The following is a 60,948-nucleotide window of genomic DNA, read 5'->3' on the forward strand; positions in this document are numbered from 1 at the left end:
CCAATTGGCATCAGAATAGGCATGTAGAGAAGAGGATAGGCCTTTGGTTAAATAAATACCACAGTTGATAGTATGCTTCAAGTAGCAAAGAATATGCTTGACTGTAAGCTAGTGCGTAGAAGTGGGCCTATTTATAAACTGACATACTTGGTTGACTGCAAAAGCAATGTTAGGACGTGTAAGAATAAGGTACTAAAGTGCACCCACCATACTCTTATATTGAGTTGGAATAGAAAGTGGCAAACTATCAAAATGAGAAAGTTGGGACCCCATAGATATAGATGTCAAAACAAACTTAGAACCATCCATGTTAGTTTTGAGAAGAAGATTAGAAGTATACTTTGATTGGGTCAGATGAAGTCTAAAAGTAGTAGTTTTAGCCTCACTACCCAAAAAATAGTGAAGAGAGCCTAGATCATTTATGACGAATTCAATTTATATAGAAGTAATAAGGTTATCCAATGAAGTAGTAAAAGTATCAGTAAAAATAATATCATCTACATAAACCAGAGAAAGTGCCACATATTCTTTGGTATGCTTGATAAAATGTAAGACATCAGCTTTAGACCTATGAAAATCAAGAGTATGTAAGTGAGAGCTCAATCGCTGAAACCAAACACATGGTGTCTGTTTAAGATCATAAAGAGAATGTTGTAGCTTGCAAACATTAGTGGGATGGTCCGGATTAGTGAAACTATGAGGTTATTTCATATAAACATCCTCAATGAGATGTCTATGGAGGAATGTGTTTTTAACATCTAATTACTGAATTGACCAACCTTCTAAAACTACAAGAGAATGAATAGTACGAATTATGACAAGCTTGATAATTGAGCTGATTGTCCCATCATAATCAATAGTCTCTTGTTGATTGAAGCCTTTAACGACCAGGCGGGCTTTATAGCGCTCGATAGAGCCATCAAATCATCTTTTGATTTTGAACACCCATTTGTAGCTAATAACATGTTGTGAAGAATAGGTTGGAGCTAAAAGCCAGGCACCGTTAGAGAGCAAGGCATTGTACTCATCTATCGTCGCTTCACACCATTGAGAATCATACTAAGATTGAGTGAAGTAAGTGGACTTGGGAGGGATAGTGGAAGCTACAAATGCCCCCTTGGAGCGTGTGACTATGTGATGATCACCAATGTGAGAAGAAGCAATTCACCGATTCAGGAGTAGCAAGCTCAGCAGTGGCTATAGAACTTTGGTCATATGTCGTGGTTGGTCATTATCATGTGTTTGTAAAGAACGATAGTGAGTTTGAGGACTTGGAGCTGGAGACACGATTAGAGTGATGTGGGTTGATATGAACTGATCATTGAGCTCGGGCACAAGCCATAATAAAGAAGAGGCTATAGGAGGGCTACTGGTTGACTTGGACCCATATGCATGCTGAGTTCATTAAAATGATTAAATGATCAGCCGATAATTTAATAAGATGGAGCAAATTCCGGACCTTAAATCAACCAAGAAAAGTAACAAATATTTGCCATTATGCAGCGTCTTTCTTCTTCCACATCCTTATAGTGTGGTAGAAAGATTCCAAAGCCAAAGGCACTCAAAAGCAAAGCAAACAAAAGAAAGAAACACAAGCGTAATAGGAAAAAAAAACATAGAAGAATCCCCTCCTATGATCTCATTATCCGTACTATGAAGCCATCTCCTCCCGTACAGCCTGCAACCACCACTTGTCACATATCTTTATATATTCCAACCCTCTCTCTATAAAACCATTCCCATTCCAATGCCTTCACAACCACCATCACCACCACCACCTCCATGACCGGATCTGGAACCAGCCACAACCTCGAGTCGCCCTTGCACATGCGCAGGCGACGCTCCAATCTCATGCCATGCATCGCCATCTCCGCCCTCGCCCTTATCATTCTCGCCTGCCTCGCCATTCTTATCTTCTGGCTCATCGTCCGACCAGCCCAGCTCGAGTACTCCGTCGATGACGCCAGCATCCACGGCTTCAACCTCACTGCCAATGAGCTCAACGCAACCTTCAACCTCACTCTTCGAGCCGAAAACCCGAACCACCGAGTCGGGGTGTACTACGACTCGGTCGACATTGTCGTGTGGTACTCCAACCAGATGGTGGCCTTCTCCGACGTGGCACCGTTCTACCAGGGCCACCGAAATGTGACGACCATCGAGGTTGATCCTGTTGCCAAGTCGGTGCCGCTGTTGGCGCCGGTGGTAGATAATCTTCAGCATGACCGGTCGGCGGGGGCGGTGGAACTGGAGGTGAAGGTGAGAGCGAGGATTAGGTTCAAGGTGGGGCTGGCAAAGACGAAGCACTACAAGCTGACGGCCTACTGCTCGCCGGCGGTGGTGCACTTCTCATCGCCGGCTCGGTTTGAGAGGACTTACTGTGATGTTCATATCTGAGTGCTTGGAGGTTTGAGGGTGGTGGTGGCGATAATATTGGTAGCGAGAGCGGCGGCTTGGGTAAAGATTGTGTCGCTTTTATTCTTTTTGGATTGGATGATTGGTTTTCTTTTATTGTGTTTCGCTGCTTTCATGTCACATGTTTATGTTTTCGCCTCTCTAATTTCTTTTCTTTTATTACCGATGTTGGTGCATGGAATGCAAGTAATTTACAAAGGAGACAGAGAATTGGATGGATGGGTGTGATGGAAGTAATAACCTTTGGCATCACTTTCTTTTTAAATTTTTAAAATAGAAAAATATTTTTTTAAAATATGAAAATATTTGGTATAGTCAATTATTTTAAAAAATATAAATATGACGAGTGGGGGTGAGGATGACAAAGACAATAGAGGAAGAGGTATTGGTGATTGAGACAATCAAGATGGTAGTGGTGGAGGTAGGGCTGAAAGCAGATCAGATTATATTTGACCATATCCATTTTCATATCCAATTTAGATTGAATTCAGATACTATTTTTTTGGCCTAATCAAATCCAAATATGGAGACGGATAGTTAGTTCAAAAATCTTTCGGATACGAATATGGATGCAGATACACTTGATTTTTTAAAATTTGAATCTGAATATCCATATAATAATTGGCCAAACCTTCTAGGATTTAGTAACCCGCATGACCGAATCTGTTAGTAACGCGAGTACGCCAATGGCACAATAGGCCCAATACATAATCACCTGTTCCATTTGCACCCCAGACCGCGGTAGTTGCCCAGCTATGCAGCCCAAGAGAGAGCATGAATTGAGTGTTTCAAAATTTTTAGCAAATAATGCAGTAGAATTAAATGCTTGACAAATAAATATTTGAATTAGTAAATAAGCACTAGGTAAATATGCAAGAAATTAAAGCAAGAAAAATAAACAAGGCAAACACAGAAAATGTATAGTAGTTCGGTGCCAACTCTGCAAATGCATCCACTCCTCAAGACTTCTTAAGAATTTTACTATAATTTATAATCCAGATTACAACTCAGTTATTTGTCAAGTTCACAACCAAACTCAGTTGATTTTTTTAGGTCAATCAACCAAAATCTTTACCGATCGTTTTTTGAGTTCACAACCAATCTAGTTGACTTTTCAAAAAATTAACCAAAACCTTCTTCGAGCCTATCCCAGACTCAACACAATCTAATTATAGGTTTGGATGGACCTTTCCCCCAAGTTTCAATCTTTAAAATTTGTTATAGCAAAGAATAGAAAGAAGTAAATGCTGTTATAATGAATACAGCTCCAAGAGAATCAATACAAAATAATAAATAGATCTACACTCTGTTAGTTGACTTGAATACTGTTGAAGCTACTTCACCAACTTACTGATATTAATGATGTGATCTTTTAGCTCACAATGAAAGCTTTTGAATGATTTACTCATTGAAGCACTCTCTTTTTGCTCTCTTTTTCTGGCTCTAGTAGATTTATCTTTATAGCGCTTGAGTTCTCCTTATCCTTTGGTGTTCCTATCCATTTATACCTTTTAGAGAAGGTTGGAATACTTTTCTAGCTGTTAGACAGTTAATAAAGCTGTTGTAAGACGAATAGCCGTTCAGATTCGTAGAAAAACTAGCTGTTATAGTTGTTAGGCGCAGAGGGGTCGACTTACTGTTTTTTGGGTCGACTCAAGATTTTCAAAAGTTGAGTCGTGATCTTCACGAATTGGCTCGAGCTTGCTTCTGTTTCTACTACACTCTGTCTTTCATCTATGGCACTTATGGTGTCGACTCTCTCTTAATTCAGGGGTCAACTAAAGATGTTTTAGGAGTCGACTTGTTGACTTTAGGGGTCGACTCGACTGTTTCTAGGGTCGGCTCTAGTTTTACTAGAGTCTGCTCATGAATTCGATGGGTCGACTCGCCAATGCAGTAATTTTTTCAGCTCTTTATCTTTTTTCTATGGCCATTCTGGAATCGACTCACCTTTGTCTGGGGTCGACTCGCCTTTATCTGGCATCGACTCGTGCTAAGCTAGAGTCAGCCCGAGTACTTTATGGGTCAACTTGTCAATAAGATGAATTCTTTGGCTTTCTGTCTGTCCTCTAAGACTATTATGGAGTCGACTTGCGATATGTTGAAGTCCTCTTATGAAGGTGCATCAGTCAGCGATAGTATGCTGGGTCGACTCGTTGCAAGTTTGGGGTCGACTCTTAAAGTAACTCAGACTAAAATTTTAAGTGCTTGTCTATGAGCTTCCAAGGAATGTCTTCATAGCCTTTTGGAGTTAGCTTCTTGATATGGTGCTTCAGATGAATGATCTTTATTTGAGAGTGGCTGAAGGTTTTCTTCTTACTTTCTGAAATTAATTACTTAAACTCAAAACAAATTTATTAGTCAACTTTTGACTTAACTATTTTTGCATCATCAAAATTAACCATTTTAGCTTCAACAATCTCTCCATTTTTTATGATGACAAAACTTTTGAGTTCCAAAAAATTATATAGAATGCCATAAAGCAAAAAGACAAAAGAAACCATTAAATTGGGTTTACATTTTCAATAGTGTTACGGGGGAACTAAGCCGCCATGCTCCACGTGACCGGCACGCGCGCCCATGAAGACTACGGCTGTCCTTTGATCCAGCAATCCGACCCCGAGTCGGACATCTTCGGCTCCACAGCCCGACCTCGAGTCGGCTGCCCTTCGATCCAGCAGTCCGGCCCCGAGTCGGACATCTTCGGCTTCGCGGCCCGACCCCGAGTCGGCTGCCCCTTAATCTAGCAATCCGACCCCAAGTCGGATATCCTCAGCACCGCAGCCCGACCCCGGGTCGGCTGCCCCCTGATCCAGCACTCCGACCCCGAGTCGGAGATCTCTTGATAACGACAGGCTGCTTCCCAGAGGCACGCCGAGGCCTCCTGCTCCACTACTCCCTGCAACGGCTGTATCCGATGCTGTTCCACGATCTCCTGTATCAGCCGTACAAAGCGGAACTCCACTACGCCCTGTCATGGCCGTACCCAGCGCTGCTCCACGACGTCTTGTAACGGCCATGTCAGTGGCCACTCCGCCGCGCCCACGATGACAAACCCCCCTCAGAGACCCCCCAGCCAGGTATATATGCGGCTGGGGGGAGAAGGGGGGGTAAGCAATATCTTCCAGAGCACTCTCTTGCTTGCGATTATTATCTCTCCTTCTCCTCCAATCTCCTCTGACTTGATCGTCGGAGGGCCCCCACTACCCCAGTGGTGGTGCGAGGCTTGCTCGCAGGTTTCCCGGTGGAAGGTGGAGCGTAACCAACACCAACCAAGACAACTCAGACGGAACCCCGTTCACACCGCTGTGTCAATCGTTCTCGGTTTGGACCACCAGCAACAGTTGGCGCTAGAGGAAGGGCCTGATCTCAGAGCGATCGTAATGGCACGGCGAGGTGGTCGTGGAGCTTCCAATACCTCCGGTCGCGGGGCCTCTCGCGCCTCCGGCCGGGAGGCCGCTGCGTCTCCAACACATTCTCAGCAACACTCCACCATTCCACCCCCCATTCAGATGGTCGAAGCCGCTCAGTTCGACCAGTTAGCCCAGCAGGTTCACACCCTCGCGGAGGTAGTGCAGAACCTGCAGGGTGTGATGTCTCGAGCGCCACAGTGGGCCCAGGAGCCGCTGCCCCCCGAGCGCTCACCTGTCTTCCTCAACCCGCGCTCCTTCCTCTCCCATGGGGAGGAGCGCCGGCGCGAGGAAGGTTCTCGAGCACGGTCCATTCTACCAGGACCTTCTCATCGAAGCTGCGCGGGGTACGAGAGGCGGACCCGGGCGCGTTCTCCGACCCCCCAGTCCTCGAGGGGCCCGCACTCCAGTCGGTCCCCCTCGCGCCGCTCCTTGTCTCCCACCCACCGGTCGCGCTCCCTGGACCGGCGGGTGGACGATCTCCACAGACAACTCCAGGTCCTGAAGGGCCACTCCAAAGATCTCTTCGTCGACTTGGAGATCTCCTCCCAACCGGCGCTTGCCTCGAGGATCCTGCGGACCCCAAATCCGCCGGGATTCAAAATGCCGGCGATCGAGCCCTATGACGGGGCGGCGGACCCGCGGGATCACGTGGAGAGTTTCAGGACTCTTATGCTCCTCCATGGAGCATCAGATCCCCTCCTCTGCAAGGCCTTCCCGGCGACCCTCCGTGGCCCAGCCAGGGCGTGGTTCGCCGGCCTGGAGGCTGACTCTATCCAGTCCTTTGACCAGTTCACTCGCCTCTTCATCAGCCATTTCGCCGTCAGTAGCCGGCGGCGATTGGTTTCCGACTCCCTCTTTGATGTCCGGCAAAACGAGGGAGAAAGCCTGCGGGATTACCTTACCCGCTTCAACAAGGCTACATTGGAGGTCCGAAACCTGAGCCAGGAGGTGGCTCTCTCAGCCCTGAAGCGTGGCTTCCGGAAGGGCAGACTCACCTTCTCCCTGGACAAACGCCTGCCGCGGAGCTTCCCGGAGCTGTTGTCTCGGGCGAACCAGTATGCAGACGCCGAGGAGGCAGCCGCCCACCGGAACAAGGAGGCCGCCGAGGCCCCTCTAAAGCTCGGGAAGAAAAGGCGAAAAGAGGCACCCCAGAGGAGGAGCCCGACGCCTCAACATCGGCGCAGAAGCCCGTCACCGGCGAGGAACCACGGCGCCCCACGCCCTCGTTCTCCGCACCGACGCTTCAACCGGTACACCCCACTCCTGGCCCCCCGGGCCCAGATCCTTATGGAGGTCAAGGGGCGGGAGAACCTCCCGGTCCCGAGGCAGATGAAGAAAATCCCTGGGAGGAGGCCCTCTCGAGCGTACTGTGAGTACCACCGAGACCACGGCCACGACACCGAAGACTGCTTCCAGCTTCGGGACGAGATCGAGGCTCTCATCCGCCGAGGGCGTCTCGGTCGATATGTAAACGACCGACGTCCCCCCGCAGACCCGCGCCCGGCCGACCCGGCCCCTCAGGACCCTCGGGAGCAGAATCGACCCGTCGCGGGCGTGATCCACACCATCACTGGGGGCTGCTCTCGGCCTGTGAGGAACGCAGGGGGCTCGGTGGAAGCATCAGGGGTGGCCGTCGCGAAGAGGCAGCGGGTCGAAAATGTAATCACTTTTTGTGATGAGGATGTAAAGGGGGTTCAGCCCCCCCATGATGATGCCATGGTGATCTCCCTCACTATGGCGAACTATGATGTAAGGCGTGTTCATGTGGATAGTGGAAGCTCAGCTGATATTTTGTTTTACGAGGCCTTCCAAAAGATGAGCTTGTCCCGACAAGTGTTGCACAAAACATCCACCCCCCTCATAGGATTCACTGGAGACGCTATCTCGGCCGAAGGTGTCGTTGAGCTGCCTGTGACTGCGGGCGTTGCACCCGCAGAAGCCACGGTGCGGCTCGGGTTCTTGGTCGTCCGTGTTCCCTCGGCCTACAACGCTATCCTCGGACGACCCGGACTGAACGCCCTTCGCGCGGTAGTCTCTACATACCATTTGCTAATGCGGTTCCCCACGGCGGCCGGGATTGGAGAGGTCCGAGGTGACCAACCGACCGCACGGCAATGTTTCCTAGCAACTCTCAAAGGGAAGAAGCCCGTGGAGGCCCTAAGCGTCGAGTCCCTTGACGCCAGAGACGAGGTGGCTTTGCGGCACGGGGAGCCGGCCGAGGGTGTGATCGAAGTTCCCCTTGAGGAGGGTCGCCCGGACCGTACGGTCCGGGTCGGTGCCAACCTCGACTCGGAAGCTCGGCTCAGGTTAGTGGAATTCCTCCGAGCCAATGCTGATGTATTTGCCTGGTCGGCGGTCGATGTACCCGGGATCGACCCGGAGGTCATTTCTCACGCCCTCAACGTCGACCCGACCCACCGACCAGTAAAGCAGAAGAAGAGACACTGTGCCCCGGATCGGATCCGGGTGGTCGACCAGGAGGTAGACAAACTCTTGGATGCAGGCTTCATAAGGGAGGTGAGCTACCCCGAGTGGCTGGCAAACGTCGTACTTGTCCGGAAGGCGAGCGGAAAGTGGAGGATGTGCGTCGACTACACCGACCTGAACAAGGCGTGCCCCAAGGATAGCTTTCCGCTTCCACGGATAGACCAACTGGTCGACGCGACTTCCGGCTATCAGCTGCTGTCTTTCATGGACGCCTTCTCCGGCTACAACCAAATAATGATGGCTCCACAGGACGAGGAGAAAACTGCCTTTATAACAGACCGGGGGCTGTACTGTTACAAGGTAATGCCCTTTGGTCTGAAGAATGCTGGCGCCACTTACCAGCGCCTCGTCAATAAAATCTTCAAGGAGCAGATTAGCCGGAACATGGAGGTGTACGTGGACGATATGCTGGTGAAGAGTCGCCATGCAGACCAGCACATTGCGGATCTGGAGGAGACTTTCGCCACCTTGCGGAAGTTTCGCGTGAAGCTGAACCCAGCGAAGTGCGCCTTTGGTGCTTCGGCCGGGAGGTTCCTCGGTTTCATTGTCAACCAGCGGGGGATCGAGGCCAACCCGGACAAAATCAAGGCCATCCAAGATATGTCCCCTCCGACCAAAGTGAAGGAGGTTCAGGAGCTCGCTGGAAGGGTCGCCGCGCTCGGACGATTTGTGGCAAAATCGGCCGAACGCTGCCAACCGTTCTTCAAGGTGTTGAAGCGTCCGAAAGACTTCCTTTGGACGGCCGAATGTCAAGTGGCATTCGACCAACTCAAGGAGTACTTGGCGTCTCCTCCCCTGCTGTCCAAGCCGCAAGAGGGGGAGATGCTCTACCTCTATCTGGCGGTCTCCCCAACCGCAGTCAGCGCAGTACTGGTTCGGAAAGAGGCAAAGCTCCAGAAGCCTGTGTACTACATCAGCCGGGTCCTACGGGATGCCGAGACGCGGTATGCGAAGGCGGAAAAGATCGCCTTCGCGCTGCTCACTGCGGCCAGGAGGCTTCGCCCCTATTTCCAGGCTCATCCTGTCACCCTCTTGACCGATCAACCACTGCGGCAGATCCTCAGCAATCCTGAGAATGCGGGACGGCTGGTGAAGTGGGCAGTGGAACTTGGTGAGTTCGACATCCGCTACCAGCCCCGACCCGCCATCAAGGCCCAGGTGCTCGCGGACTTCCTCGCTGAGTGCACTGTGCAGGAGGCGGAACTTAGGCCGCTGGAAACACCCAGCCTCGACCTCCCAATCTGGACGCTTCACATTGATGGGTCGTCGAACCCCGAAGGTGGAGGGGCCGGGCTGGTCCTTACCAGTCCCGATGGAGTGATAGCCGAGTATGCCTTGAGGTTCGGATTTCCAGTGACCAACAACGAGGCGGAATACGAGGCCCTAGTCACAGGACTCAAACTCACCAAGGAGCTCGGCATCCGGCGTTTGAAGGTCTTCACCGACTCCCAGCTGGTGGTCGGGCAGGTCCGAGGGGAGTTCGAGGCTCGGAGCCCGACCCTGCAGAGCTATGTCTGGAAGGTGCAAGCACTCATTTCCGACCTCGGCAGTGTTGACATTCAGCAGGTCCCAAGAAGCGAAAATGCCAGGGCCGACAGGCTGTCCCGCTTGGTGGGCGCAGACGCGCACAACTTGTCGAGGGCGATCTACCTGGAGACCCTGGATGCCCCGAGCATCGGCGAGGCCGGAGCGGTGATGGCGATTGATCCGGAGCCATCTTGGATGGACCCGCTCGTCGCCTACCTCGCCGAAGGAATCCTCCCAGAGGACGAAGATCAAGCTCGGCGACTCGTCATGAAGTCCGCCCACTACGTACTCTATGAAGGGAGGCTGTATCGGACCTCGTTCACCGCCCCCCTCTTGAGGTGCCTCCGCCCCTCGGAAGCGGCCTACGCCCTCAGCGAAGTCCACGAAGGCATCTGCGGATCGCACCTGGGGGCTAGGTCCTTGGCGCATAAGATCATGAGGCAAGGCTATTATTGGCCTACCTTGTTGGAGGACTCAAAGGATCATGTGCGGAAATGTGACGCCTGCCAGCGCCACGCCAACGTCCAGAGAGTCCCTTCTGTCCCCTTGGCACCAATCACTGCACCCTGGCTCTTCGCCCAGTGGGGAATGGATATCCTCGGACCATTCCCCGTCGCTTCAGCTCAGCGGAAATTTTTGATTGTTGCAATCGACTACTTCACCAAGTGGGTGGAGGCAGAGCCGCTGGCCACTATCACGGAGGTGCAAGTCCGGAAGTTCGTGAAGAAGAACATCATTGTCCGATTTGGGGTATCTCGGGTCCTCATCTCGGATAATGGGCGACAGTTCGACAACAAGCATTTCCGTGACTTCTGCGAGGAGTTCGGGATCGAGCATCGGTTCACATCTGTGTCGCATCCCCAAACCAACGGCGAGGCCGAGGTCACAAATCGGACAATCCTCCAAGGAATCAAAGCGCGAATCGGTCGGACGGGGCAAGCTTGGGTCGAAGAACTCGAGAATGTCCTTTGGGCGTATCGGACCACGCATCGGACCCCTACCGGGGAGACGCCTTTCAGCCTAACCTATAGCACGGAAGCCGTTGTCCCCGTGGAGCTCGGACTCCCCTCACCTCGGGTGGCCGCGCACCGACCCGAGGCCAATTCGGAACAACTCCGAGGGAACCTGGATCTCTTGGAAGAAGCGAGGGAAATGGCGCAGGTTCGGATGGCGATGTATCAGCGGAGGGTGGCCCGATATTACAACTCCAAGGTCCGACCGAAGCTTTTCAGAATCGGAGATCTGGTGCTAAGGCGAGCTAAAGCATCTCGACCTGCGGAAGGTGGGAAGCTAGCGCCAAATTGGGAAGGCCCATATAAGGTTCGTTGGGTAAACCGACCTGGCTCCTACCAGCTGGAGGCCCTAGATGGTCGAGAAATTCTAAGGAGCTGGAATTCCGCTAACCTGCGGATGTATTACCAGTAGAACGACGATGCCAGAAAGACAGTTCAAAAATGTATAACGCTTTGCATTTCAATAATTTCTGGTTACAACGGCGTGCTCGTGTGATTACAAGGAATTCCCATGGGGGAATTAGGGTGTAAAGAAAGTAAAGAAGAGGTGGAGACTCCGAGGAGCTGAAGATCTGGGATTCCGAAACCTCCATCTGAAGCGGTTGCAATCCCGTCGGAAGTGGGTGCTTCCAACCGGAGGCGCCATCGGCATCTCACGAAAGAGACGAAGAGCCGGCGCGGATGAAGAAGAAGTGGACGAAGGAGAAGTCCACACTGCCTCCAACCGGAGGCGCCATCCACGCCCCACGAAGAGGATGAGGAGCCGCCGCCGACGAAGCTCCCGCTGCCTCCAGAGGAACGCCACCTCCAAGGGATATTCCGGTCCTCCCCAGTGTTAGGGGAGAGAAGGAATACGAGGGGGAAGAGCATATGGAGGCGCGGTCCCGGATCAGGCGTCTGGTGCAGAGCTCAATCGGGAGGCTGAACTTCAAGGAGGGGAGATGTGATCCCGGATGAAACGCCTAGAGCGGAGTTCCGCCGGGGAGACCCTCCTTGCTGATCCCAGATGAAACGGCTAGTTGGTTGAAGTCGCGAGGGGCGCGCCTCCCGTTCCTTCGGCAGGAGTCTCTCAGCCATGCGCCAGAGAGAAGGTCCACGATCCATGGCAACTTGAACAGCTCCGGCTTGGCAGGCTCCATCGCACCTGCACCTATATTTATAGCCAAACTGCGGCCCCCCGGTTGTTCCGATACGGGTGGCTCCAATAAATGCGGGCGCATTGAATCCGGAGCCGATCCGGCTCTCAAGGCGTATCTTCCCGCGATTTTCTAAGCGTCATTCTCCTTAATCGCATTTTTTTGTGCAGGACACTCCGGGTGCCCTGAACCCCTAGGTCCACGTATCTCCGCCCGCGCCCAGGCCGCATCCGCCTCGAAGAACGCGCGCATCGCGGCCGCTTAACTGACACTCCTCGCAAGCAGCAACTGGCGATCCGATTTCCCAGGTAACGCATCAATTAGCGTTTAATGCCCTTCTGGTGTTCCCCAGGCAACGCTTGGAGAAGAGGAGAAACACGATCGCAGCTGGCCACGGAGAAACCCCGTCGGGCTGCAAGCGACAGGCGCATGGCCAACGAGCGGAATTTCCCGAGGCACGGCCCTCGGATGCCAGGCTAACCCGATGATCATCCTGGGAGCAGACTAGCCTGAAGCCCCGACCGGTCGCCTTGGCTTGCGCCAGCCTTGGCCGACCAACTAGCGGAATCTCCCGAGGCTCGGCCCTCGGATGCCAGGCTAACCCGATGATCATCCCGGGAGCAGACTAGCCTGAAGCCCCGACCGGTCGCCTTGGCTTGCGCCAGCCTTGGCCGACCAACGAGCGGAATCTCCCGAGGCTCGGCCCTCGGATGCCAGGCTAACCCGATGACCATCCCGGGACCAGACTAGCCTGAAGCCCCGACCGGTCACCTTGGCTTGCGCCAGCCTTGGCCGACCAACGAGCGGAATCTCCCGAGGCTCGGCCCTCGGATGCCAGGCTAACCCGATGATCATCCCGGGAGCAGACTAGCCTGAAGCCCCGACCGGTCGCCTTGGCTTGCGCCAGCCTTGGCCGACCAACGAGCGGAATCTCCCGAGGCTCGGCCCTCGGATGCCAGGCTAACCCGATGACCATCCCGGGACCAGACTAGCCTGAAGCCCCGACCGGTCGCCTCGGCTTGCGCCAGCCTTGGCCGACCAACGAGCGGAATCTTCCGAGGCTTGGCCCTCGGATGCCAGGCTAACCCGATGATCATCCCGGGAGCAGACTAGCCTGAAGCCCCGACCGGTCGCCTTGGCTTGCGCCAGCCTTGGCCGACCAACGAGCGGAATCTCCCGAGGCTCGGCCCTCGGATGCCAGACTAACCCGATGACCATCCCGAGACCAGACTAGCCTGAAGCCCCGACCGGTCGCCTCGGCTTGCGCCAGCCTTGGCCGACCAACGAACGGAATCTCCCGAGGCTCGGCCCTCGGATGCCAGGCTAACCCGATAATCATCCCGGGAGCAGACTAGCCTGAAGCCCCGACCGGTCGCCTTGGCTTGCGCCAGCCTTGGCCGACCAACGAGCGGAATCTCCCGAGGCTCGGCCCTCGGATGCCAGGCTAACCCGATGATCATCCCGGGAGCAGACTAGCCTGAAGCCCCGACCGGTCGCCTTGGCTTGCGCCAGCCTTGGCCGACCAACGAGCGGAATTTTCCGAGGCTCGGCCCTCGGATGCCAGGCTAACCCGATGACCATCCCGGGACCAGACTAGCCTGAAGCCCCGACCGGTCGCCTCGGCTTGCGCCAGCCTTGGCCGACCAACGAGCGGAATTTCCTGAGGCCTAACCCTCGGATGCCTGGCTTAGTGCCGGAAGAATTTCCTGAGGCCTAACCCTCGGATGCCTGGCTTAGCGCCGGAAGAATTTCCTGAGGCCTAACCCTCGGGTGCCTGGCTTAGCGCCGGAAGAATTTCCTGAGGCCTAACCCTCGGATGCCTGACTTAGTACCGGAAGAATTTCCTGAGGCCTAACCCTCGGATGCCTGGCTTAGCGCCGGAAGAATTTCCTGAGGCCTAACCCTCGGATGCCTGGCTTAGCGCCGGAAGAATTTCCTGAGGCCTAACCCTCGGGTGCCTGGCTTAGCGCCGGAAGAATTTCCTGAGGCCTAACCCTCGGATGCCTGGCTTAGTACCGGAAGAATTTCCTGAGGCCTAACCCTCGGATGCCTGGCTTAGCGCCGGAAGAATTTCCTAAGGCCTAACCCTCGGATGCCTGGCTTAGCGCCGGAAGAATTTTCTGAGGCCTAACCCTCGGATGCCTGGCTTAGCGCCGGAAGAATTTCTTGAGGCCTAACCCTCGGGTGCCTGGCTTAGCGCCGGAAGAATTTCCTGAGGCCTAACCCTCGGATGCCTGGCTTAGTACCGGAAGAATTTCCTGAGGCCTAACCCTCGGATGCCTGGCTTAGCGCCGGAAGAATTTCCTAAGGCCTAACCCTCGGATGCCTGGCTTAGCGCCGGAAGAATTTTCTGAGGCCTAACCCTCGGATGCCTGGCTTAGTGCCGGAAGAATTTCCTGAGGCCTAACCCTCGGATGCCTGGCTTAGTGCCGGAAGAATTTCCTGAGGCCTAACCCTCGGATGCCTGGCTTAGTGCCGGAAGAATTTCCTGAGGCCTAACCCTCGGATGCCTGGCTTAGCGCCGGAAGAATTTCCTGAGGCCTAACCCTCGGGTGCCTGGCTTAGCGCCGGAAGAATTTTCTGAGGCCTAACCCTCGGATGCCTGGCTTAGTGCCGGAAGAATTTCCTGAGGCCTAACCCTCGGATGCCTGGCCTAGCGCCGGAAGAATTTCCTGAGGCCTAACCCTCGGATGCCTGGCTTAGGGCCGGAAGAACTTCGAGAGTCAGGAGTCGGCAAGATGCCGCCAAGAGTTAAAAAGAAAAAAAAGAGGAGGACGAAAGCGAGATGAAGAAACATTCGACTTGTATTAATTTTCATTGTTTCAGGGCCAAGGCCCATACAATTTGGTAAAATGCCGACATACAAAAAAAGAGGACAACGAAAGGTACAAGAGGTCAGCTTGGAGAAACCCCCGGGTCGGGAGCGTCGGGCTCGTCCGCAGGGGGTAGGGAGGCGGTAGGAGAATCAGCAGGCGATGGCGCCGGAGAGGAGTCGAGAAGGGAAATCCCACTCAGGTCAACTTCGGGGTACTTAGCCGACACCCTTGCCAGGCCCTCCTCGAAGCCTAAGATGAAGGATTCGGACCCCGCGTCCGACGCGTCACGGACGAACTCGTCAGACTGACGATAGGCCCGTACCGCCTCCGACATATCACGGGTGAACTCGGCGGACTGACGATAAGCCTGTACCGCCTGGCGCCCGATCTCCGCACTCTTCTCGGCCAGCGCCGCCTCTGCTCGCTCCGTAATCTGAGCCTTAGCCTCCAAGACCTTCGCCACAATCCGGTCTTCAGCCTCGAAGGAGACCCTCAGCAGATTAGCCTGAGCCTCCTTACGCTCCGCCTCGGCAGCAGTGCGAGCGGCCTCAGCTTCCTCCAGGCGCGAACGGAGCTCTTGGTCGTTCGCGCGAGACCTCTCCAAGGCTGACTCCAATTCGCCCAGTTTGGCTTCAAGAGACCGGGTTCGGTTGCGGGCGCTGTCGGCAGACCGCTGAGCCTTCTCCCACCTCTCTCGATAGTCCGCGACCTTCCGGGACTGCTTTTCAGCTCGTTCCTCCGCCTTCTTAACCCTGCTTTCGAGGCCCGAGGCGACTTTGAGTTGCTCCCGAGCTTCCAACAGTTGCTTCTCGAGGGCGGCGAAGCCGAGTGCCCGCTCTTCGGCCTCCCGGAGTCTCGCCTCGAGGTCCCCGGTCGTCCTGCCCGCCACGGCCTGGCCTCCCTCTTCCACTGCTTTCAGTCGGTCCTCGGCCTTCGCCAGAAGCCCCGCCTGTTCCTTGTAGCACTCCTCTAGACGGATCATGTACTGGGCGAGCTAAGAGATAGGAAAAGTGAGGGCGTCAGGCGGAGAACAACAGAGCTAATAAATGGTGAAAAGCGGCCAGAAGAACACTCACCGACATGAGACAGACACAGCTGGCAGCCCCGACGTCAGAGACCCCCAACTCCCGGACCCGCCGACGGTCCTTCTCCAGCAGCACTGTTTCGATGAGGTTTCGGGCGCCATCGGTAGTGAAGGCCGACCCCGATTTCTCCCCGGAGCCGGATGGTGGTTCTGCAGCCTTACCCTTATCCATCGCCTGGGAAAGAGTCCTGCTGATTGTGCTCGGGGCGGGGGTCACTCCAGGAATTGATAGGGCCCCGCTCGGCCGGGGCCTCGGCGCGTCCCTCCTCGGATCATCAGGAGCCGGCTGAGTCGAAGGCCGGACCGGGGACCGATCACGCCCGACCCGTCCGTCTCGAGCGGGCTCGGATGATACCTCCGGAATAGCGGCAGTCTCACCACCGGAGGGCTGATACAGCGTCAGCTGCCGGTCCGTGCCCACGGCGTCTCCCTGATCGGTGGGCCCGGACTCGTCGGTCGGCGTCGGAGGCACCTCCTTGCGGGACTTCTTCGCCGGCGGGGCCCCGCTCGGAGGAGCTCGTTTCCTCCTCCGGACCGCTTCCAGTAGGGACGACCTACCAACAGCCGGTCCCTTGTCCGACCGCATGACGTCGTCAATCTCTGCAACAAGAACGAGATGGTCGAGGGCTGAGAAACCGAAGGAAAGAACGAGACGAAAGAGGAGAAAAGAGTCAAAAAAGAAATGGTGGCGGGCTCACGGTCGGTGGGGACCGAGCTCAGACCGACATTCACCAAGGTATCCTCGGAAATAAGGCGGGCCACCGGGGGGAGCTGGCCCTCGGCAACCAACCCCTTCAAGGCAGCCAAGCCATCGGATTCCTCCCTCGACAGTCTCGATAGGCCGATCGGGGACTTCATCGGCGTCTCCCAAGTCGCCCTGATTTCCCAAGAGGGATCTACATCGATGAAGAAGAAACGCTCCTTCCAGCCGTGAATGGAGGAAGGAGCCTCTTTGACGAGGCCGCACCCTCGCCGCGCCGCAAAGCACCACCACCCTTTGTCCTGGGGGTGGCCACTCAGGCTGTAGAACTCCCAAAAAACATTCAGAGTGGCGGGAATCTCGTGCATGCGGCAGAGAACCTGGAAGACCGTCAGGGCACGCCACGAGTTCGGCACCAGTTGCGTCGGCGCAACTCTTAAACCCCGGAGTACCTGCACGACTAAGTCCGAAGGGGGAAAGCGGAACCCGGCCTGGAGAATGCCCTCATTGATGGCGATCTTCCCTGGAGGAGGATGGGACATCCTCTCCTCAGGCCCCGGGAGCGTAACGTTGCAGGCCTCGGGAAGGTGGTACCGAGCCACGAGTTTGTCTAAGTCCTCGGCGACCAGCTCCGACTTAATGCGGTCTGCTCTCACTTCGCCCATTCCTAATGGCCAATAAACCTACGGTCAGGACGGGGACAAGAAGGGGGGAAAGACCGGAACGACTGGGGTACACTAGTACAAAAGGAGAAAGTACGAATAGCCCTAAGTAGAAGAATGGGGTAACTCACCGGAAGAGAAGGAAGAACGGCTCCGAGAGCGTCAAAGGAGAAGCAAGCGAACAGTCCGACGGCAATAACGGCAGCGCAAAGGGGAAACTCGAAAATGTCTGTAAAGAGGAAGACGGACGGGGGAGGGCCCCCGGTTAAATAGGCGGAAAGGCGGGTGATGCCTCGATGACGCCAGAGGACGCCTGGCCGCCGAAGGGTCGCTCGCGCCCCAAAGGCAAATCGACACCATTAAGGAAGGATGTCCGCCAAAATCCTCAGACTGCCAGGTCAGCAACAACCGCCATACGCCATAAAGAAGGCGGGGAGCTCGAAGCGCGCGCGCCTCTCCGAGGGATGGCGGCAATCTCGAAGCATCACTCCCTTCACCCGTTCCCCTTCTGGTTCCAGGCTCGGAAGTGGGGGGCTACTGTTACGGGGGAACTAAGCCGCCATGCTCCACGTGACCGGCACGCGCGCCCATGAAGACTACGGCTGTCCTTTGATCCAGCAATCCGACCCCGAGTCGGACATCTTCGGCTCCACAGCCCGACCTCGAGTCGGCTGCCCTTCGATCCAGCAGTCCGGCCCCGAGTCGGACATCTTCGGCTTCGCGGCCCGACCCCGAGTCGGCTGCCCCTTAATCTAGCAATCCGACCCCAAGTCGGATATCCTCAGCACCGCAGCCCGACCCCGGGTCGGCTGCCCCCTGATCCAGCACTCCGACCCCGAGTCGGAGATCTCTTGATAACGACAGGCTGCTTCCCAGAGGCACGCCGAGGCCTCCTGCTCCACTACTCCCTGCAACGGCTGTATCCGATGCTGTTCCACGATCTCCTGTATCAGCCGTACAAAGCGGAACTCCACTACGCCCTGTCATGGCCGTACCCAGCGCTGCTCCACGACGTCCTGTAACGGCCATGTCAGTGGCCACTCCGCCGCGCCCACGATGACAAACCCCCCTCAGAGACCCCCCAGCCAGGTATATATGCGGCTGGGGGGAGAAGGGGGGGGTAAGCAATATCTTCCAGAGCACTCTCTTGCTTGCGATTATTATCTCTCCTTCTCCTCCAATCTCCTCTGACTTGATCGTCGGAGGGCCCCCACTACCCCAGTGGTGGTGCGAGGCTTGCTCACAGGTTTCCCGGTGGAAGGTGGAGCGTAACCAACACCAACCAAGACAACTCAGACGGAACCCCGTTCACACCGCTGTGTCAATCGTTCTCGGTTTGGACCACCAGCAACAAATAGCATTGGAGGAACACCCCAGCTAAATAGTCCTAGTGGCACCATTCCTCAATGTCAATGCTCACCCATCACACCTTTCCTAGTATGACTTCTTATACCAGGTCAAACCAACAACTCTCATGTAAACTGCATTGTTACTATAGTGTATATTAATTTATAATAAATTTTAGATGGTTAACCCTCCCTCTCTATCAAAAAAACAAATTTAACAAATACAATTTTTCTTTTGATTTTTATTATTTTATAGACACTTTTATCATAGTTTTAAAAACTAAATTGGGCAGGTTACTGTCAACCGGTCGGCCCCATGGTTTGTGTTAACTTCATGGACTATTTTTAATGAAAAGATAGGCTCATTTATGAAACTCTTCGAATCACAAGTTAAAATAGCGATTTGCTCCACATGAACCTACCAGTTTTGGCATATACATAATATATGAATATTTTCTTAATTCATTTGGCTTGAAGGCTTGTGGTTTAGGTTTCTTTTTTTTTTGCAAACACTACAATCCTCTACTTCCACCTCTTGACAGCATCCATGGAAATCTAACTTCTACTTTAATATAATATAGGGCTATAAATAGGTTGGGTTAGACTAAGACCCTGCTAATATCATATTCAGATCATAATTTTGGACCTAGACCCAACCCATCAATGGGTTGGGTCCATTGAAAGGATTTAGACCTAGCAAATCATTTAGGTCATGTTAGATCAGGATCAAGTATAACCCAAAACCAAATCTAAAATGTTTGAGTTCAGATGGGGACTAGGTTGAATCGAGTTTATAATTTGAGTAAAGAAGCTATTTTTTATAATTAATATAAAATTACCAAAAATTTGAATAAAACTAAAAGGATCCAACATAAACTTGAATTTTCACTAAAAACTCCAAGTAATTAATCATTATTAATATACAAAATGTGATTTTAAATACATATTGATATAAAAATATTAGAATAAGAATTCACCAAAAAATAATAAATATAATATTTAAATGTAGCTTAAGTGAAAATAGACAAGAGGAGATGTAATCTGTTGAGATGAAAAGAGAAATTAGTTAAGCAAGAGTTCATTTCGTAAATTACAAAAAAAGGAAAGATAGTTAGAAACAAGAAGGAAGAGGATGATTCGGGTTTTTGGCTTGGCCTGGTCTAGTTCGGGTTGGGTCAGGCCTATTTCTTGTTGACCAATACTCGAATGATATAAAAGTTGGGCCAGGTTAAAATATGCAAGACCTAGACCCAACCCAAAATTTAGATTGAGTCCAATTTTTAAACCTAACTCGAACCATGGGTCCGGATCTAATCAAGTTAGCCCATTTGGAGCATTGGTGTGAGACAACATACTTTGACCTGACGATAGCATAACAATGATGCTACTTATATAATATCCAAAAACACCATCCTTATGCAAGACATGAAAAATTAGAATGTCTTTCAAGACCAAAGTTTCAACTTTGACCGTTGCAATTGATGGAAAAAGTAAAACCCTTTTTTTGATGAAAAGGGGAAAAAACTGTTTTATACTTATCTTGGGTCTGCATTAAGGTATATTAAGTGCACATGCATGTATGCGAAGAGAGAGCGAAGAGGCCTTAAAAGCATAATGTAAAAGAGTTTGCCTTGTAAAAGAGATGTTAATCCTTCCTTACTGTCATTTGCTTGGGGCATGTTTGGTTTGAGAAGTCTTTAGTTAAAGTGACTTTGACACCTCAACAACCAAAGTCATTCAAATGTTTTTAGATAAGTTTGGCTCAAGATAGAAAATGATTTGGCTCCCAACTCCTGAGGTAGTAATTTTTGGGCCAAAGGCAAATTTCCTTGCCCACTTTTGGGCAGCCAAACAAGTCCTTCATAAGCTTTCCGTAATGAATGTGCATCTTCATTGCAATAAGGGGCTCTTTGTTTCTATTGTCTTTTCATCGAAAAATAAAAGAGCTGTATATCAAAAATAAAAAATAAAAGAGCTTAGAAAATGTTCTCACAGGCCAGGCTTGTACTATTGGGCTATGACCAGATGTAGGTTTTCGAGAAATTAGTCTTATACTATTTCAGAGTCCGACTTGAACAAAATAAGAGACCTACTCTTTAGTTAGATTGAGCTAAGGATGAATGTTTTGGCTATGCCAAACCAAGTCCTAAGTTGGTTATCAGCAGATGCCGGCCCAGCATTACAGACTCACAGTCCAAAAAGTTTAATCCATTAGGTGGAGCTAGGGCCTATAAACTCGTGTGACAGTCTAAAAAAACTAATCTATTAGGTGATAGCCCCTTATCAGATGATGTGGAACAAACAATCTCCTCCACCTATCCTCGTGATGCCAATTAATACCTAGGTAGGGTGCCCACACTCCATCAGCATTGCTTTATAGATTACCTACCAAGCTAGAAAAGAAAAATTATTATGGGTGCACTGTGATTTATCTTAACTATGATATCAAATGTGTGTTTTTAAGCCTAGAGTTCTTATGGGTGCACTGTGATTTATCTTAACTATGTTATCAAATTTGTGTTTTTAAGCCTAGAGATTTTAATTATCTCAGCGGATGTCCAGTATCTAGATGGGTCGTTATCTCGGATAGACTAAGATAGAAATTTTGGCAAAAGAAAAAAAGAGAAACTAGGATATTCCAAGATCTCGGATGAAATCAAAACCTTGATAGATAAAATAAATCCAGGATTATATAATTAGTATATTAATTTAAATATTTATAATTAAAATTAGTTTAATATGTTAAATAATAGATTATGAAAATTATTCTATATTTTAATATTATATCGGGTGAATTATCAGGATATATCGACTTTTATTAGCCGAGATACCAAGGCTCAAAATATTGATTATATTATCTGTTTTAGCAGTTAAGAAATCTATATATCAATTAAGATCTCAGCTAGGAGGAAAACCATTTAGGATCCTTGGCTAAATAATATTTTTTAACTTCGTTTAATTATTTCTATTATTATATCTGCTATGCATGTTTGTTTGTATGTGCATGTGCATACAAGAGTGTGCGTAAATTTTGCAGCTATAACTTCATTACTAATCCTATCACGAAGAAGAAAAAGGATTTCGTTAAATCCACTCAAGTTGAACCTCCCAAAAAAATAAGAAAAAACAAGAGAATTATAAAAGTAGGGTTCCAAGTCTTCTATTTTTCATTAGTTGAATAATAAAACTGTTTACAATCTCTCTTTACTTTTCGTTCTTCTCTAGTATTAACTTTATTTTAATTTTTGCATTAGCATTGCACAATCTACTTTGTGTATTCTCCAAGTAGTCTCTTTATTATTTGGGTTTCAGGGAACACAAGGTGTTCTGATACCTCCCCTTCCCTACTAAATTCCCAAATTTGTATCCTCATAATTTTTTCTTCTTTAGTCACTAGTTTAGATTTAGTTTCCTGTGCCCAATTAGTCTAATTTCCTTTCAATTTTTCTTCTAGGCACTTCTAAAAATCCTTATCCTAAAAAGGTGGGATCCAGAGTAAAATCATCTTCCATGGAGTGATTAGATATCGCATTAAGCGGCAACTCTTCATCAAAACTGGTTCCTAAGGGGGAATCAAGTAGTAGATCGGATTGTAAAGTGATAAAGCAACTAGAGGGCAAGCTTTGGTAAGTAGATTCACAATTTGTTCTAAACTAGAAAGAACACATAAAGAGCCACATACCACCTATTCTCGCACGAAGTAGTAGTCAATTTCAATATACTTCGCTCTGCAATGATAGGATTCTAAATGAGTAGCACTTAAGTTGTCGCATAAGAAAAATAAGCTTGTTAAATGAATGAAGTAAAAATTGAATCCAACAAAACCTAGTAGCATAAAGAGCAAAGGCATGGTATTGAGATTTTGCACTCTACGAGAAATAGTAGGTGTCTTCTCGGAGGTCCATGAAATGAGATTAGGATATAGGAAAAACACCCACCAGTTGTAGAGCATTGATCCTCTAGCATATTGCCCAATCAACATAAAAAAAACTAAGAAGGGACAAGTCAAAGGATGAAGATAAGAATGAACCATGACCAAGAGTTCCTTCAAGTTATCGAGGAACATGTTTGACTACTTGGAGAAGAGTCAATGTTGACTAGTTCATAAATTAATAGCATGAATTAACAGCATAAGAAATATTAGGTCAGGTGATGATTAGATCAACCAAACTCGGATGCAACGTAGAATCCTGCAAAAGGGTGCCATCGTACAGAGAGAATTTTCTGCCAGAAGCTATACTAAATTGGAGATTGCTTTAGACTCCAACATGTCAGCTTTGTGAAAAATATCCAAAGTAAACTTTATAAGTGCAAAGGATATAAATAATACTCAGCAAATTATATCCACATATAAAAGATGAATCAATATACTAGGAGAATCATTGCAAACAATGGATGATAAGACATGATGGAATAAAAACCAAGCTAATGTGATGAAACCTACCCCTAGTTCTTGTTTAAGCTCATAGATAGCGTTATGTAACTTGCTAACATGGTACGGGTGAAAAGTATCAATAAAAAATTGGAGGTTGTGTCACATAAACATTTTCCATCAAATAGCCTTGGAGGAATATATTTTTGATATCTAACTATTGAATAGCTCAGACATGGAAACTAACCACTCTTAGACGAATGCAAATAGTTGGATGCTTGATGACAAGAGATTATTTCATCTTTCAAGTCTTTTACAGCAAGATGGGCTCTATTTAACATTCCACAAACCTATCAGCATGCCGCTTAATAACTTCAGACCCACTTACACCCTATGAGATTCTAAGAAGGGTGAGGGGGTATTAGTGATCAAGTACCATTTTGTTGAAGGGATTGAAACTCATCATCCATGGCTTGCTGCCGTCTTGGATCTTTAAAAGCTCGAGTGTAAGAAGTAGGCATCCTCTCCATTAAAAAGTACCAAGAAGGAAGCAGGAAGAGGATACTAGATGGATGCACTAGAAGTGGAATCAACAAAGTGAATACTAGCAGTATATGTGGGAGATTTGGTTTATGAATCTCATGTTTAGAGCGAGTTACCATGCCATGTCTATTGTTGGGCAATAAGAAAGGTTTTTGCTGAATAGAAACTTCATTAGATGTTAGTGTGCTAACTTCCATTGGGTCTGTGGGCGAGCCAATTGCAAAACTGAGTTTAGTGGGCTGGATTGGTCAAGAGAAGAAGGGTCCGCACAGGTTATTTATCCTTCTTTATGTGTTAGCGATTGGGGCTATTGAAACACTAAGTAGACACTAAGTTAGAGTCCATGCAGATGCACAAAATCAACATTGTCTCAAAAAATAAGATGTGAACTCATTTTATTTGTCGCCAAAATAAAAAAAAAAATAAGTGACTCATCTCTTAAGGTTCTTTTGTTTTTTTTTATGAAGAAGGATGCCACCCTGTCTTTATTGAGAGAAGGGTAAGAGTTTATGTACAGAGAATATTTACAAAAGGGGTGAGAAGGTTACAATTCAACCTGATTATAGCATGCAGTTTGCAACAACTTAAATATAGAAAATAAGAAGAGTATGAAACATAGGAGAGCTAGAGTGTTGCCCAGATACACCACCTAAGAGGGGGGGGAGGGGGGGTGAATTGGATTTTCAAAAATGTACAAGTATGTGCTCTTGAAAACTTGTGTTTAAAGTGTTGTAAATAATAAAAGTGAATGCAAATATAAATTAAATAACACAATTAACACTCAAATATACAAATTTGTAGTAATTTGTTGCCAAACTCGGCACCTACATCTACTCCCCAAGAGACTCTTCTTAGAAATTATACTACAATCTTTCCAAGATTATAGCAAGATTATTATAGGCAGACTCACAACCAATCGAGCTGATATTCACAAAAAAACAACCAAAGCAACCCTTATTCAAGACGTTTCTAGGATTGATACAATCCAATTCAAGATTTGGATGGACCTTTCTCCTAAGTTTCAATACTCAAAACTTGTTACAATGGAAAATAAGACTTTTCAATAAAAAGAAACTAAAGCTCAATAATCTGATTGAGACTTGATGGAGCTCTTTGGAAAGCAAATGGTTTGCCTTGAATTCAGCACTGAATGTTTTTGGAAGTGGAAGATGTGACCTTTAAAGCTCTCACTTAATGCACTGATTTTCTCTTGTTTTCCTCTTTCATGTTTCTTCTTCTTGTATATCTATCTTTTCTTGTTGTTCTTGTTGTCATCCTTAGGTATTCCCATGCATTTATAACTTTAAAAAGTAGTTGGAAAACATTTCTAGCCATTAGACAGGTTGAAATAGCCATTGGGAGGCAAAATGGTCATTCTAATTTTACAGACGAGTCGACTCGACTTTTTCAAAGGTCGACTCGTGATTTTCGAGGTCGACTCAAGAAAGTGCTTGTTTTGTTGTGCTCTGTCTCTCACATGTGGTCACTGTGAGGTCAACTCTTTTAGTCTGTTGGGTCGACTCATCCATGACTGAGGTTGACTCATTGTCCTCCAACATCGACTCGCTAAAAAGCTAATTTTGGCTACTTCGTCTTCTGTCTGTGATCATTTTAGTTCAACTCTTATTCTACAAGAGTCGGCTAGTAGTCTTTAAGGGTCGACTCGAAAAAGTACAGATTTTTACTGCTTTCTGTCTTTCATCTGAGATTGTTCTGGAGTTGACTAGCTGATCCAGGGCTCGACTCATGGAAGTGTGCCCGTCTTTGTTGATGTACTGGGTTGACTCATGTTGTCCTAAGTTCGACTCCTAAAAGTGCCCAAAATTGAAGTCTTATGTTTTAGCCTGTGAAGATTTAGGGATCAGTTCCTAGTGTTCTTGAGGTCGGTTCCTCAAGTATAGAACATCACAAACTTGAATTCCATTCTTTCACTTTAAGTATTTTGAACTGAAATAATCTTGGCTTCCTGTAAGCATTCTTGTACACTCCAAACAAGTATTAGTAAACTTTTTACTCAAATATTTTGTATTATCAAAATCAAACCTTTTAGGTCAACATAGAGAATAAGACAATGTCTTCAAACAAGTGTGACTGAGTAGCTCCAACTATAAAGCAGAATCTGCAAACATCTGAAAGAGTTTTGAACAGTTGGCAAATAAGAATTGATGAGAAGAAGCCACCTCTATTACTTGGGATTAACATGTTGCTCCTATCCATTTGACAGAAATTGGATTGTCTTCTTGATCCGATTCCAAATTATGCTAAAAGCAAGAAGATGATTATGATGATATAAGATTGCCCAATCACTAAAAGAAGTCAAACCATTTAGAGCAACAGAATAAGAGGAGGCTGACTTGTTGAAAAAGATGCTATTATTTCTTTCTTTCCAACATGCCCAAGAAATCGCAACAATTACCATTTTAATTATTGGCCGGTGATCTTTGAGAAAAAATTCTCCAACCGACACCGATGCCATGCGACTACATTCATATTTCGAGAGCTCCCCATGGTTGGTAGTATTCCAGCAGGGGGCCCAGCGATCACTGAAATTCTGCCAATGTGATAGGTAGGACGTCATCCACATGCAAGACACTTGCACCTAATATTCGGGGCATATTGAGACTAGTCATTCCTAGCCGACCCACGTGCCCTAACACTTCAATGGTAGGTAAGCTCCTCCAAATATACAATCATCAAAAAAAGAGGCAACTTAGGGAGATAAGTGCTCAAATGCCCTAACAGACTGTAAGAGAACCTCCTTATATTCCCTGAGCATCATCCTGATTTAGGTGTTGGAGGATCTCTCGCCGAATACATTCCGGCGAAAGAACTTCTTCATTTGTGTTGTTTCAGGTCAGCGTGCGGGCACCCAGCCAAGATTTCTGTAGCGGCTGCCCACTACGAGTGCTCATCCTATAGCAGCAAATCATTGAGTTCTCCAACATCATCGCATCCCTTATGCGGTGCCTAGGATAGGCTGGTTCTTAGTGGCAACAGTGAGTATCCTCTTTTATCATCTCCTACTCTCTGCCTCAAATATAAAAGTTGAATAATTTCGTTCCAGCCATTTGGCTTCTACTACCACCAATAAAATATGTGGGTGAAAGATAGTCAGCGTTGGATAATAAAATAGACATTTAAAGAAAAAAAAGAATAATAATAAAATTTGGGACAATATTCACTCTCAAATAGCTGCATCATGCTTTGTCCGGTGGGTATCATCTAAAATTTTTGGCTTAATAAATGTGACATCCATCTAGTAGTTAAAACTTGAATGAGAGATCAAGCTGCTAAAAAATAGCTCTATTGTCTTCTTTTTGAGGTCATGAGGATCATATGGACTATCGAGATAGTGTACAAGCTCTTCACTGAAAAGGTTGCAAAGAAGGCATGGCCTTAAATTTCCTGAGTTATCGACCATGGATTTACTAGGTCTCTCCAATAATTGAATTGATCATATATGCATGCTTGAATCTAACAAGAGATTGGAAGAATCGCATAACCCAAGATGAAGCCCATAATTCTTAGATTTCTAGTTTCAACAAAATCCTCTAGTATTTTTTTAAAAAGATATTCAACACTACCACACTTTTCTCTTGGAAGCAATAATACCATCTATTTAAGTTCAGTTAAATATTGCCTAACAATTTGCTACATCCTGTCTATCATTTCCAACTTACTACATTTTGCTTAGTCTCCAAGAATATAGATTGATTGCTATCGAGTCTTCGAACTTGGTAACCCTCGCATATCTCTTTGTGTGATAACAATTAATCATTTTACCTATTAGTTGTTCTATTCATATATAATTAGATTCACTACTAGCATACAAGATCTATCATGGTATCCTACCCAAGAACAAGATAATCATGACGGCTAGTAACAATTTTTTTCTTATCCTCAGATGGAGAAATAACTTGACACTCTTAGCTCAGACAAAGTAGATGGAGCCAGTCCAACCACTTCTCTTGTAAATGAAGGCATGCAGCAGTTGTCTATACTTTAAGATAATCCACAGTATGTATGGAAAACAAACTTTATCTTATAGTTCTCTATTGGCTTCTAGTCTAACCATCAGTGGGATCAAACACCCCCAAATATAAATTAACTACCTTAGAAGAACTCAACATAGGAGGGTGAATAATTTCCTTCCCCTCGGAAACTAGAGTTGTTCGCATGTACTCGGACAAGGCTATCTTTAGATGTTAGTGTATAAAATTTTCTTTGTGGGCACCAAATATATTGTCAATAATTCACATCTTTAAATCATCCCATCCACTCATGCATCACTGATGCACGGCACACACATGACCATCGCCATAACCTATCCATGTCAAGAAGAAATGACTGCATCTTCTTATCCACTGATCACATTTTACCATACTTTTTCTCTTGAAAAAAAAATATGTTACTAAGGGCAAGTGCATGCTCTTGCTGGGGGACAAGCTGCAGTCTATATGGAAGCGAACTCTTCTACTTTGAGAGCTACTGGTTGCTTTCTTTTACTGCCTTCCGCTCTCCCATATATAAAATATCTTTGAAGTAGCAAATGGGTTGGAGCTAAAAGATCGCCCTGCCTCTCTTGGAGACGTGTGTGGAGAATGAAGTGAGGAGGCAGCGTGCATGTTCCCCCACGTCGTGCCTTGGCTGCAACCTAAAGGACTAGCTAAGGGATTGAGGTTATGGCAGAAACCACGTGGCATGTCATGGTTGGCATAAGGTAACCATGGCATAGATTGCAGGTTATGCTTGCGTGCATGTACAGGCTACGTGGGACTCGTTTGTCGAGAAATTATTAGATGGATGACCTAGGGTGAAATCATCCTAGGTGGATTTCTTTGGATGAAATTATTAGATAAATTTTCATGATGGATTTGATCCACCTAATAATTCTTCTTACCTACATGGTCTAGATTGGCCTGTGCATAATCCATGCATAGCCAATCACATGTTGACTAGTCAACACATCATGTTACACACTCGTGTACATATATCACTACAAGAAAGATGAATTTTAGTGACCATTTTTAGTGGCGGCTGCAAAAATTTAGTCACTGTATAGCATTTCTAGAGAACCAGAGATGGATGCGATACAATAAGCCTTTTAGTGGCGGCCTACAAATATTGTTCACTAAATGAAGAATCAATCCCATTTAGTGGCATCCAATCCCAAGTAGCCACTAGATATCATGTTTTTGTGGTGGCCACCTCAGGCCCGTGCCAAATGTTAGAGTTTAAGTAGCGGTCGTAGTATGTAAACACTAAATTGATCGCTTTTGTGGCAGCCACAAAGAGAGTTATCACTAAACCAACATTTCATGGCGGCTACATTCAGCTCTCACAAAAATATAAATATTTAGAAGCAACCGCTATATAGTCGCCACTAATGATTCTCTTTAGTGGTTGCCATTACCGACCCCACAAATGGTCACGTTTTTAGTAGCAACTACAAAGTTGTGGACACTAAATGATATAGCGGCGACCACCTATGGACCGTGCCAAAAGTTGAGTTTTAATGGCAGTCGTAGTATGTAGACACTAAATAGATCACTTTTATGGTAGCCACAAAGGGAGTTATCACTAAATTCTGACATTTAGTAGCGACCGCATTCAGTTCTCACAAACACTTAAATATTTAGAAGCTATATAGTCGCCACTAATGATTCTCTTTAGTAGTCGCCATTGCCGATTCCACAAAAGGTAACGTTTTCAATAACGACTATAAAGTTGGGGACACTAAATGATATAGTGGTGGCTGTAATACTCTCTCATAAGGAAGTTAGACATTTAGTGGCAGCCATAAGAAGGTAGCCACAAAATGAGAACATTATTGGCGACCATAAGATGGTAGCCACTAAATAAAAACTTTTGAACAATTATCTATTTAGAGGTGGCCACAATTAGCAGTCAAAAATGGTGGTACTCTTAGTGGTGGCCATAAAAATGCAATCACTAGATGGTAGTTTTTAAGTGACTGACCATCACAAAATATCACTAGATGATTACAAACTTTAAGTTTCCTAAATTATGAAAGTAGGGTTTAAGTTCTCTTTTCTTTTATTGATAATTCTCAAACTAAGGTACACAACCTTTATATGTAATAACGAAGTCCACCCTTGCACAATTCGGATCAGATTTGTCTTCTTAGTTCCAATAAAACTTACCTTCCTAAAATAGACATAACTAGTAGAAATAAATTTACAAAAGTTAAATTTTTTCAGAAGGTAGATCTCGACTTCTACATCAATTTTTTCTTTTATCGTTCTATATAATTTTTTCTTGAATTGGAAGATATATCCTGTCAAAATCTTTCCTATAAAAATTTTTTTTTGTTTGACAGGCCCATTTTATACCTCAAATGATAGAATTAGAGAGGCATGGATGTGTATGTGGATACGGATTAGGTCTAACACCCATTTCTGTATTTGGAAAAGCTCCAACTAGTGCAGAACTCATTAGTGAATTGAAAGAAGCAAACAAGCATAATGAGAAAATTGAAGATGAAATAGGACAATTAAAGAAGATGATCAAAGAGGAAAGGAAGAAAAATGAAGATAATAGGTTGAAATTCACTGCTTTTATGGAGGAGATGAGGAGTAGCATGATGTCTCATGGGACTTCTAATATGGTAAGTTCTACCTTTCTTAATTTTTTTTTTTCATATATAGGCAATTGAACTTGTATATTTATTGAAAACAATAAGATACAAAGTATTACTTATATCATTAAAAGATTGTAAAGAACATATTTTAGTTTTTTCTATTCTTTTTTGTGTAGTGTGTTATACATATCATCTTTTACCTTTTATTCCTTGTTATATGACATTATTTTTGTTATCCAATTTACTTTTGAATTAGGAAAATTTAGATGAGGGACAAGATCGTTGAGAGTGGATTCAAATGTTGGAAGTCACGAAGTTGAAATAAGTATAATTGAATACTGTGAGTTGCATGAGTTGTTCTAAACTTGAGTTGAAATGTTTGAAATTTGAAATTAACAATCATCGTAGGATGTATGGATATTTTTCTATGAATGTTTTATGGATGTTTTTGAGTTATTTATTTTTGTCATATTGAAATATTGTTGGAGTAAGAATGAAATCCTTATTGTCTTTTCTTGAGGTAGATTAGAAAGCTTTTGGACATGGAAGTAATTTATTAATCTAGGTGCATTATTATATAATTTTGTAGCTCCCGCTCCTTAAGAATACTTTTAGCAGAGGCCACTTTATAATAGAATATACTACTTTTAGTGACTATGCGACCGCCAATAAAGATATATTAGTGGCGGCCATCATTGACTATCACAATATGTGGATCTTTTAGTGGCTTTAGGAGGCCGCTACTAAAGAAATTATTAGTGGCAGTGACTAGTGACTATTACAAAAAATATAATCTTTCGGTGACTTGTATGTGGCCACTTTTAGTGGCGGACACCTGCAGAAGCCATAAAAAGCATCCTTCTATGACCACATCATGGTCGCCATCGAAAAGTTCTCTTGTGGCAGCCACTATAGGCTGCCACTAAACCTTGATGTTTTAATGACTAGGATCTAACTACTACTAAAGAGCTCTTTTTAGTGGTTGTCGTATTTTGGGTCCCTAATTGTTTTAGCGACACGACTTTTAGTATCGAGTGTGGTGATCACTATGGCGGCCACTAAATATATATAGTGGTGGCTTTTGAAACTTTTAGTAGCGGTCACATCTACTACTAAAAGTCAATTTTTTTATAGTAATAGTAATATTACTTAGTTTTCCAATTCAATGAAAGAGAACGTATATATGACATAGCATACAGATAAGCTTTTGATAATCCTGATATTTTTGGAAGGGGTTTGAGCATGTTAGGCTTGTTTGAGTCCACAAAACAAGAGTGTGCATGTGTGTGTGTTTATATATAATACGTTTAGGATGAATTTCTAGCACAACAGCAAATGAAAGCTATCTCTCATAAGAAACCATGGTTTAGTTTTGCAGGCTCTTGCGAAGTAGCAATTACTTGTACAATCCGAGAACATCTCCAGTTTTTGACCTGAATTAGATGTGATTTGCAAGGATTGATGGTCCCATCGGCTACCCCCATGGCAAGTATCACCTGGTTGCCAGTTTGCAAAGCCTGCCAATTATTCTATGTTTTCTACCTAGCTAAATGGTGCCAAATGGTGGTGGGTCTCACTCCCACATCAATCAAGATAGGAAATGTGTAGGTGATGAAGAAAAGAAATCCAGATACCAGGTGGGGAGGTTTGGTTGGTTGGATGTGGTTTTAGTTTTGATTTGATTATCAAGACAAAGAATGGGCTATGCCATGTTAATCATCCTGTCACCAACACTACTTCCTTCTAATTTATGGTAGCTGTTGGGGTAAATGTTTGTATTTAGTTGAAAGGAAGGTGGGGCCAATGCTTCATTGGCACAAGGATTAATCATGAATGTTTAATGATCATGTATAATGTTCGAATTGATTTAAGATATCTCTGTGAAAAAAGATTTCGACTAAGATTGATGTGTGTATGAGATCATACCCCAATTGGATTAAATCTAGACAGAGATGTAGATGAACCAAACTGTTCATGAACATCGCTCGCTTAGCTCACCAAGTGGTTTATCCAATTCAATCAGGATGTGTCATGTACTTGGTTTACCATATGTGATCGAAAGAGAAAGGCGCTAAGTTGGCCAAAATGACTTAGGACCCATCCTAAACCAAAGTCACTATAGCACTTTTTACAAAGTCAGGGCATATATTAAGACATTTCGATAACTACTGCAGAAACAAATTTACACTAGCTAGAAAGTCACTTCTTTCACTTTTGGCCACCTAACAAAACATGCTTTATTTGGTATAACACTTTAAGGCTCAGCAAACAAAGGTAGCTCGCAAAAATAAACAGATTGCATAGTTTGAAACTCAGCTCATTTAGAAGTGGCTCACATACCAAGCTCGAATAGACACGACAATGCTTGACTCGAGTTCAAAACAAGTTAAGTTGATCCTTGATTCGATGAAGGGCTTTTATTTATTTTTTTTTTGTGCTAAATGGATAATTCATATAGTTCTAGTATGAATATATCCCAAAAAATTAAAGAACAGTAAATTTCGAAGTGCTCTAGACAACTTTTTCTCTTCATGGAGGGCTTATTTTCATCATTCCATTGGTTAACCATGTTCTTTAACTAAGTCTTGGCATGGCTATTGCACAAGATTAATTTAAGGGAGATCTTAAATAAAAGTTTGAGGTAAAAAGAAGTTAGCAAAATTGAGGTCGGCCTATCGAAGTGACTAGGATTTTATGTTTAATCTTTCTTGACTGAAAGTTTCTATTTCTAGCTTTGATTCAAAAGAAAAAAAATGAATGTTCTACTCCTTGCTCTTGGTTTTGATAGCCATTTAATTTCAAATCACTGAGGTCAAATACGATTATCTGAACGAAAATATAATTCAGTATAAAGAGAATCATAAAGGTCATAGATTCTAAAGTTTCAAGATTTTTGAGGTGCTTTTTGGTGGAATCTATTATGAGAAAAGCTAAACCTCTACATACAACCGAGTGAAATCCACCTATACTTGATAGGAAACCATGTGTGGTCCTTATCTGAATCTAATACCGAACCACTCTAGAAGGATGCAATGTGAGTTCAAGTTTTGGGCAAATTTAATATTCCTCTTTCAATATTTGAAATAAGCCATATAATTGAGCTTGCAGTTGGTAGTAATGGCAAATAATATGATGACAAGACAATCTTAAAGAGTTGGAAAATGACTAGATGATTATGTAAATAGGCAACCAACAACCACTTGAGACCTGCAAAATTTTGATAATCTCACTTGGTATAAGACATTAGTTCGTCTGAGCCCGGCTCCAACATGCAATGCGTGATATGCATCAAAATTTCTTGCAATTTCACATAGTTGTCGTTCAAAGCCTCACCTTCCAGATCTCAAAATTATGTTGTCATTGACTCATTGATTTCTTCTACCATCCTTTTGTGATTTCTCTACTTAGGAGCGTCCATCGTACATCTAGATTTTTTATGTTTAATTCCCTAACAGAATCTAAGCAAACATGCATCTATAATTATAATTTAGATACCCCTTGCTAATAACACGATGCTGATAATCAAATGTAAGAGCAAATCTATCTATCACAATAAGGATTTCAAAATCAAGATTTAAATTACTGTATAATGTTTGAATGGAAAAAGCTAGTACATTAAAATGTATCATAACCTATGCAAGCTGAGAGCTGAAGCCATTATATTAATTTAGGCATCTTAAATCACATATAATTGAAATCCAACTAATTTACATTTCTTATGATCGTATCAAAACCATGCCTCTAAATTTTTAATTTTGAGAGGGCCTATGCATATGCCTATGTAAGTTGAGCTTGGAATATTTGTTACTTTCATTAATAATTCTCCCTACTTGTTGTCTCACATCCTATGAGATTGCTAGGTGTAAATTATGCCACCGTAAGAGTGAAAAAAAATCCTCCCATCTCTTTCCCAGCGATTGTGCTTGTGACTTGCCTACCACCAAAATCCAAAATCCTCCCTTCTAAGACCTCCTTGCCTTCCACTTCAATCATATCAGAAAGATGGAATCCTTTACAGATCCGTGCAATATTAGCCTCTTCATCCCTTCAAGATAAGGAGCATCCAAACGCCGGTACAGATCCGCGTACCATGTACCGCATTTATGGAGAGCATCCGATTAAGATGCGCTCCGAGTCTCCGCCGAATCCACGTGGAGACGAATCCACGTGTCCATCAGTGCAGTTAGTAGTTGGAATTAAAAAAATAAATAATATTCATAATCACCTGACCTTTTTGCCCTCCTTTAGTTTATTTTTTTTTCGCGTGTCCCGCTTCTTCGCAGTCTTTCGTCTTCCCCTCTCTTTCTCCCATGTCGTTTGGATCGGCGGTGACTCTGTCTTCGTCCCTTCTATCCCACTCAAAGAACAAGAACTGAAAATTTAAGACGAAATAAGGAGAAAGAAATGTCGCTTTTTTTCCTTCTTTAATCTCTATAAATACCTCCATCACTCTCCCCCTTGTCTCCGATTCTAGGGTTCCTTTTCTCTCCGGATAGATCAATCGATCGAGTCCTTGGCGATAGATTTTAGTGTTCATGCCGGCTTAGGGTTCCGGTGGTGGAGGGATCGGAGATGACGGACTTCCGGGAGAAGCAGGAGGATGCCGGTCGGGAGTTCCGGCGGGGGCTGGAGGAGCTGGTCCGCGGCCACATCGACGGCTGCATGACCACCCTCGCCTCCTGCAGCTCCGCTGCTGACGATGACGACGGCTTCTCCGCTGGCGGCGGCGGCGGAGGAGGAGGAGGAGAAGCCCCCGACCTCCTCGCCCGACGCCGCCGGCGGTCGGACCTCGAGGGGGACGACCTCGCGGAGTCGTCCGCCGCTGCTCGACGTCACTCCCGGATACTCAGCCGGTGGGCCGCCCGCCAAGCTGAGGAGATGATCACCACCATCGAGCGCGGGAACCGCGAGAGCGAGCTCATGGCCCTCGCCGGGCTCCACACTGTGTCCATGCTCGATTCGTCGTTCCTCCGCGAGTCCCAGCGGGCCCAGTCTTCGGTCGAGCGCCCCGTGGCTGCCCGGGCCTCCTCCATCCTCCAGCGGTGGCGCGAGCTCGAGTACGCCGCTGCGAGGGACCGGAGGAGCCCCACCGCGTCCGGCAACCACCGCCGGAGTGCGGCGGAGAGCCGGGGGACCTCCGAGGATGCCAGCGAGAGTGATGACAACGAGTACCGCCGGTGGGCTCATGACCCATTGGGTCCGGTCGGCAGGAGGAGGGATGTGGGTTTGTTTGATGAGGACGGCCGCCGGGGGTCGAGCAGGGAGCAATCCCCTGAACTCGGGGACGGCGAGAGGGAGAGGGTGAGGCAGATTGTTCGTGGATGGACGACGGAGAATGGGATAACGGATGCAGCGTCCCGGATGTCACCGAGGAATGAGAGCCCGAGGGGCGAGTGGCTCGGCGAGACGGAGCGCGAGAGGGTAAGGCTGGTGAGGGAGTGGGTGCAGATGGCGAGCCAACAGAGGGACGCCCGGGCTAGCAGGAGGGAGGAGCGGGACCGGGACGTGTCGGCGACGGATCACGAGGAGGGGCAGCCGGAGCCCGTCCGGAGGGACTTGCTGAGGCTACGTGGAAGGCAGGCTCGGCTCGATCTGATTATGAGGATTGTGAGGGAAAGGCAGAGAGAGCTTCAGGGTTTATCCGAGCATCGTGCTGTTTCGGACTTTCCTCACCGGAATCGCATTCAGGTCAGTCCACTTTCCTGTTAGTTTTCTTTTGTTCTCCAAATTTCTGAACATAAAAATGGATCAGAAGTGAACCAGTGGTCATTTATCTTGAAGTGATACCCACAAATGTGTGGAAACGGAAACAGCCTACCTGCACGTGGGATAAGGCTGCGACCGTGTCCAGACCCTGCAGTGGTGGGAGAGTGCACTGGGATGCCCATTTTTTGAACATTTCTTGATGGAGAGTACACTTGTTTTCTGCATACCTGCAATATCATAACAAAATAAATTTTGAACAACTATGATAGAAAGTTCATTTGCTTCCCATTTCATTAACCACTTCTTCCATCTTGTCGTATAACTGAGAATAAAGAGAAGAACCATAGAGTAATTAGAATTTATCGAAATGTAGATCAAGACATGAGATTCCCTATAAGGCATTATACTGAAAATAAGTTCCACAAATATTTTTACATATCTCTAGTCCCTTGATTTTCAAGTGTGATTTAATGTAAAGCAAATATGAATGTGAACAGTTAAAACTAATATAAAGAGGTTATATATATATATTAAAAAAAGTTACATTAATAATAAAAAAAGCTAAAAAAGTTCTTCACATGGATAAGTTTGCTGACTGTTCTGCTTTGTAGTTACCATGTCCATATCTTGCTTTGCTTGCTCGCATTTCCAATTGATCAATCTAATTTCCTCCAGTTTTCATATATGCAACTCATATATCTTCACATTATTGTTGCTGATTATGAAGGTAGATGATCTGCATAGTTGATATATGCCTCTGTGAGGGAAAGTGGGAAACAACTAATTGTTTTTCATTATTGTTGTTTGATCTCTGAAATTTCCTTTTATTTTAGTTCCTCTACTTTTTATAGTTTACTTTTCATGATAGTCTTGGCAAGTTGTGTTTTTGTAATGGAAGACAATCACTAAAATAGCTTTACAAAAGGATTTAAGTATCACTCATCGTTCTGAAGTTAGCCACCATCCTTCATTGCAGCTGAATTATTTGATACTGTATCAACACTTGGAACTAAAAAAGTATGTAAGCTTGGCAAAAGATTTTCCAATGCTTTGAAAGGTGGCTACGATATGTAGGCAGTCACGGAATTGAATGTTGCTTGAGCAAGTGGCCACTTAGGAAAATATCTAGGCGTATTGCATTAAAAATGGTTAAAATTTATAAGCACACAAAAATAAATAGAAAATTAAAATAAACTTCAAAAAAGTGAAAAAAATAGGCAAATTTGATGAATGCTTTTACATCGTTTTACATGCCAAGATAATAGTAACATTACATGTTAATTAATAAAGTTTTAATTTTTTTGAAAAAATTATTTAATTACATCAATCAATAAAAAGATTCATGGTTTCAAATGACTCAGATGTCCCACTCTACCGGAAATATGCAACTGACTAATGTTAGAAGAACTTGTAAACTGCATCTAACGCATTTGGTGGGGCTTGGAATCTGCTAGCCTAGATCCTAGACCCAGCCAAAAATATAGTCCAAACAAGAAAAGAGGGGAAAGAGAAGATTTTGACCACCATATTGGGTCTCCATAAAATTAGTTGGGCTTCCTAGGATGTCCATTTGATACTTGATAGTTTTCTTAATATAAACAGGTCCGCTAACTTACATGCCAAGTATCACTTCTTATTCCTTTATCTCATTATACATACTCTCTTTTAACAAATAACATTTTTTAATTATTTGTTTGGAATCTAGAACCATAGATTGTCCTAGATAGTTGCCTTAATTGTTTTTCTAAATTATGCATTAAATGTTATATAATCTGGTCCCATAAAACTACTTTTACATATTAGGCAAATAAAAAAATCATGGTAAACCCTACAACGAGACACTAATTAAGCTTTCTAATCAATGACATGTTCTAGATGTATACATACTATTGATGTTCTAGCAGAATCTGATGTTAATATTATCACTTCTAGTATTATCTAGCACACCCATCTAATCCACAATAATGGATGAGGAACAAACCACCATTCTTGACGTAACTCTTCAGTGCTGCCATGGATGGCACAGTCATAGTAGATGCATATATGTGCGTACCTGCAAGACATTGACTGGCATATGGATCGAAAATCATTTGTTGATAAGGTCTACTATATTCCCATCTTCCTCTGATTGTGAGGTAAACAAAAAGGCTGAACATATATAGAGTTATTGAACATCCCTAAATAATAGCTCGATAGTGCGGTGCTAGAGAAATAAAAGAGCTTCCTTCAACTATGACAATTCATCTTACATTTATCCCTGCTCATATGTATCATTCAGTGTTCATTCGTAATTATCTACAAGCTCTTAACGATGGCAATAAAGGTTATAAACTTTTTGGTGCCTTTCATGTCCTAGATACTTCTAATTTTACAGTCTAATTAGAACCTAAAGTGAGAAAATAGAAATTATATTTTTAAATAAAATTCTAATAAATAAAGAAAAGTTGGTTGAACTTTTGATTTGATGTAGAACAACTTCACCCTGTTCACTTCATCGATCATGCCATTCAATTGTCAAAGGTGTCAAAAGATTTATCGAGAAGAGTTTCGAACTATATTTAATAGATTTAAGGCTGTTTGGGGTGGTTGGGCACATGTTTATAAGTGAAAAGATCAAGCTCATTCATTATGTAATGGCATGTATGTATCAAAGCAATATGATTGATGCATGATGAAAGGCAATTGTACTAGTCAACGTGGATGATATAGTAGTTCGTGCCCATATACTATTGTGATAACATAGTGTGGAACATGTTAGACATACAATTTAGTATGGATTGACACTCAGCTCTTGGTTCTATAGCTACCTACTAGAATGCAGTTTAGGTTAGCATGACTTTCTTTTTCTTAACACCGCTCTCGGTCAGGTTCAACCCAATGGCTTTATGTAATGTTAAAGTGGTCAAATGTATTTTTCATAGTTTTCACAATATAGTGTGAGTGGAGAGTATGTTCAAATAATAATATAACTTTCAACTCAACTCAACTAAACTAAACCTTAATCCCAAACTAATTAGGATAGGTTATATGAATCCTTTCCCTCCATTCTTCTTTGTTTAAAGTCACACTTTCTGAAAAATGTAAAGATATCAAGTCCTTCCTTTCTCATTCATCGCATGTGATTTTCAGTCTACCTCAACCTCCTTTTTCTTCTATATATATCAAATGATTCTTTGGTACTGGTGCATCCCTCAGCTTACGTTGTGCATATCCAGACCATTTTAAGTCATCTTTCTCTCAATTTGTCATCAGTTGGTGCTATCTCTATCTTGTTAAGGATGACTTCGTTTCTTATTGGGTTTTTTGTATGTATACCTTCCAAAAAGTACAAAATTATATGGATACCCTCGTAAAAAGTACTATTTGCATGTATACCCTCATAAAATATTTATTTTGCATAATATCTTTCTTTTTCCTTCTTTTTTATATATGCACTCATAACATCCAACGCTGTTAAAAAAATAAATGATTTAAATTTGAAATGACTGAAATATCCTTATAGGTAGACGCACAAAAAAATTTTTATAAAGATACTGGATACATATGCAAATAACAACTTTGCATGAGTATTCATGCAATTACGCATATTTATGAGGGTATACACTTAAAAAATCTAATAAAAAATAAACCAAATTCAGTAAAGATAATTCAATTATTCTTAATAAAAAAAGGTGGCAAAAAAGATTAATATTATCATGTCACATGATTTTATGTTAATATCAGCTCTTATAAAATGAATCATATTGCTTTTACGAAATTCTCGCCTCAAAAACAAACAACTCAACATTTACAAATCACTAAAAAATATTTTACTAATCTAAGCATCTATAATTAATTTAAAGTTGATATTCTTTAATTTTTTAAAAATAATAAAGAATATATGGATGTCAGATTCAATAATGATAATTATGTCAAAATCAAATGGAGAATAGCATTACCAAAGTGATCACCCAATATTCCAACTTGACCGAGCTATGATCTTAAAAAAAATTTGACAAAGCGGCTCCATATTTTTTTGACTTGTCGATCCAACTGAATTATAAAAGACTTAGCAAGTTTTAGCCAAATTTTGATCTTTTTTTAATAGATTTTTTGAATATATACTCTTCTAAATATGAAAAATTACATGAATATTTTCGTAAAGTTGCTATTTGCGTATATACCCTTATAACTTTTTTTGCATATCTACCCATAAGGGTATTTTTCTTATTTTAGTTTTAAGCCGTTTAGTTTTTTAACGATGTTATATAGTACGGGTACATTTGCAAAAAAAAAAGAAGGGTATCCATGCAAATCGTAATTTTACGAGGGTATTCATGTAATTTTCTATATTTAGGAGGATATACATGCAAAAAACTCTTTCTTATTTTATCTTTTCTTGGATTACTAGACATCTATCTCAACATTCTCATTTCGGTTACACCCATCTTGTGCATTATTGTTTTCTAATTGTTCAATATTTTGTACCATAAAGCATAGTTGTTCATATAATTGTCCTATAAAATCTTTTCTTCAACTTGGTAGGTACCTTATGATCACATAATATCCCAATTGCACTTCTCCATTTTATCCAACCTGCTTTAATCTTATGGATAGAATCCTCTTCAATCTTTCAGTCCTTATAAACAATTGATCCTAAAGGTCAAAATTAATGACTCTCAGGAACATCACAGTCCCTTAGTTCTTACTGTATCTTCATCTCTATTTTTAATTTTACCAAAATTACATTCTATGTATTTTGTCTTGGCTTGCTTAACCTAAAACCTTTAGATTCTAGTACACTCTTTCACAATTCCAACATACAGTTAAACCTGACTTTAGTTTCATCCGCTAAGACTATATTATTCACAAATAGCATGCACCAAAGATTATCCTCTTGAATATGCATAGTAAAAATTCATCTATAACTAGCGTAAAAAGGTAAGACTTAGAACAAATCCTTGGTGTAAATATTGTATTTGGATACTCACCAATATTACCTCTAGTAGTTCTTACGCTAGTAAATGCTCCATTATACATATCCTTAATCGTATCAAAATATCTAATGAAAATTCCTTTCTTTTCTGTCACATCATAAGACTACTTTATGGACTCTATCATATACTTCCTTTAAATTGATAAAAAACATATGAAGATCTTCTCTTTTCTATGTACTTCTCCATTTACCTCCGAATAAGAAAAATAGCTTCCATAGTCGATCTTTCTGATATAAAACTAAATTGGTTTTCTGATATTCTTGTGTCACACCTCAATGTATGCTCAATCACCCTCTCCCATAGTTTTATAAAATCTCTCATGTGTTTAATACCATAATACTTATTACAATTTTGATTATCATCTTTATTTTTGTAAATAGGTACTATAATGCTCTTCCTCTATTAATCAAGCATATTCTTGGTCTTTAAAATTCTATATTGTAAAATGTAGTTGCTGACCATCATTGACAAAAATAACCAACTTCATAAACTAATTTGTTGGCAGCAAAAATCTCTTTCCTTCTTAATATTTTTTTCAAGGCTAATAGGTATTTGACTATGTAAGGTTATTCATGAGTTTGGATGAGGACAAAACCACCATACACTTAATGATTTATTTACCTTTATGGTAGTTTGAGATTTTTAATATATACTTATGGTGAGGTCCATTGAACCGATACTAGTTGCTATATTAGATGATGACCAGTACGGTATGGTACTAGATTAGTAGCCTTGCCGACGATAGCTACCATCTAGCGTACCAGTTCGGTATCAATACACCTTTTTTTTTTGAGGGATTATTTTATTATATATGGTTTGAATTACGATGCCAATGCTATTTTGCTATTGTTTTATATAGTATTGGTATCATTGATCTTATGATCGATTGATGAATGCAATTGTAATCTAATCAATATAAATGTATATTTTTTATCTTGAAAATATATATATCAAATTGATTTGAACTACACAATACATACTGATATCTGATTTCTCATGAAGTGCCTATTCTGCTTGCAAACATCGGGATGCTAATCATAGTTGGGGCCTATGATCTGACTCCAACCTAGATATTGTGCCATCTTTGCATTCCATAATCCAAGTATTCTAGATGGCCATCTTGATACTGATCCGGTATTTGATACTGAGCTAGCCATCTTATTAGTAAGAGCAGGGCCGGCCCGAGCGTTAGGCGACCGAGGCGGTCGCCTAAGGCCTCGGGCCAATGGAAGACCTCTGAGAGGCGTGACCAAAAGGAAGCAAAGGCCCCATGTAAAAACGGGAACAGGAGCTGGCTACGAGTCTTCCCCCTTGATGGAAGGGAGGTGGAGAGTTTTCTGGCCTGCAGAGGGGCAATTTGGGAAGTTGGGGACAGTAGTTTTGTTTTGGGTGCAGAGGGAGGGAGAGAGAGAGAGGAGGGATTTGGTTGGCTTGATACACGCCTGAAGCCACTCTTATCTTTCATCCCTTCTCTTTTTTGGTTTTGGTCTTGGTTTTCCTTCCCTCACATTACTCCTGATCCAGCTGGGCCATCAGGAAGAAAGATAGGGGGATTGGACATGGACTTCTTGGAGGGTGGAGATTCTTTTAATTTTCTCCTCTCGGTTTCTTCTCCCCTCTTGGGTGGTAGAGAGAGAAAAGGAGGGAGGGGGTTGAATGGCTGCTGTGCTGTGATGTTGCAGTTGTTGCTTGGGTACTCACTTGAAGGGGAGATGGTGGGATGGGACTTTTATTAATTAGATGGAGTGAATTTCCCATAATGCACCTACTTGCTCTTATAGAGAGGTTCCTTTCTGGACAAATTCTTTTCTTTACCTTGACCATGAAGTGCCACGGGATGACCTTTTCTTATCTTGCTCTTGCTTGACATGGTAAACAATATTGCCAAGCATTATCTCAGTTATTTAATCAGTTTCATGGGCCCTCTTTTAGAGCAATTACATTTCTGTGCTTCCATTCAAAAATTATATTAAACTGAAAAAGCTTCTTGTCTATCTTTGTTAGATTCATGTATCTTTGTTGAAATAGTGTACTTGATAGCTATCTATTTTCATATTATTTTTTTAGTATTTTATACTTATTAAAATTTTTTATTATTAAAAAAAAGAGGCCTCATTCATTGGATTTGCCTTAGGCCCCCAAATGTATTGGGCCACCCCTGAGTAAGAGATTGCAGTAGCCAAAACTGACCCATAATTTGATTGAGACTGTGAAGAGTAGTAGCCGCTTGAGTACAATATCTCAGATGAAAGATATGCAAACAAGTCACACCTTGGTTGTGTTGAATAAAATATGGTATATGATTTGGATCTAGATACATCTAGGGACCATGCTTTGCGTGCTTGATCAGTTGCAATAGTGCGGTGTCATAAACCACCTCGAGGGGCTCATTTTCTACATGTTATCTTGTTCTTATGGGCTCTAGGGCATGCTTCATGGTTTTTATCCTGCATGGCATGAGTGAACTATGACTTACCAATGAAGTGACTAAGATCATAAGGCTGTGAGTTGTTTGCACTTCCGCAATCTGCACTGCTACCTCCTTGGCCACTAGATGCATCACCGCTCGAAGTGTCTCCATTGCTCGTATGGCGAGATGATCTAAGTAAACAGTCATCTAAAGGTTCATTGATCTCATAATCTGAGTGAACATGCTCCTCATCCGCTCTCTCCGATGGATCTGCAATTCTCTTTCATTTCCCTTTCGTGCTGCTCTAAAAAATTGCTTTCTTTCCGCTTTGAAAAATTACTTTCTTTCCTAGATGTCCCTGCTTGTTTGACTCTACTAGGTGGCTCGACTGGCCCACCATCCGAATTGGCCCTACCTCCCTGATTAGACCGGTATCATAGCGGCATCTTCTTAGTATCTCCCTTTTATATCTTTGGAAGGATGTCCTTAGCATAAAGTCTTGCAATGATGATTGGCTCCCCTTGAATCTTTGTGGTTGCTTGGTTGGTTGAGCATGGTATGTCGCTCTGCCCATTGCTCTATATTTGTCCTAGCCTTTCTTGTTATGAAACTAGCTGATCAAGGAAACGATCTTAGATCATTAAGCTCTGGTTGTTACCGTTGTCCCTCAAGTCAACCAATTATCGTATCCTCCTTATCATATACAAAATTGGTATAAACTTGATCATCATATTCAGCTCAAAATCTTGGATGCATTTCATTTTGAGCCTTAGATTATATATAATGCATGTATACTAAGTCATTCAATCGCACTATAGAAGATTAGCAATTCGGATCCTCTCACAAACGTAATTTATAGCAAATAAAGGAACCACCTTTTGAAGATATTAAACTTTCACTATTTCCCCTTTTGCTTGTGTTCATATGTTTTCTGCTAAGAAATACTCGGATAGTGTTTTGCTTTTATGACTATGAAGTGGGAATCTAATGCACATCATCTTCCAGTCATTACTCCGAGGTAGATTCTTAAGAAATGGGGGATCAACCGAGGAAGGGAGAGCACCATCAGTTGCAGCAAGAGAATTGGGTCTGCTGAGACAATGCCATCCTGTCTCTGGCTTGAGGTATGATTTCCTTTATGAGCTGCTTACAAATTGGTATTGTTCCTACTATGATTTGTCTAGAGCTTATGAAAGATTTACTTTACAAAATGGCCATTTATTTAGTTACAGCTAGCTATAAAATCTTTGACTATTTCATGATTAAAATACTTCCTATGTGTTGTGACTTGTGCAAGCACTCAACTACTGAACTTGTTTGTTTTCCTAGTTAGTGATAAGAACAGCAGATAAAATTTGGATCCTGAACTTAATTACTTGTATGAGTAGCAAAAGCATGGCATTTGCTGATGAATAACATGAAGCCATATTCAATTGCATAAGATTATTATCATAACAACATTATAAGATCTTTGTAGATGCAGAGGATCCTCCCTGATTAAAGAAGGAAAAATCTGATGCATCCTTTTCTATCCAATTCTAGGCATTAACTTGCAACTGCAGAGATGGAAGCATTCGTATCAAAGTTCTGCATTTTTTGTAAATGATAATATTATGCCTTTCAAACTTAAAGTTGTGAGGTGGTGCAAGTTACACTATGGAAAGGAAAAAAGAAAGTCAATTTCTTAGACAAAGTCTTCTTTTTTAGAGAAATTTGTTTGACAAAGTCCTTTTTTGAGGCAAATTTCTTAGACAAGGTCTTCAAAAAAATGTTTATCCTTTATGAGAATATGTTGAATCTTTGATATCTCAGCTAAAATTTGCCCTTTTCTTTGCCTCATAGTTACATGGATAAAAACTCCATTATATGTGCCTTCAAGCTTTCTTATATTATAACCTTTCAAAATGCCCAATGTTTTGTCCTTGGTTAAGCATTAAAATGTTGAGTCACCATAAATTGCTTCCTTTTGCATAAAACTTCTTGCTATAAGGGAAGATATAAATTCAACTTTTATGGCCGTCAACATTGAATACTGTCCTTCTACTCATAAGCACCATAATTTAAGGGAATTACGACAATGATTTGATGTTGGCGGAGGCCTGAAGAGCCGAGTCAGTCCTGCTGCCTGCCAGCGTGGATGCCTGGTGTCTCTGGCGTGTGGGTCACACGTGGCAGAGGTCGGCTAGGTGTCGGTCGGGTCGACTCGAGGCGCTTCGCGCTACAAGAGCCCCTGGACGGTTGAGGTATTAGAGTAGCGCTTTCACTAACAGCAATTGCTTTTGGTATAATGGTAAGCGCTCCGTCCTACAATTGGTATCAGAGCCATGAGGTCTCGAGTTCGAGACCTAGGCATCGCGGGGGGGGGGGGATTGTTGGCGGAGGCCTGAAGGGCCGAGTCAGTCCTGCCGCCTGCCAGCGTAGATGCCTGGTGTCTCTGGCATGTGGGTCACACGTGGTGGAGGCCGGCTGGGTGTCGGTCGAGTCGACTCGAGGCGCTTCGCGCTACAAGGGCCCCTGGATGGTTGAGGTATTAGAATAGCGCCTTCACTAACAGCAATTGCTTTTGGTGTAATGGTAAGCGCTCGGTCCTACATTTGATGGTTAGGGTATTACTACCATCAATTGCTGATAAAGGTTAACATTTTGCAGTTTACATGTTATAATTATTATCTTTTTGAGTGGTTGGAAATTGTAACAAGATTTATCAAAAATTACATTGCCAAACCTAATGCTGGTAATGTAGTGGAAACCATGCCAAACAACAAACTGAAAGAAGTTAAAACCAGCACATAAAAATCTAAATTTTCCAGCTAATAAAATAAATTAAAGCTGTAAATCTTACACCAGTTAACTGAAAGTTTAGTCATAGTGAGATTCTAAAGTCCATATGCATGCTTGTATTTTTAATTCCATTCCTTCTAATCCAATCATATCGCATGCCGGACAGTCCACTAATAAACCAACGAAGCCTTATTAAGCTTTGATGTTGAACATTAATAAGGAATCAAATGACAAACACTCATCCTATCCCTTTGCTAAAGTAGCTTTCTTTCTTTCTTTTCTTTCTTTTTCTTTATTTCTTTATCTTTTTTTTTGGTGGTGGGGAGGAAGTTGATACATAGAGTAAGTAGTCCAGTTGCCAGTTGAGCACCATATTCTAAAGAAAGTCATCTGACATCGAAGTGAGGTAAAACCTTTAAGAGCTGTAGAACAAGTCAATACAGCCAATGTATGTATTCTGTTGAAGTCTGTTTGTTTCAGCATTCATTATATATATATATATATATATATATATATATATATATATATATATATATATATTACACTATCAATTTCAATGTTTTTTAAAATAATTCTGTGCTTATTGAAATTACCATTTTGTTTCCTTGCACACAGTCAGTTTATTGTTCTCAGAATGGTTGATGTGAACTAGCAAGGTTATGACTAATTTTATATTTTGTATCTAGTGAAGGATTTCGATACAGACTTGAAAATATTGTCCACGGTCAAGTTAGCAGCCATTGCGATGCTTCGGTTAGTCATTATATCAATGGCTCTAGGAATGATCAACCTCATAGCCATAACATCAGTGGCTCTAGAAATGATCAATATCAACCAAGTACTGATGCAGAGGTGTCAAATGTTAACCATGACTCATCTCAATTTAATAATGAGAATGCTGAGATACATGAAACAACAGAGACACATGCAACATCAGAAATCGAAAACCACACACCAGATGATAATATAGACTGGCAAGAATCTGTTACTCAACAGGTGACATGGCAGGAAGATGCAGAACATGGGGAAAGGGACTGGCAACAGCCTTTTGAAGTTGGTTATAGTGAATGGCATGAGGGAACCGGAGAAGAATCTGATGGGAACTGGCAGGAGAATATGGAACAGGAATGGTCTCGTGAAACACCTGAAGATGAAGATGGAGAAGATAGTAATCTCCTAGAAGCAAATGAGGAGTGGCATGAGGATTATTCTCAAGAAAATCTTGCAGACTGGCAGGATGGACCTTCAGATCCTCCAAGAGCTCTGCGATCCATTCCTATTAGAAGAGTTAATAGATTTATTCCACCTGATGATGACAACATCTACAGCATGGAGGTCAGGGAACTCTTGAGCAGGTAAGTGCTCTTTTTTCCCCCTTTTTTGGTTGAAGTTTCCTCTCACTATTGAATGATTTATTAAGTTGTCATGTGTTGAGTCAGTTATACTTCATTCTGTAGGAGAAGTGTCTCTAATCTTCTTCAAAGTGAGTTCCGTGAAAGTTTAGACCAACTGATACAGTCCTATATTCAACGGCAAGGGCATGCTCCCCTTGATTGGGATCTGCAAGGAACTATGCCTGCTCCTGCTTCACTGGAGGAAGATCAGGGCCAGCAGAGAGATGATCCAAGTCAGGGCCAGCAGGAAGCTATTCCCAGGCCTCCACTTGTGCTGCCACCTCCACCTGTACCACCTCCACAACCACTATGGCACTCAGAATTGCATCATAATAATTGGACTCAACAGAGCATGCATCGTTCAGACATCGTGCGCTACCTTTCCTTAATGTTGTGATTCTTTTTCTTATCACATTTCATACAAAACACAGCACAAAGTTTTAAATTACTGAATAAAGCAAATACCTTACATGATATTGCCATCTGATGCATTTGTGACAGGCCAGAAAAAGAACTTGGCCCTGTGTTTCTAGTTTCAAAATAATCCAGTCTGATTTCTCCCGAATCTCTGTTGACAAACTGATATATTTCAATCTTCTTAATTCTTATTATGTGATTAATTATATGCTTTTTATATAGTTTCCCTGCAGTTACTCAGCTTTATTGTCAATTTAAATGAAAATGACATACATGCTAGCCTCCTATAAGAACTGAAAATGTGAGTGGCTTATACCTGTTCATTCTGACAAAGCTCATGCTGACAAACATGCTTTCAGAATCTTGGTTCCTGATATCCCATATTCATTTGTGATACTCTAATCTGAAACTGACTGGTGTTATTTGTTGCAGGAATGGGATATGATTAATGATTTAAGGGCTGATATAGGTAGGCTTCAGCAAGGGATGAGCCATATGCAGCACATGTTGGAGGCATGCATGGATATGCAATTAGAGTTGCAGCACTCTGTTAGACAGGAAGTTTCAGCCGCTTTGAATCGCTCTGTTGGAGAAGGTTAGTACAAGTTTTCTTGAACTAGACCATCATGTTTCTTTTGAAATATTGACGACACTACAAATCAAACTTGCAATGTTAGTGTACATTTAATTGTTCATGCTACGTGTTTTAATTCTATTTAACTCAAAATGATTCAGATTCTTACGATGAAGTATGTAGTATGCCAGTAGGAAGAGATACATGAACCTTAACTTCTATAAATGTCCTAGGTACTTAATATGAACATAACCCCATAATGAAGTGGATTTGTTGACTGCTTAAATGAACTATACATGTTTAGACCTAAACACAGGTGCATGCATATGCTGTACCAGGAAAAATAGATGCGTGAAATTTTGGGGTTAGGATTTTTTTTTTTTGGGGGGGGGGGGGGGGGGGGTCACCTGACATTCACTTTCCTCCACTCTTGTCCGCTACCTTTGCAGGCCTACTCCTAAGATCTATTGTCGTGCCTTCCAAATCTCCTCATACCTCTCCAACTCTCTTGGACCTCTCCAGTTCTCTTCATCTACCTCTCTAGCTTTCCTCTAGCACTCTAGTATTCTCTACTTCCTATTTGTGGTGCTTCGACTCGATATCCTCTCTTTGACCTGATCGGAGCTAAAAAAAGGAATTTTTTTGTTCTTTTTGGGATAAGGAATTTTCTGTTCTTTATAAAGTTTTTTATTTTTTGAATAAAATCTTCAATAATTTACTGCTTTAGATAGCTGTTCTTAAACTATTTCACGGCTGAATTGAGCTCATATTGAAGTTCATAAGCTACTTACTAATTCAAGCCTGTTATTCAGCCAAACCTAGTGTCAAGATGAGCTTGACCAGAGCTGAGTAAGCTCAAGCTTGGCTTGATTCAACTTTCAAGCTTGTGTAAGATAAGCGCAAGATAATGCAGCTATATATTGTTCGTGCTTGAGGTGTGATTTTTCAGCTTGACTTGAGCTAGAGTTGAGCCTGATTAATTTTGGGTAACTCGAGTCGGGCTCAGCTCGTTCATGTTTGGCTCATTTGCACCCGTAGTGGTCAAGATCAAGTGTAGGGGAGAGGTTTATTGGGAAAAACTATGTAATATATTGTATATAATGCAAAATATACTATATTTACCTTTCAATATTAGTTAAGTTTGATCGTAATTGGGTGTGATCAACCTAAACTCAAGCCCGGCTTGATTACTAAATCGTGTATTATGGTAAGGTAACAATTGGTTAATTGGGTTGGATTTTCAACTCAAACCCTATATTGTGGTCAGAATTCAAACCATTGACATGCTTCTCTTGGTTCAATAAATATTTCAATTTCCATCCTTAGGCGCAACACACACTCGTGTCCCCATTTACAAATTTTTTGTCAGTGCCATGGGAGATTCTTCAAGATACCTGGACACTTGACACTTGACACCCATGTCTTCCGCCTAGGTAACAATAAGAAATTAAAATACCACACTACAATTTAAAAATTGAAATAATGGTTATTTGCGTACAGATAATAACTTCTTGATTGATTAAGGTTTCCTTTAGATTGAACTTAGTAGAAAAGAGTAGAAGAGAAATCTTAAGAGGCATCCTTTTTATATCTTGCCAAAAGTTTGTTGATATATATGTATCATTATCATCCGGTCAAGACATTTGTACTGATTCATGATCGCATGAATAAGTATTCTTCTTTAACTTCATACTTTGTTGATGTCTTGGTTCTCCTTATGGTGATACAAGAGATGTTTGATCTGTTGCGGAAATCACATTGCCTATTCGTCTGTGTGTGTGTGTGTGTGTGTGTTTTCTTTCTTTCTTCCAGCTTCACCGTAGTACTATGCATATATGGATTTCATGTGGAGTCCTCTTTATGACCTTAGTACATGTCTACAACCGGTTTCATGTACTAGAATTTCTATCTGTTTGATGGTAGCGTAGGTGCTTGCTTTGAACCTGAGTTTGGCCAGCATCCTTGGTGGTCAAACTCTAGGTTTATATTCACCTTCTCTTGTTTCATTGATCAATCTCTCCCTGACCTAGGTTGGTGAACAACCAAGTTGTTCATGAGCTAGCGGTTCAGATTGACATTTGGCTCAAGTTTGGCTCGCTCATTTAAGAAATGTGCCAAGTTAGAGCTAAGCTTAGCTTGCACGAGCTCAGCTCAAATTAGTTCAAAATTCTAATTTATATATAATTTATATATATTACTTATTATTAATTATTATGATCTGTGCAAATAGTTATTTTATTATTATTTATTACAAAATAATATAGATTATGTAGAATAGAATGTAATTTAACTATAAAATGAAAATACAATTGGGATTATTTCTCTTATTGAGAATCATTGCTTGTTTATACTAGGATTCTATTCCTAATTTGTTCTACCTAGTTATCCCACCTAAAATAGATATTTTTGTCCTTTAGTAATTATCAAAGTTTAGTTCCACATTGAAGTCTTTTAGCTATTCCTAGTTTAGTCCTTTTTGGAAAAGGACAAGATTGATATCATTATTTAAATGAGAAAGGAAGGCTGCTGTCATGTCCTATTGGAAAAGTGAAGGCTTCACAAATTCATGTGCCGTGGTGCGATGTAGTTGACCACCTATCTTTTGGACTGGTGATATACATTTCTAAGTCTTAATTTTTTTATATGGTTGAGGACTTCAACATGGTCTCTTATGGAATCGAGGAATTTATCTTATTATTAGGATTTAGGTCTATGTTAAGTTAGGTTGAACCTTAGGCATAGCATATTTGAGTTTGCTTTTCAGTTGGAGTAGGATATTGATGTGTTTGTTTTTTAGTCGGAGATTGTAACATTTTCGTCTTGTACTGGGAGAGAGAATGTGATTTTATAAAGAAAGGGAGAGAGTTACGTGAAAAGAGATCGGGAGAAATTTTTTAAGATGTCATATGAAGGGAGAGACGTGAGGCTTCTTTGATAGTAGTAAATGAACTCATTATTTCGGCCTTTATTTTCTTTTGAATAAATTTATTTTTCTTTCCTATTTTTTTCTTCCACTATTTTTTCTTGATTTAATTGGTATTTGTTCTACATCATAGGCCGGCATATTTAATCTACTTTGGATAACGTGCCATTCTATATGGCATCAGATTGAGGTTGGAGGTGGTCAAGCTGTTTGAGGCTTCAATTAGATCTATTCGGAGCTCATTTTTTGGAGCGGCGACTTGATTGTTGGTAGTTTAAAGGTAATAGTTCGGCCTGTTTCTAGAGCTTGTATTTGTTGTGCGTGTGGGCAAACATGTGGTCTTTATTTTGATTCGATATTTGGATTGTGGTGGCTAGCTTTATCAACATCAACATCGCTGCTTTTGCTACTACTATTTGTCTCCATAAGTTGAACAACACCTATTATCCAAATTGAAAGTCTATTGTCAAAAATAAATTTGAAATCTAGGAAGGTAATATGGATTCTCCAAGCTTCGATAGATAAAGAGAATTATCTCCATATCTAAGATAAACATGAGCCGAAGCAAGTGCAGGATATTTTTGTAGCCATCTACTCAAGTTCAAGCAAGGTGAGACGTCTCAAACAAAAATTGCTTAAAGAATGTTTTCGGGTTCCAAGCTTCCTCGTAAATCCAAAAGAAAAGCAGAATTGGTTTAAAGATGAAGATTTGAAGCAGGAGGAGCTTGATCAGTTAGAGGTTGGATCAAGTTCGAAAGACTCAAAAAAGGATAAGGTTGCTCAGCTTAAAAATCAATCAAGTCTAGAAAAAGATATCTAGAGCAAAAGAAGCTTGATCAGATGGATATTGGATCAAGTTCAAAAGAGATCGTGACTGAAGAACTAGTTGATTTTGAAATTGCTCAGGAAGACTTAAAGGATGCTATGGTTGATCCAATCGTAGAAATTCATATTGAGGAGTTCAATTATGTGGAAGAGTCGTATGTTCAATCCATTCGAGATATGCATGTTTCTTTTGGAGACCTATTCAGCCATGCTAATGAAGAGTTGCTTAATTTTGAATTAACTTCGGAGATCGAGCAATAAGAAGACATGCTTGGTGGAGATGATTCATATTGTGCCTTAGTGTTCGATAAGATTTTTAGTGCCCAAGTTAATTTTGAAGCTACTTCAGAGTTTAAACAATCAAAAGACTATGCATGAGAATTTGATTTCATATGTGGAAGCCAATTGTGTGCAAATACATGGAGCTGCTCAACTCAAGGCATATGAATATAGCCAAAGTTTTGTTATTGATTATACTTATTTGCAGGCGATATCTGATGCTCTATTGAGCAGTGATTACTAATGGCTACTGGATGTTCATTGGTACAAGTTGGATGGCTTATGGAATCTTGACATAGTGGATGTGGAGTCAATGCTAAGAGGAGGTATTGCAGGATATTGTCGATCTCAGCATATGTATCAAATGAGACAAGCTAATGAAGGTGTTTTTGTTTGAGCCAATAAAGAAGCTGCATTGTTTGATTATTGGTTCGACAAGTTGTTGCATGTTGCTGTTGCTGCAGCAATCAAGGTTCGCCGTACCGGGTCCGGTAGGCATACCGATCGCCTACTTGACTGGTATGGTTCTGGTTCGTTCCAAAACTGGCCGGTACGAACCGGCCAGCTTTTCCCCGTCGGAGCCAGGGAAGACGAAGAGAAGGAGAGAGAGCGCGGGGAAGAGAGGAAGGGAGGATACCCGTGGACGCTATCGGAGAGCCGCGGAGGGGCGGCAAAGGCCGAGGGGGGCGGGGGACCCGCGGGGGCGCGGCGGAGGCCAAGGCCGCAGCTGCATCCCCTGTTTCGAAAAGGGGATGCGGTCGCGGCCTCGACCTCCGCTGCGCCCCCACGGGTTCACTCCTGCAGGCTCCGCCGCGCTGCCCTGGCCTCCACCACCCCGGCCTCCGCCGCCCCTTCGTGGCTCTCCGATGGCGGTCACGGGTCTCCTCCCTTCAGGGGCAGCCCAATGCATTTGGGGGCCTAAGGCGAACTCATCAAGAGAGGCCTTTTTTTTAATAATTAAAAAATTTTAATAAGTATAAAATACTTTAAAATTTATTTAAACCTAATTCGTCTAGCTTTTTGATATGCAAAATTACTAATCATACTTTTATACTGAAGATTCATTAAAATACTACAAAACATCAACTATGCATAGAAATATCAAAATTACATCAGAAACTAAAAATTTCCAAAACAATCTAAATGACAAGTTCAATTGATTGGGTCACCACTTTAACATGATAACAAACAATTGAAAATTTTAACTGTGCAACTTATATAACCTACTTGTGCAAACAAGGAAGCACAAGAGGATTGCAATGAGATTTTTCTTTTTTGTTCTTGTGTATCCATAACCAACACAAGCAGAGAAAAGGTAATGGGAATACATTACAGAATAGTTCAATTTAAAAATACATGACTCTTCTATAAATTAGCTGGAAGCAACATCTATAATGCACTTCTTCTCATAAAGAAGTAAACAATTTTCTATCTTCATCTCATGATAGACAAGAAAAAATTTATGCACCAGCAACAGCACTGCTGTTCAGCATGTGTCTCAAGGCATCAATATATTGGCTACTTCACATCAATATAGAGCTTCCATATGCAAAGGCATGGCTAACATGTGTCTCAAGGCCATAAATCCAAGCCAGAAACATAAAGAGCAGATAAGTTACATACATACACGCAGCACTAAGAAACAGGGGAATGCAATGCTGATGCTAAGAAACAAATTACCAAAAAAAAAAAGCATAAGGGCGATTATTAAATAAATCTGAAACATCTTCTTCTCCCCACATCCCCTCGAGAACAGCAAGAACCCTCCAGATTTCTTCCCAGCCTTCTCGCATCCGATCTAAGAACAGGATTGCAAACTCAAAGCCGCTCCCGCCTCCATGTTCCCTATTTAAACAAAATCCCACCAAAATTTAAACTTTGTTGCTTTCAGTAGAACAATCCAAAGATTCTTTTGCAATCCAAACCCTAGTTAGCCAAAATAACGTCAAAACCTGCCGATTCCCAAACACTAACCTGAAACCATATTGCATTACCTTCTTCTTCTGCAGCTCTGCTTCCCTCCACCGGATTTGGCCGGCCTGGAAGACGGGGGAGGAGCCTTCTCCTTCTTCGGCGCCAGTCCTGAGAATAAAAGGAGAGATCAGATATCAAAACCTCGAGTACAATCGAATCGGAGGGAGAAGAGGAAGATTTTATTACCATTTCGTAGGGGATGTTGGGCTTGTACTGCTAGGGTATCGGAAGCCGACCTCAGCGAAGAAAGCAAGCAGCGGCGTCGTAGAAGGCCTTTTTATCTCATGCGAGTCGGATAAAATAAATATAGAACTCCCGGCGAGCTAGGGTTTTGCTGAGTTCATTAGATGCGAGGACGATCGAACCGTTGGATCCGCTGAAAATTCAAAATTTTATTGTAGCTCTTCCTTCAGCTACGCCCTGTGGTGGGCCTTCCTTCGGGCCGGGGCCTTAGGCGGCCGCCTAGGTCGCCTAAGGGTCGGGCCGGCCCTGCCTCCCTTCCTCTCTTTCCCGTACTCTCTCTCTTTCTCTTCGTCTCCGGCATAAAACCGGTCTGTACCAGTTTTCACTGCTCCAACGTACCGATTACAGGCTGGACCGATTCAAACCGGCCGATACGGGCCGGTTCGTCAGACCTTGGCAGCAATATTGGTAATAGCTACTATGTCATTTCACGACATCAACAAGTCCAATATTATCAACATGGATTTTGCAATGAGGGAAAGTATTGAGAATCAGCTCGTTTATACTAGGATTATGTTCCTAGTTTTATTCTACTTAGTTATCCCACTTAGAATAGATATTATTGTCCTTTAGTATTATCAAAGTTTAGTTCCACGTTGAAGTCTTTTAGATATTCCTAGTTTAGTCCTTTTTGGAAAAGGACAAGATTGGCATCAATATTTAAATAAGAAAGGAAGGTTGTCGTCATGTCCCATTGGAAAAGTAAAGGCTTCATGAGTTCAAGTGTCATGGTGTGATGCAATCAGCCGCCTACTTGTGGAACTGTGATATACGGTTCTAAGTCTTGTATTTTTATATGGTTGAGGACTTCAATGTGGTCCCTTATGCAATACAAGAATTTATCTTTTATTAGGATTTAGGTCCATGTTAAATTAGGTTGAGCCTTAGGCGTAGTATATTTGAGTTTGTTTTTTAGTTGGAATGGAAAATTAATGTTTTTGTCTTTTAGTAGGAGATTGTAAATGTTTTTGTCTTGTAGTGGAAGAGAGTGTGATTTAATAAAGAGGAACAGTTATGTGAAGAGAGATTGGGAGAATTTTTTGAAATGTGATAGGAAGGGAGAGATGTGAGGCTTCTTTGGTAGTGGGAGCCAAACTCATTATTTCTGCCTTTATTTTCTTTTGAATAAATTTATTTTTCTCTCCTTTTTTTTTCACTGCTATTGCTTAATTTAATTAGTGTTTGTTCTACATCTTGGGCGTGCATGTTTGATCTAGTGTGCCGTTTTACAGGTCCAACCTATATTGCTAGCTTGGGTTCGTGAAGAGCTCAAGCTCGGCTCAATTATTAAGGAAGCGGAGCTAGAGCTAGGCCTATGTGGCTTGTGCTTGGCTCATTCCCTTACCCCAGTCATAGGGTCATAATTCTGGTTGCTTTGTCAACCTTCACCTTAGTAGCGTGTTTAGTCATGAGACCTCAATATGGATGTCTTTTTAGCATTGGTTAGGTCGAACTTGCTTTTGTATTCAAATACACCACCAGGAGATACTTTTTCTTTATAATGCTCAGTGCTTCTAAATTTATTGTTATCGGCATCGAATCTCAGACATATACTCAAACATATATAATGGACTGGTTGTTTGCTTTGTTGCAGTCTGTAACCAGTAGTTTCAGATGTGGCTGGAGTTACATTGTTAAAACAAGTCTTTTAATACCATATCTTAATGCCCCTTAATCTCCACTACAAACTTGGTGACTAAGCAATATGTAGTTTTAGAAGTGCACTTTCCTATCTTTGCTTTATATGTTGGATATTTGACCATTGTAGCATTCCATCTAAAACTTGGTTGGCATTGGACAGGCTGGCACCCAAGAATTATTCTATAGGAATTCTTCATCCACACGCATACACATACCCAAACACACGCACAAACCAAAAACACAAATGCTCACACGCATGCACAAGGTCACGCATACATGCACAGATGTAGATAGCTATGCTTCTACATGTATATATTACCTTTAATGCACTCCTGGTTTGACTTCAAAACGTCTAATTCTCACATAATACAATCACCCATGAATTAAAACTACTCTGTTCCAGGGGCTGATGGAGAATCATCAGAGGATGGAACCAGGTGGGGTCATGTGAGGAAAGGGATTTGCTGTATGTGCTGTGATAGTCATATCGATTCCCTTTTATACAGGTCAGTGTGATTCCTCCCCCTTGAATTGTTAACACGGAGAATAATTTCTAAATTGTCTATAGTGATCACAAAAAAAAGGGTGGCCAATACTTAAATTTTGTTTTCCTCTCCTTTAGATGTGGGCACATGTGTACCTGTTCTAATTGTGCTAATGAGTTGGTTCTAAGTGGAGGGAAGTGCCCATTGTGCCGTGCACCCATTGTTGATGTGATCAGAGCCTATTCACTACTATGAAAAAACAATAGGTAAATGGAAGGAGAGCAACCAATGTTGCAAGGGGCCTTGAGAGTTTTGGTCAAGGAAAAATTGCCTGTCAGGATTGTCCTGTGTGTATTCATTATTGTGAATTGCTTCTTTGCCTCTTGTGGTTTGATTATTTTTGACGTGGAAATGTTGAGTGGTCTGAGAAATGGCATTTTTTGGTCATCGTTGATATCTCAATAAAAATTTGATGGAATTCCTTTGATTTTCCTCTTTTTGGTTGATAGACACTTCTAGCCCTAGATTTTGCCACTTCGAAATCCTAACACTATAGAAAGCGGTTATATTTCCCAACTTCTGAGTTTGCATTTCATTGCCTTTGTTCTGTCTCTTTTTCCCAAAAATCTAAGAAGAAAAATGCACTAAACCAAGCAACATGTACGGGGAAGCCTCTTTGTTTTTATTTCTAAAGGCTTTTGTTTCTCTGTATCAAGCATGAGAAGCAGATAGGTTCATCCTTTATACTTCTATCCATAGAGTGGAAGATCTTTTGAACAGTGAGAATGTTTTAACAAATATTCCGGCCAGCAATGAAGCCCCCTTGCTCTCTGCTCGTAAGCATGGGCAAGTGAGGCTTTAGCCTATTCACCACCAACTTTGCAAGTAACGTGTAGGACATGTTAAAAAAAGAGATGGGTCCTTTCTGAGAGATTAATACGATATATTAGTATGGATTCAAGCTTTCTAAAGAACACCATGTTAATGGAAACAAATAAATATCATTGCATGAATCTGAGGTAACGAGGTCCCACGGTTATAAAACTCAACATGAGAACTATCAGGCCTTGAGATTTTTACTATTCGCGTAGACCGAAGCATATTCTTCATTTCCTGCGTCGCCAAAGGTAACAAACAGCTCACAAAAATCATTAGGTAAAGCATATACAGAAAGATGGCCAATCGGTGAGCACATTATAATCAGAGTTAGTTGACTAAATAGCACTGTAAAATTACATATTTTATTTTAATTAGGGATGGTAATTGGGTCGGTCAAACAAGATACAGATCAGGTCGAATATAAAATATATCAAAAATTTGTCAATCTGAATATGATCTATTTATTAAATAGGTTAAAAATTTAGATTTGTAATCTGATCTGATCAACTTCAACTTAAACGGTTAAATGGTTAAGAATTGCGATACCTAATTTCAATCACGAGTATTAGAGGGTCTACCGCTAACAGCCATCTTGAGGGATGGAATAGCATTCCTTCTCCTATCAACCCTAGCTAGCAAGGGAAAATGATGAGCATTTTTGTCAACCTTAAGACTCTCACCCTTTACTCTCTTTAAATTGGGATAATCACTCTTTTAAAATTGGGATAATCATGGACGTGCGCGTTGCTCCCGCAAAATTCAAATTTATAGTCATAGGAAAAAATCAGTTTCCATAAATTAAGAATGTAATATAGTAAATGAATTTTTAACAAAAGGTATATTGAAGCTTGATTTCATGTTAAAATTTATTTGAAAGATATATTTAAAATTTTTAGCAGCCATATGTATCTGCATGCACATTATAACTAGTAAAATAGACCAGCTAATTACTATCTTGCATTGCATATTTCTGGATCTTATAACAAGAGAGCTTTGGGTCTAATGAACATTGTTACCATGCTCAGAGCCTCCAGAAGGCAGTGAGAAATGAATGTAAGCTAAAACACATGTAGCTCAAAGATCTGGAACTTGGTATAGGAATTGACCACTTCTGCAATGATGTTGAAGAGTTTGAAAGAAAGGAGTAGATTGACAGGAGGCTCCAGATCAGCAAGGGACTAACAAATACGGTCATTATTGTTGGGGGAAAACCCAAGTCGTCCCGGAACGGAGGCGCCCGACCAGGGAGCGCCGACCAGAAGGCGCCCAACCAGGGAGCGCCGACCAGAATGCGCCGACCTCGCGACGTTCGAGTTGAAGGCGCCCAACTGGGCAACCGGCTCGGCTCGGTGCCGAGCCCCAAAATGCCTTGTCCAAATATTTGACCCCGGCCTGATTCCTTAGAGAGAACCTAACAACTAGATATCCAACTCCACTGTACTCTACTACCGTCGTCAAGCCATTAAGGCATATGGCCTTCGCAGGCCTCCGGCACACCCGGTCATTAATGCACATGGCCTCTGCAGGCCTCCAGTGCACTCAGCCATTAATGAACACGGCTCAAGATGATCTCCGGATCACTTGACCATCAAAACGTATGGTTTTCCTTGATCACCGGTTCACTCAACAATTAATGCGCTTGTTGTCTACGGACCCCGGGCCCCCCCACAGCGGGCGGTTGAACCACTCCGCCAGGTCCGATCAACCACGACAATTCACTGACTCCGGTCTGATCCGGTCTCATCCTCCACAACGCCATTAATGGGCATGATCGTGCTCAATTATGATGAAGAAGACAATTTGCCCTGTCACCTCCCAGGGAATATAATATCCTTCTATAAAAGGGAACCTGGGGGGAGGGACAAAGGGGGGAGGAAATTAAAAAAAAACAAACATTCTCCTCTTTTACTCCACTCTGATACTAGCCCCTTCTGACTTAAGCATCGGAGGGCCGGCGCCGGAAACCCCGACCATCGGCTTTTTGCAGGCCCCCCACGGAGGACGCCGCTCGCCGACGGATCGCCGCCCGGCAGTGTTCGCCGGAGCTCCTCCTCCTCAGCTAAGTGGTCGCCCCCGGGTCCAATTTCCAGCAACAGTTGGCGCTAGAGGAAGGGCCCGAGTCGCGGCCATGAAGCTGAGAAGCAAGGGAGCTTCTAATGCCTCTCGACGTCCTCCACCCAGTCCTGGACACTCTGTCCAGAACTCGCCACCTCCGGCCGAGTCAACTCCCCAAGTTCGGCCGAAGCAGTTTGATGCCCTGGTGCAACAGGTCCAGGCCTTGGCCACTGCTGTCCAAAGCTTGCAACCCAGGGGCATCCTAACGGCACCGCTCCCTCCAGCCCCAGTTCAGCCGGTGCCTCCTGCAAGCGGATTCCCCCTCCAAGGTCAAGATTCCCAAGCTCAGGCCTCCCCCTGGAGGGAACACCCGGTGAGAGGTCCTGGTGGCTGGCCACAACCGTCAGAAGCCGAGTCAGTCCCAGGGCAACCTGCGCCGGAGCGGACCGCCGCGGCGATCCCCCAGAATGATGAGCTCGACAAGAAGGTCGAGAAGCTAGAGCGCCGGATTGAGGCACTCCATGGAAAGAGGTTGGGACGCGATGGTGACTTCGAGTTCACCACGAGGTCTCCCTTCTTCCAACAAATTGAAGATGAGCCGGTCCCGCCAAGATTCAAGATGCCCCAGGTGGAGCCTTACAACGGTAGGACCGACCCCCTTGACCACCTGGAAAGCTATCGGGCCTTAATGGCCCTGCAGGGAGCCTCAGAGGCCATGCTGTGTAAAGCCTTCCCAGCAACACTCCGAGGACCAGCCCGGCTTTGGTTTACCGGACTGAAGCCAAGCACCGTCTCCTCCTTCGAGCAGCTCGGCAGACAGTTCGCCAGCAACTTTGCTGCCAGCCAACCCCAGCGGCCGACCTCGGACTCCCTCCTCGATATAAAATAAAAGGAGGGAGAGTCCCTTAGGGAATATTTGGACCGATTTACCGCCGCAACATGGAAAGTCCGGGAGCTTGACCAGTTAATCGCCATATCGGCACTAAAGACTGGAGCCCGGTCTTACAGATTCCTCTTCTCCATTGAGAAGAACTTCCCTGCTAACCTCACTGAAATGTTGGTTCGAGCGCGGAAGTACGCGAAAGCCGAGGAAGCTGTTGCCGTTAGACGGAGCAGGGCCGAGCAGACTTCCAAGAAGCAGAAAAGATGCCGCGAGGAGCGCGGCCACCCTAGAAGCCCGTCCCCGCGCCGAGCCAAGAATCTGCCCCGCCTGAAGAGTCCACCCCATCTACGGGGACCACCTCGGCAAAGGTCCCCGCTCCGCCCGAGGT

The 60,948-nt window shown here is 43.5% G+C and overlaps 2 protein-coding genes and 1 long non-coding RNA gene across 4 annotated transcripts; 2 read left to right on the forward strand and 1 right to left on the reverse strand.

The window, feature by feature from the left end:
• The first annotated feature begins 1,680 nt into the window (after positions 1-1,680).
• Positions 1,681-2,867, forward strand: LOC103719556 (uncharacterized protein At1g08160-like). Its single transcript, XM_008808854.4, has one exon. The coding sequence runs from the start codon at positions 1,783-1,785 to the stop codon at positions 2,395-2,397; it is 615 nt and encodes a 204-aa protein (XP_008807076.3). The 5' UTR covers positions 1,681-1,782; the 3' UTR covers positions 2,398-2,867.
• A 29,669-nt stretch (positions 2,868-32,536) lies between these two features.
• LOC103719555 (uncharacterized) lies at positions 32,537-57,230 on the forward strand. 2 transcript variants are annotated; one of them, XM_039126803.3, is made up of 7 exons: positions 32,537-35,803; positions 44,213-44,331; positions 46,675-47,343; positions 47,446-47,752; positions 48,232-48,394; positions 56,662-56,764; positions 56,881-57,230. In XM_039126803.3, exons 1-7 carry the CDS (start codon positions 34,688-34,690, stop codon positions 56,996-56,998), a joined length of 2,595 nt encoding a protein of 864 aa, XP_038982731.3. In that variant the 5' UTR covers positions 32,537-34,687; the 3' UTR covers positions 56,999-57,230. The 2 variants fall into 2 exon arrangements, with proteins under 2 accessions (XP_038982731.3, XP_038982733.3); XM_039126805.3 differs by lacking the exons at positions 56,662-56,764; positions 56,881-57,230 and adding an exon at positions 51,430-51,575.
• On the reverse strand, positions 54,411-54,863 carry LOC120110875 (uncharacterized). The gene is made up of 2 exons (XR_005512002.3): positions 54,561-54,863; positions 54,411-54,482 (listed from the first exon to the last, which is right to left on the reverse strand). It is a non-coding gene; the product is annotated as an uncharacterized LOC120110875 (long non-coding RNA).
• Positions 57,231-60,948: the final 3,718 nt, after the last annotated feature.

This window comes from Phoenix dactylifera, chromosome 6 (genome assembly GCF_051530095.1).
Source record: "Phoenix dactylifera cultivar Ajwa chromosome 6, Ajwa_hap1_PhDact_Kaust_v1.1, whole genome shotgun sequence".
Lineage (NCBI taxonomy): Eukaryota > Viridiplantae > Streptophyta > Magnoliopsida > Arecales > Arecaceae > Phoenix > Phoenix dactylifera.

What these genes read in the sequence shown, in the direction of transcription:
- LOC103719556 (XM_008808854.4), top strand. Translation starts at nt 1,783, where the DNA reads ATGACCGGATCTGGAACCAGCCACAACCTCGAGTCGCCCTTGCACATG.
- LOC103719555 (XM_039126803.3), top strand. Translation starts at nt 34,688, where the DNA reads ATGACGGACTTCCGGGAGAAGCAGGAGGATGCCGGTCGGGAGTTCCGG. An exon ending in GTCAGGGAACTCTTGAGCAG is followed by an intron (nt 47,344 to 47,445) that starts GTAAGTGCTCTT and finishes TTCATTCTGTAG; the next exon opens with GAGAAGTGTCTCTAATCTTC. An exon ending in GAATCGCTCTGTTGGAGAAG is followed by an intron (nt 48,395 to 56,661) that starts GTTAGTACAAGT and finishes ACTCTGTTCCAG; the next exon opens with GGGCTGATGGAGAATCATCA.